This window comes from Schistocerca nitens, chromosome 4, assembly GCF_023898315.1.
Source record: "Schistocerca nitens isolate TAMUIC-IGC-003100 chromosome 4, iqSchNite1.1, whole genome shotgun sequence".
Taxonomy (NCBI): domain Eukaryota; kingdom Metazoa; phylum Arthropoda; class Insecta; order Orthoptera; family Acrididae; genus Schistocerca; species Schistocerca nitens.
The window spans coordinates 307114145-307183991 of NC_064617.1; the positions used below are offsets into that span (position 1 = coordinate 307114145).

At 43.4% G+C, this 69847-nt stretch overlaps 1 protein-coding gene across 1 annotated transcript; it reads left to right on the plus strand.

Moving 5' to 3' along the window:
• Positions 1 to 24906: 24906 nt before the first annotated feature.
• Positions 24907 to 41479, plus strand: LOC126251617 (general odorant-binding protein 19d-like). The gene is made up of 7 exons (XM_049952157.1): positions 24907 to 25003; positions 29242 to 29317; positions 33894 to 33946; positions 35466 to 35501; positions 35686 to 35800; positions 38233 to 38303; positions 41294 to 41479. The coding sequence occupies exons 1-7, from the start codon at positions 24950 to 24952 to the stop codon at positions 41327 to 41329; spliced, it is 441 nt and encodes a 146-aa protein (XP_049808114.1). The 5' UTR covers positions 24907 to 24949; the 3' UTR covers positions 41330 to 41479.
• Positions 41480 to 69847: the final 28368 nt, after the last annotated feature.

A 69847-nucleotide genomic window follows, 5' to 3' on the forward strand; every position in this document is an offset into this window, starting at 1 on the left:
AATAATGCAGAAAGGGCCAGAGGAGAAGAATTTTAATTTTGGCAGTGCTGTACCTCTTCATAGGAAGTAGCCGGGAGTGCTGCGAGACCATCAAGTGGACGGAGGAGCATTGTTTTCCAGGCAACAAGACGTAATGTTATCAAATCACAGATGATCATTAAGTGAAGTGTTTATGGGTGTAACAGAAGGAGACTTGAAGAGGTCTCTCCAAGCATGCAATTGTTACTGGATAGTAATGGGGTACTTCGAGAGGTCGCCAAGGAATACAGGAAGTCACTTGGGGCATTTGCACGATTAAAAGAGTAGACGTGGGAGATTTCTGAAGAGCATATTCTGGACAGTAGGCGGAAGCGACCTGAGCAAATTGAATGAAGGGCAAAGAGGGCCAGAATTATAGTTAATGTTGGAGCAGGTACCCAGAACTTGCCATTCGACTACCATAATGCAACAGTGGATGTGACGACATATAATGCATTGTTGTGTGTATCAATGAGGACACTGATAGTGAGTGAGGATGCGTTATTCAAATGTTATGTGGTGCACACTTATCGAGTAAAGTTAGTGGCACTAGGAAAGTTTGTGCAAGTATGAGAAGAAGTAGTGTTGCTAGTGGCAGAAGATGGTGATCGACAGATGGCAGTGACAAAGAGTGAGCTTCACCAATACCAGAGTGGGATAGTCACCGTATGCCTTACATATGACGTTCAAAAGGATGGAAGTACGTGTAACAAGCGATTGTTCAGAGGTAGAGCAGAGTGACATCTATGTCAGAAATAGATAATGGAACCAAAACCGTATTCTTGGGGAACAGGTTTATATTGGATATACTCAGTATATGACGACACTGTAGTGATAGCTAGTTGCTATGACTAGGAAAAGTCATGGAAGGAAAATATTTAGCTGTAGCAGGTGGGTCACATTAGGAAAGTGTCTCGTTATGGGTGATGTGACAAGGGGCCAGATTGTGGTGAAATAATAAAGGGGACTAAGTGAGATGTTAAGGGATCTACGTTCATTTAGCAGCCACTGTTGAATATAACACAGTCACGGCTGTAATGGCAGATGAACCTCGGAGATGTGGTCGAAACAGAACCTTAGCGACACCAGGGAATCCAGCCTGGACTATTCATTGAGTCGAATGATAGCACACAGGAGGGTAAAGGCACAGTGAAACAATTATTACAGTAAGACAATACCGAGATCGTGGACGTCAAGTAACAGTGACCCTGACTGTCACAGTTTCTAACATCAAAGTGACTCTGATTTTGCTTAGCTTAACCTTTACATATCTCAGACAATGAGCCGTTCAGAGACCTGATCCAGTGACGATTTGATTAATGACCGTAGAAGGCAGATCGATGTCACCACACCAGGGAAAGTCTCTTGCTATGGACGATGTGACTGGGGCTAGGTTTCAGTGAAACAAAGGCGCCTCAGAGAAATATTGAGGCAGAGGCATTCTTGCAATTCTTTCGTCAGTGGAGTCTCACAGCACCTGCACAATGCCAGAGTCGCGCCAGGCAGCAAGACGACTGGGCGTTGCTAGCAACAGCCATGGATTCGAGACCAGGCTGTGTCCGCTTCCACCAGGTAGTTGGGCCACAGCCCCTCTGACCTTCTGTCTGTGTCTACTGCCACCAGTACTGAGTTCCTAATGGGAATTAATACCTCAGCACCAGCCACTGTCTGACTCCTGCCAGAGGGCAATTAGTCGAACCCAGCACACAGCTATCTCCATGCACCATCACAATAAATAGGTTCAGAGCAAAGAGGCCGCCAGGACACCATCCCACCAAGGGAAGCAGGCCGCCACTGATGTCTCAGCCATGGCTTCCAGAAGACACCTGCCTGCAATGGGACATCTGTCAGCACTATGGGGTGCCTGTGCAGCATCAAGGGCAGAAGCCACCATCCATATGTCAGTGTCCTACAGGGACGATGGAGTGAAGCGTGCTTGAATCGCTGAGCCATGACATGTCACATATTGAAATTAAATAGAGGAATTCTTTACTGATTATGGTGTTTCCCCAAGGCCTACCAGCTTGTCACCACCACTTACTCATCCCTATGAGTGCACTTGCACTCTTCAAATATATACACTGCCTCATACACACACATGCATGTGTACATAGTGCACATTTTCTTACCACACAAATGGTGTGCAATAAACTCATATATACGCTCACGTATATTCTGTATTTTACTGACTATAAGACGCACCTTAATTTTTAAGTAACTTTTTTAAAAATAACATTTTTATCATTTTTATTATCAGATTGCAAATGCCAACTAAAAAAATTCTGAGTTTGTAAAACTGATCTGATCTCTAAAAACACTGAAAATCGTCATCTGAATTTTGTTCTCCTTCTTCTTCGTCATCATGGTTGTCCTCTTCTTCTTAAGATAGTCTTCACTGCCATTGAGAGCGTCACTTAAGCTGCACTTATTGAAAAATTTAACAATAATGTCTTCTCTCCGGCTGGACCACGACTTTTTCATCCACTGACACGCTTGTTTGGTTGTAGGTCGTTTTAAAACTCTCTTCGCCGTGAATTGATGTTGGCTTTCATCCAGCGTCCGTTTGTTCCATTCTTCTCTCATATACACTGTAAATGATTTATTTATCAACATATCAAGAGGTTGCAATTTTGAAGTAGGTCCTCCCGGAATAACAGAAAGCTCTGTATTCCCCTGTCTCAATTTTTTTTCACAGAATATATGGCCATTTTAAGACTGGCAGGAGTTTTAAAACAAACACTGGACGTTTTTGTATTTATTTCGAGTTTAAGAGGCACCTGAATTTTGGAGGCGATTTTCGAAGAAAGAAATGCATCTCATAGTCAGCAGCATAAGGTAACACAACTATTCACACTATGACAAATTGATCATATTACTATGTGCACTCGTGCTATTTACATATAAATACATTCACCATATCTCTATCACTCAAGTGAATAGTTTGAATAGATGAGGGTCCCAGTCCCTCACAAACCACCCGCTTATCATCATTAAGACGACAGGCCAATATTCAGCTGCAATGCAGTTTGCACGAAATGGTCCCGTGATCAAATACTAATGTTCCGCACAATGTACAGTGTAGGAGGTGGAGCACATCCAACACCACTGTGCAGGCACTCCAAGTAGACCTCAGCCTCGAGAGCCATTTGTGTTGCATTTGGTGCAAACACTTTTCCTGCCTTTGGGTAGACCTCTCAATGTATTGTATGCATACACTTTCGATCTAAGATCTACAAATTCCTCAGTCTCGTCTTTCATCAGGAGATAACTTTACTGTTGGCAGGTGTTAAGCCATAAGGATTATTGTCTGCGTATCCAGACATTTAGAATGTATTGGGATGGCACGTTATTACTTCATGTGGGTCGCAATCCTTCACGTCCATGTTCGTATAAAATGACTTCGGGTCTCTGAAATGAGTTTTCACAAGCCCATAAAGAAACTATTAAATGCGGGGTTTGGGTACGTCCCAAACATACATACCGACTCAAACAGGTCTTAAGAACTCTCCTGAAACCTCAGCCATCCACAGAGCGACAAATTCTCCTTTGACGACACTGACCCATTTAAAGTTTGCCCTGGTGATATGATCCCTTGCTCCCTTGCGCCTCCCAGAGGTAAACTACATGAATTTGGCCGTAGTTCCTCAAATTATCCACAGTTGTCCAGAAAATTTCACTGTTCGTTAACCTCAAAAAATCTTTTTCAGAATCAGATGTTGCAGAAACCCTCAGTTTTATGTTTAAATCAATATATTCCTACAACCAATGATTCCGGTAGAAGGAGATAGAGCGGGCCACTCTAACCAGTTATATCCCCAACCTGAATATTGTTAGAGGTTTCTACAACGCATGAAGAAGCTGTGTTTATTCCCCAGCATTGGGAGGGGACCATCTCGTACAACTAGTCACTCTGGAAAATGCGGCAAATAGCTGTGCACATCATCAGTCTATTATGATACGCCAGTTCTGCCTCCTACACCAGACTCTGCAGCTACATATTTGAGTTCACGTAATCCAGCTATTTCATCATAAGGCAGACATTGAAACCCTCCAATTAGCAGATAGTGCTCCATGGCATGCCCATATCACTTGTTTACACGCAGGTTGAGGCTGTACCTCTAACCGTCAGATGTGTCGAAATTCTCACTCATCCGTGGGTTATGTACCATAGTGTTCCAACAGACATACTGGCAAAGTTGCCTGTGCATCTTTCATTTGAGAAAAAGCAGTATGTCAACATCAGTCAATAGTTTGAAGTTCACATGTCTTTTTCAACACAGTGTACCAAAAACGCCCCGGTTGAGTGTAATTCAAGGCAGTGTATGTGGTAGTGTATACGCTCCAGAATTTCTCGAAAATATCCACAAGCGAGCTTACGTCTGTGCCCATGTAAAGTCTTACATACTGCCCTAAATCAGAGATGTTGAATTCCTGTTAAACATTCACCGCATGCTCATGTGCCACGTCTTTTGTGGCATTACCTGTAATGTTACTGGTGAAGGCAGCTATTCTGGGCAATGTGGTTTCCTCGAGACTCCCCACTGAATCCAGATATTCGTATGGGAAGACCCGCCTTCTTTCTCATGAGCTGAAACCTTTCAGCATCGTGATATGCATGTCTTCTTGACACACTGTTTCAGCAACTTTCTGAATATTGCATGGACAAATCGAAACAAGTTTAGGAAGAAAAGGGTAATTCTTCGTGTGATATGTTTGGAGGATGAGCTGTATTTTTCAGTACTAGCAGGCAGACACTAACCTTGTCACTCCTCAAGCCGAAACCAGCCAAGTGCTCAGCGACGAAGTGAACATCAAACCCGTTTGAATTGTGGAAGGAAAAGCATATATATCATGGTAATTGGTATTTCAGATTGCAGGTTTTGTGTGCTGTGCTACAGAACTTCCCCTTATATGAAAGTGCTGTCTAAATGGAAGTTCTGCTTTCCTTTTAAAGGCAGCTCATAAATATGATTTTTAACAGCCTTCTTAAAGAAATCGTCATTTTCGTGAGATTCGGCCAAGGGACTGTTGGTGTTAAAACATCATCAAATCCCATCACAAGTAGTTCAGACGCAGAGAGCAGCTATCTCGCATGATTATCCCCAGCGTATGAATTACAGTGGTTCACACTTGGGTACTCTAAGGGTACAATTTGATATGCTGCCACATATGGTATTTGTCGTTCTGTGACAGTGGTGTGGGAGGCAGTGAGGTCACCCTCAAGACGTGTCACAGAAGCAAGGAGGGACTCAAAGTCGGTGTACACACGGACAATTCTCTTGATAGTGGATGTTCTTAAACTCCATGAATTTATTTTCCTCTGTGGGCATTTCCACATGTGCTGTTTCCTGTGTGGATAAATCTATCAGGTACTTCGCTAAATACTTGCTCGAAGTAAGTGAGCTGACATCTAGGATAATAATACTTTGCATCTTTGTGCTCACTCAGTTGAGAGGAAAGAAGTCTGGACATGTTGCTGATCCACCAGTGGTGTTGATTTCACCCTGGGAGAATAGCAGCCGATCTGCTTACGGTGACCAGCGAAATCAGAAAAGTGGTGTCCAACGACTTTGTAACTGACTTGCTTTGTTTCAGTTCATAAACGTGAACCGGTATTCTGCCTTTCAAATTTAGGTGCACTCTGAAGTTTAGCAGAGAAATCAGTACCATCAAAGTCATAAGGAATGTTATTACCTACATTCTATTGAATTGAGCACTGCACATGATTCTTAAAATTTCTCTGCAAACTCTGTACTGACTATGCAAAACAAAGCTCGTCGTCAAGATTTTGAACATTAATATAGGCCTTCCAGTTAGCTATATCCTTAGGAAACTTGATACAGCTGAATCCTCTGCTCCCATTTAATGGAACAAAAACGTGTGACTGGGAAGCAAAGTGGAATACTTCGGTGAGTACCTTACCGTACACTCTTTGCTGCATCTCGAAAAAATGGCCCTGTGTGACATTTAGCTTAGCCCTATTATTCTCAGAATTTCGAACATCTTGCAAAATTTTACACTGTCGAACACTTTTACCAGATGGACAAATCCTACGAACCTGTCCTGATTTTTCTGTGGACTTCCTTCCATTATCAATCACAACGTCAGAACTGCCTCTCTGGTGCCATTACCTTTCCTAATGGCAAACTGATCGACATATAACACATCATCCATTTTCTTTTCCATTCTGATGTATATTATTCTGGTCAGCGACATGGATGCATGTGCTGTTAAGGTGACTGTGCGCTAATTCTCGCACTTTTCAGCTCTTGTTCCTTCGGAATTGTGTGGATGATGTTTTTCCGAAAGTCAGTTGGTATATCGCCAGTCTCGTACATTTTACACATCAACGTGAATAGTCGTTTTGTTGCCACTTCCCCCCATGATTATAGAAATTCTGATGTAATGTTATCCATCCCTTCTGCCTTATTTGATCTTATTTCTTTCAAAGCACTTTTAAATTCTGCTTCTAATACTGGATCCCCTGTCACTTGTATATCGACTCCTGTTTCTTACTCCTTCAGTCCTCAGACAAGTGTTTCCCCTCATAGAGGCCTTCACAGTACACTTCCCAGCTATCCGCTTTCTCCTCTGTATTTAACAATCGAATTTACATTGCACTGCATTATCGCCTTCCTTTTAATTTCCCCGAAGGTCGTTTTGATTTTTCAATATGCTGAGTCAGTCCTTCCAACTATCATTTCTTTTTCGAGTTCTTCACAATTTTCATGTAGCCATGTCGCCTTAGCTCCGCTGCACTTCCTATTTATTTCATTCCAAAGCTACTTGTATTTCTTTATTCCTTAGTCTCCCTGAACATTTTTGTACTTCTTTCTTTCGTCGATCAACCGAACTATTTCTTCTCTTACCCATGGTTTCTTTGTACCTATGTTTTTCTTTCCAGCTTCTGTGATTATCCATTTTAGACATGTCCGTTCCCCTTGGACTGAACTGCATACGGAGCCATTTCGTATCACAGAACTTCAAGCGTTTCTCTTCATTCCTTAGTATGTCTGTATTCCACTTCTTTGCACATTGATTCTTCCTGACTACTACTTTAAACTTCAGCCTACTCTTCCTCACTACTAATTTGTGATCTGAGTCTATATCTGCTCCGGAGTACGCCTTACAATCCAGTATTTGATATCGGTATCTCTTCCTGACCATGATGTAATATAACAGAAATCTTCCCGTACCTTTGGAATTTTTGTAAGTATACTCCCTCCTCTTGTGATTCTTGAACAGAGTATTCGCTATGACTAGCTGAAATTTATTACGGAATCAATTAGTCTTTCTCCTCTCTCATTCCTAGTGCCAAGCCCATATTCTCCCATAACCGTTTCTTCAACTCTTTACCCTGCAGTCGCATTCCAGACCCCCAAGACTATTGATTTTCATCTCTCTTTACGAGCTGAATTACCCTTTAAGTATCCTCATATAATTTCTTTACCTCTTCATCTTCGGCTTGGGACGTTCACATGTATACCTGGACGATGGTTGTCGGTGTTGCTCTGCTGTCGATTCTGATGAGAATAACCCTATCACTGAACTGTTGGCAATAACTCACTTTCCGATATACCTTCCTATTCCTAATGAATCCTACACCGGTTATATCATTTTCTGCTGCTGTTGATGAACTCAGCTGACCAGAAATTCTTGTCTTCCTTCCATATGACTTCACTGACTCCAAATACGCCTAAATTTAGCCTTTTTATTTCCCTTTTCAGGTTTTATAGCTTCCCTACCACGTTCACACTTCTGCCATTCCACGCCCCAACTCGTAGAACGTTATTCTTTCCTTGGTTATCCAGTCTTTTTTCTCATGATCATCTCCCGAATGGGGGACTATTCGGGAATTTTTTGGCAAAGGGAAGATCATCATGGGACCTTTTCAGTTACAGGCCACCTGTGCTGTAGATAAACATTATGTGTCTTTAATGCAGTGTCTTCTGGATGCTCGCCTTTAGGAACAGTTTACCACCCCAAGGGCAAAAGAGTGCCCTGATCCTCTGTGCACTCCTCCGTCCTCTTTGACAAGGCCGTTGGCAGAATAAGGGTGACTTCTTACGACGGAAGTCTTTGGTCACCAATGCTGATGATTTTTATTTTAAATTTAAGCGGTGGTTATGTTCGAAACCAGGACCGAGGACATAACCATTATAATCGATGAAGTTGCTGTCTTAACTGTCGGATGAGATGGAAAATTGCCATTATAGCTCCCCAGTGATTCACCCCAGAGTCGTAACACGTACACAATGATTCTGTAGCAACTATGTTCGAAAAGTTATATTCTTTACGTTGGTGTCTATAGTGTCGATGCGGTAATACTGTCAAAAAATTACTGTATTACGTTCGTCGGCAGAAAACTTGTGATAGGCGTAATATTATTGTGATGTGGAGAGGTTCTCTGGCATGGGGCTGGAAATTTAGATGTTCAGCAGTCTTCAGCTTAATCCCGTACATAGAAGGAAAGAAGATCTAAACCTTGGGAAGGGAGTGTGTAGATATGTAAATAGTATCGTTATAAGCAAGCAAATTGAGCTTTAATCATGCAGTGTTTCCAGTAAGTTTAAAAATAGAAAATTGATGCTAGAAGATTAAGATACACCTAACCCATTCTGAAAATTCCAGTATATCAAGAACAGAATACACCACTGAATTGTTCAGTTACTGGTCTCTTTATAAAAACAACTAAATCATTGCTTGGTAAGTAATGACCGAAACACAGACTTCGTCAAGAGACTGGATTCTTAAACTATTAGACCAAGAACGATTACCAATGTCTGAAAAACAATGTATCAGCACAACATCACAGCATAGTTGTCAGACTTTCGTAGCGATTTTTATTTACTGAGGAAAATGCCAAACTGTCACATGTTTTGAGAAATTCTTTATTTAGACAAACAGTTTTGTCGTCTCAGTAATGTCATCTTCAGGCCCCTGTGCACTCTATGTATAGACAATTAGATACTGATGATTCCAGTTACACAAGTATCGATATGTCTGATAATCTACACTCCTGGAAATGGAAAAAAGAACACATTGACACCGGTGTGTCAGACCCACCATACTTGCTCCGGACACTGCGAGAGGGCTGTACAAGCAATGATCACACGCACGGCACAGCGGACACACCAGGACCCGCGGTGTTGGCCGTCGAATGGCGCTAGCTGCGCAGCATTTGTGCACCGCCGCCGTCAGTGTCAGCCAGTTTGCCGTGGCATACGGAGCTCCATCGCAGTCTTTAACACTGGTAGCATGCCGCGACAGCGTGGACGTGAACCGTATGTGCAGTTGACGGACTTTGAGCGAGGGCGTATAGTGGGCATGCGGGAGGCCGAGTGGACGTACCGCCGAATTGCTCAACACTTGGGGCGTGAGGTCTCCACAGTACATCGATGTTGTCGCCAGTGGTCGGCGGAAGGTGCACGTGCCCGTCGACCTGGGACCGGACCGCAGCGACGCACGGATGCACGCCAAGACCGTAGGATCCTACGCAGTGCCGTAGGGGACCGCACCGCCACTTCCCAGCAAATTAGGGACACTGTTGCTCCTGGGGTATCGGCGAGGACCATTCGCAACCGTCTCCATGAAGCTGGGCTACGGTCCCGCACACCGTTAGGCCGTCTTCCGCTCACGCCCCAACATCGTGCAGCCCGCCTCCAGTGGTGTCGCGACAGGCGTGAATGGAGGGACGAATGGAGACGTGTCGTCTTCAGCGATGAGAGTCGCTTCTGCCTTGGTGCCAATGATGGTCGTATGCGTGTTTGGCGCCGTGCAGGTGAGCGCCACAATCAGGACTGCATACGACCGAGGCACACAGGGCCAACACCCGGCATCATGGTGTGGGGAGCGATCTCCTACACTGGCCGTACACCACTGGTGATGGTCGAGGGGACACTGAATAGTGCACGGTACATCCAAACCGTCATCGAACCCATCGTTCTACCATTCCTAGACCGGCAAGGGAACTTGCTGTTCCAACAGGACAATGCACGTCCGCATGTATCCCGTGCCACCCAACGTGCTCTAGAAGGTGTAAGTCAACTACCCTGGCCAGCATGATCTCCGGATCTGTCCCCCATTGAGCATGTTTGGGACTGGATGAAGCGTCGTCTCACGCGGTCTGCACGTCCAGCACGAACGCTGGTCCAACTGAGGCGCCAGGTGGAAATGGCATGGCAAGCCGTTCCACAGGACTACATCCAGCATCTCTACGATCGTCTCCATGGGAGAATAGCAGCCTGCATTGCTGCGAAAGGTGGATATACACTGTACTAGTGCCGACATTGTGCATGCTCTGTTGCCTGTGTCTATGTGCCTGTGGTTCTGTCAGTGTGATCATGTGATGTATCTGACCCCAGGAATGTGTCAATAAAGTTTCCCCCTCCTGGGACAATGAATTCACGGTGTTCTTATTTCAATTTCCAGGAGTGTATATGTGGGGCCTAAAGATGGCATTAGGAGATGCCGAAACTGGCTGTCTACATAAAATAGTTCCTCAAAACATCGGCTGTTGGCGATTTTCCTTGCAAAATAATTGTTCGGCCGCTGTTCCACATTGACGACGGATCAACAGAGATTTATAGCAATTTTCCTCTTGTAGCAGTATGATAGGTGTCTTTCCATCACATTCTTATTACAGCAATAACAAACAATATATTACATTCTTGTTGTATGACTAACTGCAACGTAATTTAAATTAGTGGTTTGTTTAGGGACGATTTGTAATCAGCCAATTTTTTGAATTTAATATGATTAGTTGTACCATTAGGTACTTCGAAAGACAATAAAGGTTCAGCAATAGATGGAAGTATTGCAGGAAAATTATTTTCTTGACCATATGCTGCTAGGCGCCATGGTCTTGGTGTTGTCGAAAATAAGGGGAATTCAGGCCAAATCACAAAAAGTCATTTAGGTTTTGGAGACCTACATTACGTGGACACTAAATATTCATGAAAAATTCATTGCCTCAAACTACGTCTTTGCCAGCAGCACAACCTTAGCGTCCACCTGCACATATTTGTAATCCTGAAAATAACGTGCCTGTAATACCTCCATTTGATGCCGAGTCCGCACGGGCTCCAGTATTAGCTGAGGGTGCCACAAATCTTATTAAACTAAAAAAGCGAATGGTTGTATGTCATATCCACGTAATCACCAATAACAAACCATGTACTAAGTGAATTTGTGGCACCCAATCCGAATAAGACTATCACTGTAACCAAGAGAAATAGTATAAGACAGTCAGAAACTTTCATGATGATAACGTAACGAGACGTGAATACAAACAAGGCCGTCATCAGCTGGTGAACGGTCTTACCAAACCCTATCTTGGTGACGTGGATGCTGACGTATGACTGTCAGCAGTGGTAGACGGCAGTAGAGTGGCAGCGGTGCGGCGTCGTGGACAGTTTTGAGATGGTGGAGAGATCTCACGATCTCACTATACTTTTTAGTGTGTCTCCAGTGCAGTATGAGTACAGCTTGTAACAACGATGCAAGACCAGGCCTGTGGGAATTCAAGTTAAAGTTTACGTTCAAAACGCCCTTTCGTGGCTCATATTTATCGACATTCTATCGACAACGTGACTCGAAAAGAGGCAGGTCACTTCTTTTAATAAGAAGTGTACAGGGATACGGTAGAGTCAGGGTCACGAGCAGTCTATAGGTACCTATAGACTAACGTAAATATTCAGCAAGATTCAGTGATCTGCACGATTTCTATTTCTAATTTTCACATTACTGTATTTCGGAAACCTTTAGGAATAGAGCCGATGAAATACATATGTTTGCTCATTATCTGAGCACTATGCAACGTTTATACTGCACCCGCTGGCGTCTCTTACGGCTGCCGGAGGTGTCAATGATAATGGACATCGCAAGGTATTGACCTCACTGTTGGATGCCAGAGATTTAGCAGTTTTCATTTGTGAAGAGAAAACACTGGGTTCTGTGTCGAGGCTCAATCCATATTCTAATTTTCGAGGATACTACTCTACCGATTGAGCAATTTTTTTTTGCTTTGTATATCTTTTCGAATAAATTAATTTTTTAGCCTTCATTCTCTCTTTCTAGGACAATCTAAGGTTCATTATTAATGCCTTCTTGGGCTAGCTTGAAAGACTAAATTTTTCGTAAAGCAAGTCTTCCTTCTTCATACAATAAAATCAATTTCTATTTGTACAAAAATATCTTCTTCGTAAAACTTAGAGAATCTTGTTGAAAAGCAAAACTGCTCTTGCAAATCTGATATCTCCTTGGAAACCAAATACTTCTTGAAAACAACAATCTTCTGAAGATCTAAAATTCTTCTTCAAAGCTAAAAATCATCTTGTAAACAAAAAACAAATCTTCTTTAAACCTAATCGTCTTCCTGAAACGTAATAAGCAATTACGCCCTTATTCAGTGTAAACGTTACGTGAATGTAACTCTGGAATTCGTTTCTGTACTTGCTGCCCTTTAGTCTCTTCCACGTCCAGTCAAGATTGGTCTACACAGCGTAGCATGTGGAAGTCAGGCAAGCCTAGTGTAGCAACTGTGTCTTCCATTGCGGAAAAAAATTAGCGGTCATGGTGCGGGATGTTCGCAATTCCGACTGCGTGGGCCACCAGCCTGGTGATCAGGCTAGCTTTCTTTCTTGTCGAATTCTTAATACATATATGCTCCTGGCTTCAAAGATGTGAACTATACTACCTTCCAAATTGCAATAACTGTAAAGTAAAGGGTCAGTCAGATGGAGTTTATGTTTTCTATCTGGGATCGGAAGCATCAGCGTAATTTCATCATTCCATACCCCGCTGACGTTTATGGGCAAGCCCAGAGATTCGATATTTTATCTAAAGCCTTTCCGTTCGTGGGTATATGACATGCACTGGGTGTCAGTTACTGTCATGAATTCGGATATGGTAAATCTGCACTGTTGCTATCATTCAAACTTCTTCTCCCATGCGAATACATTCTAGACACAACAGGCAATGTAATCGTGGAGTGCCCTCCATAAGTCTACTGAAGGTATGATATCCCGGAGCTGGTGGAGATGGAAGAACTTGTTCGTAAAAGTGTCCACGACTGCGCCGAGGCAACTGCCAAGCAAATCTACATGACTGACTTCTTGTTTTTATCTACCGCTACACCGTATTCAAAAATTTGTCGTTTTAGACATATTTCTGTTCTCATAGATTTGTGGAAGGTGGTCTGTGGTGTTTCCAAGATAAAGGTAAGAACTACCGACTGTTTGAAACTCTGAATCAGGCCATGCTTCGATATCAAAATGAGTAGTACACTGCCTGGGAAAGACAAGAATCAGCTTTCGAGTCGTTGTACGTCGCTTAGTATTCTGTTAAGATTGTTCGGCTAGGACTGTGTTTACACGAGAAGGTAAGAAACGAGAAGGCATTTCGGAGAATCATTGAGGAAAGGAATATGTGTAAAACACTAGCAAGACGAAGCGGCAGCGTGAATGGACATGTGTTAAGACAACAGGATATAACATCCATGGTATTAGAGGGAGCTGTAGAGGGTACAAACTTTACCGGAAGTCTTAGATACAGGAGTTTAATAAAAATATGGAAACACTGAGAGAAATGCATGCTTGAACATAAATGCAGATGGTAACCAAGACTGCAGGTTGCGCCGTTGCATTTGGCCACGAACAGCGCCTGTGCTGTGTCTTCGATATGTTCCAAGAATCAGTCATGTTCAGAACAGTGTTCTATGTAACTGTGAGTGCATTATGTCAGAGCTAAGTGACTTCAAACGTGGGAAAGTTACTGGTGCACATTTGGAGGTGTTCCCGCAACCAAGGGAGCCCAAGTGTATTGTATTTCAAGAGGCGGTGGTGGTGGTTAGTATTTAACGTCCCGTCGACAACGAGGTCATTAGAGACGGAGCGCAAGCTCGGGTTAGGGAAGGATTGGGAAGGAAATCGGCCGTGCCCTTTCAAAGGAACCATCCCGGCATTTGCCTGAACCAATTTAGGGAAATCACGGAAAACCTAAATCAGGAAGGCCGGAGACGGGATTGAACCGTCGTCCTCCCGAATGCGAGTCCAGTGTGCTAACCACTGCGCCACCTCGCTCGGTATATTTCAAGAGGCACCGTGTCCAAGATTTATAAGGCATACAGGAAAAATGAGGAAACGCTCCACGTCGACGGAAGTGTATATTGAGTGATTGTGAGAGACAGTCACTGAGGAGGTTTGTGAATAAAAATAATAGAACGACTGCTGCAAAAGTCATTGTAGAACTGAATATTCCACTCGTGAAACCTGTCAGAACCAAAACAACAGAAAACGTGTTTCATGTCTGTATGCTCGTCATCAAATATGAAGAGTCTAGGAATCCAACGTACTCGTTTCGATAGTCAAATATTTTTTTTTCTTTTTCTTTATTGTACTCCAGTTCCCCATCTTGGGCAGGTTGGCAGCAGCATATGCCCTGCTCTTCAGCTAAAAGACATGAATTATACAATGGAAGACATTTACAATTACAAAGGAGAAAATATGACATACATAAATATAAAAAGGGTGAAAATAATGGAAGGGAAGAGACAAAAAGGGGGCGACTATAAAATGGAGATAAAAACCTTAAAAAAGTATTGCACACAAAAAACCTCACGCTGGGATAATTAAAAGAACACAAAGAGAAGTATGGCTGGAGCATAAAAGTATCGATGAATGGCATAGCACATAAAGATCACTGACAGTAACACTATGCACCGAGCGAGGTGGCGCAGTGGTTAGACACTGGACTCGCATTCGGGAGGACGACGGTTCAATCCCGCGTCCGGCCATCCTGATTTAGGTTTTCCGTGATTTCCCTAAATCACTCCAGGCAAATGCTGGGATGGTTCCTCTGAAAGGGCACGGCCGACTTCCTTCCCTAATCCGACGAGACCGATGGCCACGCTGTCTGGTCTCCTTCCCCAAACAACCAACCTACCAACAATATGTACAAGTCCAGCAGACAGTTAAAATCACAGCTCTTGACGCACAGGAGAACAGCACCAAACACAACACTGACGTAGCACACTGATGACGATGAGTAAACACAGGATCTGCGAGGGGCATGGAGATGAGGGAGAAGGGCAGAAGGGATGGAGGAGTGGAGAGGGGGGAGACGGTCGGGGGCGCGTTGGAGAGGGCTGGGGAGGGAAGGAATTGGGAGGGAAGAAGTCGAGGAGGGGGAGCAGGGACTCAGGGAGGGAAGGAGAAAAATCCACTGGGAGAAGGAGGGGAGAGGAAAAGCGGGCCCTGGGTAGGGAGGGGGGGTGGAACAAGGCCAGGTTACAGTTGGAAGGATGGACGAACAATCCAAACAAATCGTATAGACAATCCTAAGTCTGTTACATAGAGTGTACAAGCGAAATAACGAGCGTTGACGCTTCCACCCAAGTTGATAGTCTTGAAGCGGCTGTTGAACTGGCCCGCGACCAGTCGGGCATGGGGCTTATGTCGTCTTCAGATAGGGGCCGCTGCTGTCGTGTTGTCGTCCTGGAGAGGGGTCGGCCAGCGTACTATTGGCTGACCTCTCCTCACAGCCATCTCTTCTCTATCGCTCCCGACTGGCATGCCGACGCTTGACTTTCCGCCACCCATAACCCCATAAGCGTCCACCTCCCAAGGCCCATACCCAGTTGTAGAAAGCGTCGACTGCTGTGGTGTGGGCGGGTCCAGCCCCATCGGTAGGACGAGAGGAGGCGGAGGGGGCGAAGGCTCCATCTCCATGGGGTCGTCCCGCTGTGTGGTGAGGACACCCTCTGGTGGCTGCTGTTGCCGCGCTGTCCTCGGGATCTGTAAATCTGGAGGAAAAGGTACAGAAGGATCACTGTGCACATGACTGTGGAGAATTTGATTGTGGTGTCGGTGCTGCAATCCGTCTGGGCCTGAAATGAGATAGACGAATGCGCCAAGTTGATGAAGGATCTCGGCTCGAGCCCACCGTCTGCTGCCACTAAAAACCCTGAAAAACACAATATCACGCACTTTCACGTCTTCCGATTGGCCCATATACAGACCTCGAAGCTCCTGCTGCATCTTGTTGTCACATCGATGCTCAGGATTCTGAATTACTTCGGCGCTGGATGCTGAGGAGAGTGGTGCAGGTGGATCAGTGTCCGATAGCGGCGGCCCTGAAGCAATTCCGCCGGCGATGGTCCATCTTGTGGATGCGAACGATAGGAGGCGAGTAACAGTTGCAATGTTTGATCCCTGGTGTGTGCTGTGCGAAGCTTGGCCATCTGCTGCTTCAAGATTCTGACAAAACGTTCCGCTTCACCGTCTGATTGTGGATGGAACGGTACACTAGTTAGGTGCTGTATACCATTGCGATCACAGAATGTTTCACATTCATTTCACTGAACTGAGGGCCGTTGTCCGATACTATGACTTCAGGCAAACCTTCGAGGTAAAAAATAGAGGACAACGCCTGAATCTTGCTATGTGACGTTGTCGAGTTCATTGGCATAGCAAAACTAAACTTATTATAAGAGTCTACCAAAATCAAATAGTGAATGTTCCAAAAAGGTCCCGCAAAGTCTATGTGCACATGTTGCCAAGCAGAGAATTTTTGTGCCTGAGCGGACTGATTTTCCACACGTGCGTGACACTGTGACGTCATCTGTTCTATTTGAATGTCCATACCTGGCTAAGTGCTGTTGTCGACGGGCTAATCGTTTCGTACAAACAATCCCCCAGTGTCCTTGGTGAAGTAATTGAAGTAACTGCAACACTTCTTTTTGCAAAGCTGTGGCGATCAACACACGTGACTGTCCACCGTCACTTTGAACAAGAATGACACCTTGCTGTATAGCGAGTTTATGCAGACGTGTAAAGTATCGGCGCACTACAGAGTCCCTTATGCTATGCAATGAGCGAGGCCAAGATTTGCGAATGTATTGTAGCAAAATGTTCAAATCTGATGCAGATTCCGTGGCCTGTGCAATTTCCCTAAACCTCAGAGAAAGGATTGAAGCAATTATGAATCCTGAGCATCGATATGACAACAAGATGCACCAAAAGCGTCAAAGTCTGTATCAGGGCCAATCGGAAGACGTTAAACTTCGTCCGCTTTTCCATGTTGAGCTGTCGGACGATACACACTCTCGTACTGATACTGAGACAACAGCAGAGTCCATCATTGCTATTTTTGGGCAGTTCATACAGGAACCGGCTTCATCGGATGAAACAAGGACTGCATTGGCTCGTGATCCGTTACTAAGTAGAATTTTCTGCCATACAAATAGTGGTGGAATTTGGTGACACCATACACAATAGGCAATGTCTCTTGTCCTATTTGTGAACAGTTACACTGAGCTTTGGACAACACTTTCGATGCGAAAGGAATAGGCCTGTCTTTACAACCAATTCTGTGCGAAAGCACTGCACCGATACCATAAGAGCAAGCGTCAACTTGCAAACAAGTGATTTGTCATAGTGAACGTGAACCAAGCATCGATCACTGAGCAATGCATCTTTCAGTTTTTGAAAATCTTCTTGGCACTCATCTGTCCAAAGGAAGAAGGTGTTCTTGCGAAGCAAGGGATGCAATGGAGTTGCGATTTGTGCAGCATTTGGTATGAACTGAATATAATGGTTCATATTCCCTAAGACTGACTGCAATTTTGTGGCATTGCGCTGAAGTGCGAGGTCTCGTATGGCTAACAAACGTGACTGAAGAGGATGTACACCTTGACTGTTTATGACATGACCAAGATACTGCAATTCATGTTTTAAAAAATCATACTTGTCCAGCCTACACTTTAGTCCTGTGTCAGGTTACAGACGAACAAATGCACGCAAATTTGCAAAGTTTTCTTCAGGTGTATGACCTGCTACGACTACATCGTCCAAATAGTTTGAACAGTTTGGTACTTGAGCAGTTAGCTCTTCCAAATACCGTTGGAAAATTGTGGGTGAGGAAGCACAGCCAAAAGGCATACGCAAATATTTAAACAAGCTCAAATGAGCGTTCACAACACACAAATTTTGAGATTCTTCATCTAGTTGTATTTGAAGATATGCGTCGAGCAAATCAATTTTTTAAAGTAGCGATCAGCGCCTAATCTGTCCCTGACGTCCTCTGGGCGTGGCAATGGATACGTATACTGGTAAACTTGTTCGACAAGATCGCCGTTTAACAATCAGAGCAGTGTCTGAGTTAATAGGAGTTGACAAGGAAAGTGTCGAACAAGTTTACCGATTTTTTCAATGTTTGCATCAGTTTTTGCTGACAATGGTCTGCCAGTGCGAGTGTCATCACTGGTGTCTTCGCGGCCATCTTTAAATCGTTTAAACCACTCAAACACTTGTGTTCGCGATAAACAATCATCGCCGTACACTTGTTGTAACATTACAAACGTTTCACTTGCAGATTTTCCTAGTTTGAAACAAAATTTGATGTTAACACGCTGTTCTTTCTGTACACTCAACATTTTCCGACGCACAGACAAAACGTCAACTACTTAAAACAGACGCCACGGGCAGACTGAGTGCAGGAGGCAGATGAAACTCGAGTATTAGGCGGAGCGAGAGTCACGTGACAGGCCACGCGACTTATTGCATTCGTTTTATTGTTTCACCAGTACTAGTCCGGTTTTTTTCTAGCCACACCTCGTACATGGCAGGCAAAGTACATTTTCCGAGAATGGAAACGTCTTGTCCATTATAAGCCGTCAGGTGCGTGCTAGATTTATATGGGCTTGGGGAGCCTAACAGTTCATATGTGTTAGATTAAGCAATGTAACAGAGGCACCCGTGTCCTTCTGAAATTTCACACGTTTTTCACTATTATGCCGGCAGGGATGGCCGAGCGGTTCTAGACACTACAGTCTGTAACCACGCGACCGCTACTGCCGCAGGTTCGAATCCTGCCTCGGGCATGGATGTGTGTGATGTCCTTAGGTTAGTTAGGTTTAAGTAGTTCTAAGTTCTAGGGGGCTGATGACCTCAGAAGTTAAGTCCCATAGTGCTCAGAGCCATTTGAAGCCACTAATATGGAAATTAACAAATAGTTTGTTGTACCGGCGTTACACTGAAGAAACTGTTTGGTTTATACGAAACTATGAGCCTCGATTGCGGTAATGGAACCAACTTTTGCCTAGGTTTCAGCCCAAATAATTGAATCTTCTTCAGAAGATATACCTGAATCTATAATTTGTCTAAGAGGGCATGGTCTAGAAATAAAACTAAACCGGCCTGAATAGGCGTAGTCACATTTTAAAAATGCAGTGCATAAAATGTGGCTACTCCCATTCAGACTGTTTTAGTTTCATTTTTAGACCATGCTCTCTTAGACAAATTATAGAGTCAGGTATATCTTCTGAAGAAGGCTCAATTATTTGGGCTGAAACCTAGGTAAAGGTTGGTTTCATTATCGCAATCAAGGCTGATAGTTTCTTATATTTTAGATTATCACGATTGCTGACTGGGCTGCAATTGTAAAAGTAAAAAAAAGTGTTTGGTTGTAATTTTGCTAATGCCTGGAGCGGGCTTTTAATACCCTGCATTGATTACATGGGTCTTGTGACTAGATTTTTGTGAGTGGGCAGAATTCTTATGTTTGGTCCGTTGCAAACATACGGATCGTATGTGACCTTTCTTGCCACAAACGTAACACTGTGCTTGTCTTGACGGGCAGTCTTGGCGTTTGTGCCATTAATAGTACTGAGGGCATGACTTAATTCTGGTCGCCTGTTTAGAGAACTGTTTGCGCGGCGTGGGACATGCGGGCTGTTGCTGCCTAATGGACCGGTCGCGATCAAGGGACGACACAGCCCGACAAATTGCCAGCTGGTCAAATTTATCAGCTACGGCACCTGAATCATACTAAACTAGAAATTGCACTACGTGCTGAAATGGTGGACTGGACTGTTTAAAAGTGTGTTCTCTAAGTCGAACATCAGTTACATTGCACACGATCGCATAACACAACATAATATCTGAATATAAAGCACCACAAGCTCATCTGAATTTTCATTTCCTCGTCTTACCCTGCGCATCTATTACTCACGCGCGATAAGTTTGTTCTGATCTTTTCTTGCAGCGAAAGAATGGTACCTATCTGCCACCACATTCACTTGTTGGTCATAGTTAGCGAATCTATAACCTGATCATGGGAAAGTTCACTCGGATTGGCGTTGGGAACATTTCCTGAATGAGACGAAACACTGCACTTCCTACGGTTGAGAAAAAGTAATGTAGTTTCAGAGTACCTAATACGGTGTGAGCAGTTACGTGGGCTTCATACTATTGCAACCACTCGAGCCATTCATTAAACTGACGAAAAGGCGGTATACCACTTATAGCTGCAGGTATTGTTTGTTGTTCGGTTGGGCGCGGAGCGTACGTGGTTTGATTCGCCAGAGGCTGCTGTCCCGTGTAGCAACATGGCTATCTGCTGCGTCTGAAACTGAAGCATCGGTTCAAATGGCTCTGAGCACTATGGGACTTAACATCTGAGGTCATCAGTCCCCTAGAATTTAGAAACACTTAAACCTAAGGATATGACACACATCCACGCCCGGGGCAGGATTCGAACCTGCGACCGCAGCGGTCGCGCGGTTCCAGACTGAAGCGCCTTGAACCACTCGGCCACATTTGCCTGCGAAACATCTGTAGTAGCTGTGTTGCATCTATCGCTTGCAGCTGTGGCGCCTCAGCAACTGGTGGGAGAGGTGGGTGGGTCATTGTGGGAGAGGCAAATGCAATAAACAGACAATGCAAGCAATAAGCACACAAGCAAAGAAAATTTCCGCAACGCCCACCTGAAGACTCTGATTAGCAAAAACACTATAACAGACACTATTAAAACATGTAAATATCCCTGCAAAGAAAAGACAAGGTAGAATTAAGGCGCCAGCAAAACAAAGAAGCCCACGACAAAAGAAAACAGTGGCAGCTAGGTGCTGGGTTCTTCTTACAGCTCGTCTCCCATTTTTATGTTTCTATGCTCCTCATCGAATATGAGGAGTCTAGGAATCCTACGTACTCGGTTCGCTAGACAAACAATTCAAAATAATCGCATTAATGAGTTTTATTACAAAATAAAAAAAGAGAAACGTAACTTTTCCGATTACAGAGATGTGTCGCAAGCAAAGGGTGACATACGAAATAATCAAGTTTTTACCAGTATAGACAATCGTAAGTCTGTTACATAGAGTGTATAAGCGAAATAACGACCGTTGACGCTTCTGTCCAAGTTGCTAGGTTTGAAGAAGCTATTGAACTGGGCCGGTACCCACATAGGGGCCGCTGCTGTCGCATTGTCGTCCAGGAGAGGGGTCGGTCAGCGTGCTACTGGCTCAGCTCTTCTCACAGCCATCTCTTCTCTATAGTTCCCGACTGGTGAGCCGGCGCTTGACATTACGCCGTAACAGGGTGCTTCATAAGCTGGGTACTGCAGGGCAGGCTAGAATTCTAACACCACACATTAGGGACCCAAATGCCTGTGAAAGGAAAACGTGGCGCAGAAGACATAAAACCTGGACTATGGAGCAAAGGAAGGAAGTAATTTTGTCGCAGGAGTCTTTTGTTACACACTGTTTCCAACTTCTGGACGGGTTTACATCCCGCGAGTGAAATGTGACTGGGGTTCGGTGATGACTCAGGTAGGCATATCGTCTATTCAGCGGTCATCATGGGTACCCTGATCAGATACATCCCATTTTACTATCTTTGTTCCCCAATGGTGCTGCTGTGTTCCAAGACGACAGGGTCGCTGTTCACACAGTTCACATCATCCAGGACTGGTTGTGTGAGCACGAAGATGAACTGTTACATCTCCCCTTGCCACCACAGTCACCAGATCCCAATATTATTGAGTCTTTGTAGTCTATTTCGTAGAGAAGTGTGCGCGATCGCTATCCACCTCCATCATCATTAACTCAACTTGCCGGCCAGTGTGGCCGAGCGGTTCAAGGCGCTTGAGTCCGGAACTGCGCTGCTGCTACGGTTGCAGGTTCGAATCCTGCCTCGGGCATGGATGTGTGTGATGTCCTTAGGTTAGTTAGGCTTAAGTAGTCTAGGTGACTGATGACCTCAGATGTTATATCCCATAGCGCTTAGAACCATTTGAACTGAACTTGCCGACATTTTGCTGGACGAATTGTAAGGTTCACTTGGAAACGATACAGGACCTGTATTTATGCATCCCGAGACAACGACTGAAACCTGCTTTGAGTGACACCTGTTTTCCTAGACCCTATTAGGCATAGTAACGTGCTGAGTTTCTGATATTACTAAATTTTTGTTCACGACCTGTAGCTATATATCCTACAAGTTGTTGTGGGTATAACTGTCGTCTGAGTTGAAGAAGTGGCACGGGAGAGGAAAAGGAACGAAAAGAAAGGGAGAGAGAGAGGCGGGGAGGGGGTGAGAGAGAAGGTTCGTAGAGATGTGACGGATGCAAAATACATTTGTAACACAGGTAATTGTAGATATTGTTATTGTTGAGAACCCTGAAGTTGATGCGCTGAATGATGCTAAGGTTCAAATGGCTCTGAGCAGTATGGTACTTAACTTCTGAGGTCATCAGTCCCCTAGAACTTAGAACTACTTAAACCTAACTAACCTAAGGACATCACACACATCCATGCCCGAGGCAGGATTCGAACCTGCGACCGTAGCAGTCGCGCGGTTCCAGACTGTAGCGCCTAGAACCGCTCGGCCACTCCGGCCGGCTGATGATAACGGTAACACTAATAATATTAATAATAATAATAATAATCGTAATGAAATAAAATATAGAGCGTTTTTATTTTTTCTTTCATATAGTTATCTGAACTAGTCGCCACAAAACGATCGATAGAGGTAAGAAAGTGCAGGGGAAAAAGAAATTTGAATATGTCCAACAAATATTGGGTGTAAGTGCGAGTCAGAGTGGAAGAGTTTGGCAGGGGAGAGAAAATTATGGTTGGTTTCGTCAGACCATCCACAAGACCGATGGCCCAAAAAAGTAGCCTGTGTTCGCGTGATAGAAGTTAACGACATCACAATGTTATGTTGAAAATAAGACAGTTGCAAAGTAATTGTTATTTAAAAATTACACTTTTCACCGTGGTTAAGAATCATCAGATTATGTGGAACTGTCAAACGAAGTTCATTGCGCCGACTAACAAAGCTCTATGTCAACCACATCCACATAAAACTGTCTGGATGAAAATCCGGTCGTCAGAATAATTAAAAGGAACTTCATTTGACTGACTTTTGTCAATCCTTTGAACTTAATTTGATAGTTTTACGTAATCTGGTGATGCCTAACACAGTAAAAAACTTTATTTTCAAATAAAAATAACTTTGCAATCGTGACTGTTTTGTTTTCAGTATACCCATGAAAACTGCTTGCTGTAACAGTCAGGCAACGATGGAATGTAGTGAATATATCACAAAGTGACAACACACAGTTCGAAGTCTACAGATTACGATAATGCATACACTTTTATTACATTTTAGGAATAGTAGTTGTGACCAAGGGGTTACTCGCGACGAGTCAGGTCGTGAAAGGCCCTCCCAAAACCACGTGTTCGGTTTCTGTTTGAAAGGGTGACTGCCTGCGAACAGCGTCGGCTCCGGTACACGGAAGTCGCCGAAGTGGTGTCCAGCTGAAAGACTTGCAACAAGTGTGTGGGCCATACTACAGTATTATTGTTAGTGATTTGAGATCAGCTGCCCTTCCAGCGTATGGAATGATGCGACTTCTTGCGACAATGAAACTTACGAGCCTAGCTGCTGCAACATGTGGTTGCAGCTTACTTAGAGAGCTAACTACGGATTTTAGACAAATCTAAACACGTAGGTTTTTCGGGGGACGTAAGTTTTGTAGAAGACACAGTATTTGGGGATTATTAGTGGAAAAGCAATCTGAACGTTGGTTATGCTACTCGCCTAAAAGTGCAACTGTAGAGGTGTGTACTGTGAGTCCCGTTATTCGTCTTCTGGATGAAATGGGGCGAATGGTGGTGGTGGATGCTCTTCTGGACTGATGACCTGCTATATCATAAGCTGTTACTGCTGTTTATGTCGAGAATTTGCTTTTATAGTTCTTCTTGTTCTGCCTGCTTTTCCATTTGAAGTTCTTCCTGTCCTGTACTGCATTTCAAGTTGCAGCTGTTGCTGGCACAATTTCATGACTTCTGGATCCGTGATCAATGAACTTAGTCTGCTGGCCTTACACATGCTAATTTCGAGGCTTCGTCGGCAATATTACACTGCCTGTTAATATTGCACCCATTACAGTGCAGCACAGTCTTTATTATGCAGTTAATACGAAATATTTTAATTTCGTTATAGTTCTCAGGTCCAATCCGGACCGGATCGTAGTAACTGTAGAACACACCGAGGGAATAACCCGGATAGTTTAGCAGCCTATAACTGACGACCAGCCGGCCGGAGTGGCCTAGCGGTTCTAGGCGCTTCAGTCTGGAACCGCGCGACCGCTACGGTCGCAGGTTCGAATCCTGCCTCGGAAATGAATGTGTGTGATGTCCTTAGGTCAGTTAGGTTTAAGTACTTCTAAGTTCTATGGGACTGATGACCTCAGCTGTTAAGTCCCATAGTGCTCAGAGCCATTTGATTTGAACTGACGACCCTCACACTAATGAGCGAGTGGTTTGCAGCCTTTAACTATGAGCTTTCACCGTGACAAGATCAGATTGAACCTGAACGGTACCGTACGTATATTACTAGGAAGAGTCTGCAAAGGTGTCCTTGACCCAGCTGGGGAAAGCCTGTGTAGCAGTAAGGCCGGAAGCATCCCGGACGAGGTGTGGGATGCTACCTTGCGGATGAGCTCACGGGCGACACCCCGCCGGTTCCCACGGCGACAGCTCGCGGCACAAGGCTGCGTTGCGTCACGCCAGTGCCGCCCCCGCCGCGCCGCTATAAGAGCGGCCCCATCCGGCGGTGCTGCAGACTCGCCAACCCGCCACCGCGCCATGAGGACCTCCGCAGCCGCCACTGGAGCCGCGCTCCTCGTGTTCGTCGCCGTCGTGAGTACCTTGCTGGCTGCAAGTCCTGTCGACATCCTTACTTAATGTAGTACTTAAATAAACTCCGTCCGAACAGGCCTCGAAAGGCCCAACGGTACCGACCGACCGCCGTGTCATCCTCAGCCGATAGGCGTCACTGTATGCCGATATGGAGGGACATATGGTCAGCACACCCCTCTCCCAGGCACTGCCAGTTTTCGTGAACGGAGTCGCTACTTCTCAGTCAAATAGCTCCTCTATTGGCCTCAAGGGCTGAGTGCACCCTGCTTGCCTCGGCAGTCGGCGGACTCGGAGGTCACCCATCCAAGTGCCAGCCAAGCCATACAGTGTTTAACTTCTGTGATCTTACGGGAACTGGTGTTGCCACTGCAGCAAGGCCGTTGGCACCTTAAGTATACATGCACTCGTACGCAACTACTAGTCTGGTAAAGAGTTAACGTGCTGTCCCTGCCTAGTGCCAGGCAATAAGTCAGAGACGTTTTACTTAAGCCTTTGATTTCCTTATCTTTAGTGTACCCGACTTGTTTGCCGTGCCAGAATTCAGCAACTGTGTTATTTAGCTTTATATAGGTCAGGATCTGCAACCAAATGAAGCTTTCTTCTTCTTCACTTCACGGCTTAGGTATTCTTGCCCTTTCCGATGAAGGTTTCGTTACTTTTTTTTTATCTGCAGGGTTCCATACCTCAATCGATAAAGACGAAACACACAAAATCACTCTGCTGTCTGTCCGTCAGCCTATCTGTCTAACTGACCGACTGTTCAAACCCCTTTTTATCAGGCACTGGTACACGTATAAAGTTAAAATTTATATCACCTATTAAGGCGAAGTAAAAAAAAGAGAAGTTTTTCAGTCAGTCGCCAATATTACACTGCGTATTAATTTTGCACCCGTTACAGTGCAACACAGTCTTTGTTATGCACATAATACGAAACATTTTAATTTTCTTATAGTTCTCAGGTCCAGTCCGCACCGGATCGTCCTAACAGTAGAACACACCGAGGCAATAACCCAGATGGTCTTGCAGCGTATGACTGACAACCCTCACACTAATGAGCAACCCATCAAAACCTACATCGTAATTCCCGTTGACCTAGAATCATTAAATTTGCTAAGAACGGTTTCACACTAAAATCAAAGGAAAAACCTGATGATTTGTAATGGTATCTTAAGAAAAAAAGTCTTTCGCCATTTGTTATCTTTCTGTTCGTCGATCTGTCAAACCCCCCGTTTTCTCAACAACGTGGCAAGTTGAAATTTATGGCATTTAGCGGCGTATTAAGTTTCTAAGAAAATGCAATCAAAAGATACGGCCATTCACTTCACATATTTTGATACTCGCAAGCTCAGCCATCAAAACCGGTGGGGTACTTCCCGTTGACCTACAATCATGAAATTTGGCAAGATGAAACATTTCACAGCACAAGTAAAGGGAAAAATCCAAAAGAATTTGTAATTATATCATAAGAAAAAGATATATCTTTTGTCATTTATTATCCGACATGAAAAGTGAAATTACAACATTCTCGGAAGTCCTGGAATCCCCTGCGAATGATGTCTTGCCAGTACAGATGTCGATAACAGTCAAAAGTCGTCAATACCCTCCATTTTCAATATCCTCCATTCTGAGAATGGATGAACTATATATATATATATATATATAATTACGGAGCCCTCAGTACACGAGTGCTACTAGCACCTGTCCAGTTCTGTTGGTAATTTTCCGGTTTTCTCACCTTTAAAAAATATAGCTTTTGTGATGAGGTGGCAGTGCAGTTACAAACAAAACACAAAAGTAATGTCAGTGGCCCATGGTAATGGGCTGGATTCGAAATGCTCATCCATAATCTATTATGAACGCCGAAATGTTACTGTGCTGCTCGTTGCGAAAGAAACTTGCGTATTTACAGTATACCAGTCATTTCAAAAAGTTTCGGACTTGTTTAATAGAAAGCAGAGAAAATTTTTTGGTATTCTACATACTCTCCCACACTTGGGTGCAACGCGCAGAACGTTCATACAACAATGTGAAACTGTAACACATGTTCTTCTTTGGGATGTTGTTACGACAAGGAAAATTTGTCTTTGGAATGTTGTTCACCTCGCGTGTTACAGTGGCTTGAAAGACAATTAAGTCGTCAAATCGTTGACCTTCATGTGAACTTCTGCAATTTGTCATCCCCTTGTTGGTTCATATTGATAACACCAAGTCTCGCCACATGTGATGACTTTGCATTCTAGTCAACTCGCGGCAGGCGTCCACAAGTCATTATTTTTGTTTTGGAGTCAAAGTTTGCGGGGCAAACTTTTCACACACTTTTCTCTTCTGTAAAACATTTCGGAGAAAATCTTGAACACCTGATTCAGGGTGTTGCCCCATTGTGACTTGTGACAACAACGTTGACACACAACAGCGCACACCCACTACCTAACACTGCCTGTTGACAAGTGACTGATCGAATGCTCATCTGTTGTTTGCAGCAGATAGTTCAAGGTGCCACCATAGGAATCGCAGTTGACATCGTTTATCCGCCAGGAATAAAGTCAGTCTCGGATCTTCTTGGGCGGTCGTGTACATTTCGATAACAGTAAAAAGCTAGTAAGCTAATATCAGATCCTTCTGAACTTCCAAGTACCCATTGAATTACTCCTTACAAACGTGTGTGTTACGAATTTACTCCCAATATTCACTCTTCAGAAATCTGGATGCCAAAACTTTAACACTCTTTTAAAAATTACGAGAAGAACTCTTGGTACCTGTTAAAGGCAGTGTTCAATGTTTCGTCAAACGACCATTACTTTATCACCTTGTGAGACATTTATTGTACTTACCCAGTTACACAATAGCACTCAGGCAGTATCGGAAAAGAGAATCAGGATAATACGAGTACAATGGCATGCTTGCAGAAATTTTTGAGCTTGAATTAGTTAAGGACACTCAATATTTTATCTGTGACTGTTTCTTTTTTGTTCGATGCAAAGGACCCTCCATAAGTCAAGGATACCTAACAGTTTATAATGGGTGACTGTTTCTACATGAAATCGAGAAAAAATAACTTTGGGGTAATATTTTAGTTCACTGTAAGCAGTTTTGAGCTTAATTACTGACTACAGATGCTCCCAAGCGTTCCTTATTACAGTGTTCTAAGACGATGCTAACAGAATTTCACATTCGATACCAAACGAGAAAGGGAGGACGTGTATAAAATTATCAGTTGAGCATCAGTTCATTATTACGCAGTTCTCGTGTGTTATACGTATTTTTCGAGCTGTTTAGTTCTCAGAATGTGACTAGCTACCGTGTTATCTCATTTTGTCATAAAGTTTGACGATTTGGTATATGTAACGATATGAATCTGAGAGTTGCAAATAATATTTCCTCACAAGCACAAAGGTAGATCCTGTTATAGTATTAAAAATTAATGGTTGTATTTATTGTTATCAAAATCATTATTCCCAAAACAGGACGTTCCTAATTTCAAAACAGCCGTATAAGTACCTCGTTCGAGGTTGCCAAGTCTTAGTCACGTTTTGATAGAAAACTGCTGCAGCTTCATCAAGAGTTATTAATCACTACCTCGCCGAATTGCAGGTTCAGTTTTAAGTTGCAACTTCGAGTTAATCTGTACTTGGGTAGTACAGCAGCACCCAGTTTCGTGATCCCACTCATAAAATTATAGATGTCACCGATCAGCTAGTGCAGATTCGGCGTTAATAGACTAAAAAAGTAGTATCTACTACGTAAAATACTTGAGAACTACTCAAGTTTGCGAATAGAGTAAAACGTTGATAACATGCAGAACACATTATATTATTTTAAATTTCGAGAAATCAAAAGCACAAAAGAAATTTAGCTTTTTCCAAGGGGCATATGACAGGTCCACGACGGCTTGTGGTTTTTATCACTCACTTAGCGGATGTTGTATTACTACTATGCCGCTATTGGCTGACACTTGGTCATTAATGATTTTTACACATTTACGTCTAACGTGTTTCTCTCATCTTTGTATAGTACGCCACAGAAATATTGTGTGTGACCATCGACTATTTCATTTTTAGTTACGGCTTCTAAGGAGTCCTTTTCTAGAATATCTGATTTTATTTATGACACTGGCGAAACGAAGACAGATCTATTTTTGTAGCTTATTGGGGGCCACCATTTTCTTATGTGCCTGTTACATAAGATTTAAAACGTTTTTATTTAACGTATTCTGACTGAATTCTTCGATCTGTTCCCAGGTATCGGCGATGGAGATGACTCCTGAATTCATGGAGATCGTTAACAAATGCAAGGCAGAACATGAGCCCACTGAAGGTAAGGCACATGCGGAAGCGTTTAGAGTTTTCTCTGCACAGAGGAAGTCATGCTAGAGAAGGGATATAAGAGTAAATCAAGTGCTTAGTTCTAGGTGTTTCGCCCGAGAAGTTTCATTATTTCACGATATTCCTGTTTACTACTTCGGCTGTGTGTTCAATAATTCCACACTTAGTAATGAACCGAGGAAATTACATGGAACAGCATCTTTTCCCTTTATCCCCTTCTCCTTCATTCTCGTAAGAAAGTAAGGAAGACAGAGCTGAGGTCGCGTCGACTCTCAAGTCATCAGTCGATCAGTAATTCAACCTAGTAACCGGCTGCGCCATGTTAAACAAAGCATCCCCACGTTAAAATGAAGTTATTTTGGGATTTCATGTGGAACCTACATGAGGAAGGCTGCTCAGAGATTTGAATTATCATCCCTTTCGAACACTAGTTTAGTTCAAATGGCTCTGAGCACTATGGGACTTAACATCTGTGGTCATCAGTCCACTAGAACTTAGAACTACTTAAACCTAACTAACCTAAGGACATCACACACATCCATGCCCGAGGCAGGATTCGAACCTGCGACCGTAGCAGTCGCGCACTAGTTTAGTCCCACAATCACAAACGTTACTACGATCGCTACTTTCTCGGCAATGTCTTATACAAGACGGGTTTCTCGTCCACGTCTTTCTACCACCTGGGAATGACGTGTCAGGTTTTGGTATATAAGACGTGGATGCTGTGCAGGGAACTTCTGAAGAGTATGTTTGTTACGGATGTTTACGGAACGAAGGAAAGAGAGAGAGTGGATTCCGGTTCCGAAATAACCTACTCCTATCAAATAGCCCCAAATGGGTAGCTGGGCTCCATCCAGAACTGGTAGTTCCCAGCCGAATATCCCCGACTGCGAGGCCATGGGTAATATGGTCTGGCGGTATTAGACTGAAGGCTCGGAGAGTTTGAACCACATACGTGGATGGAAGCCGAAGAAGATTGTATTTAACCCTATTCGTCTGTCTTCAGAATTAATAAAGCCAACTGCTGCAGCATATTCACGAAGGCTGCATTCACGATAGTTCTTTCTGCAAAGTAGGACCCGACATTGTTTGTGTAATTGGCACTACAGGACCCACACATTTTCACTTTTGGCGGACTGTGTAGTTTATCAGCTACGTTTGCTGCGAAGCCAGTTGTTTCGGTTACGTTGACGTAAGCATCCGTTGACATGAAATGTTTCGTCGCTATGAAAAAATTACTTCTTAAGGACGTTTCCTAGTTATCTTTCTTTCAAATTTCTTGGAACAGTTGATTTTTTCCTTATCTAATGATAATAAATCATATATAATATAATGCGTAACTGATTTAGAAATACCAGGCTGCAAACCAGGGGCTGGTGACAAATTTCGCATGCTTCGAAAGAAAATGTGTCCAATATGATATCATTCCCTTACTACTTTTCTTGACGCAGTAAACCATGGATTTATCATGTAATACACTGACGATATTCTGTCTTATCTTAGTTTGAACTTACCATGAACTACAAAAAAAGGGGAAGCGTAGAATACATCTGGCATTTTTTCTTGCGTGGACGTTGGAGTCATAGCGCTCTTCCAAGATTCCAGTGCATAAGAAATTAGCACCGCCAGTGTTACTTCCATACTGTTTCTTAGTGATATAAATACATACAGGTTGATACGTCTGTCGACTAAAAAGTTATTACTGCGTCATTATTTTTCTGAAATAAACATGAAAGTAGTATGAAGAATAATACTTTCGTTTCAGCAGCGTGTTCTGCCAGTATTGGCACGATTATTTATGTTTGCACACCAAATAAAAGTCGATGGCTTATATCGTCAAAGTAAAACTGGATTAACTAATTCATATAAAAATTATGACGTCCTGATATAGATAAATATAAGATAAAGAAGTTCACGAGATCCTCCACTGAAGGCTGGTGATTTTGCAAACATCTCCTCATGACAGCTCGAAGTATTTACAAACACCCCCCCCCCCCCCCCCCCGCTATGTGATTTCACCTAGTTGTCGTCTTCCATGAGTGAGCGTCTGAGACAACCAAAGTAGTCTCGCGGATAGCGTCCCTCTTACAAAATTTTTATAGTCAACGTCACTCTACCACTGAAAGAATATGTTAGATGATTATTAACTGAATATGACTTCAATCCACAAAACACGACATGCTGCCGAACTCTGCTAAGCACGTAAAGTGGCTAGCAGAGTTTAGATGTAGATTTAGTACTTGTATATCCACATCCGTTCTTCACTTCTTTCCTTTGCTTTAATTCATATCGTACAATTATAAGATGCGGTCACCAACGTTGCCCCTTCCACAATTAGGAAAACAAGTGCGAATGAGAGTTATAATATCTTAAATCCAACCCCACGCTATCAACCATCACTTGTTTTCAGATCACGATGATGCCTAATTTTACATTACAAACTTGGAAGTCTAACAACAAAGCCCTCAAATAGTAAAGCACTTGCGTCTTCACTTCTAATTAGATAATTCTTTTTCCAAAACTACGAAGCGTAGTGCTCTGGTAGACTCGACGGCAGGGTTCGAGAGTACGAATGTCATAAAGACATTTCCGACGTAGCAGAGACATGAAGAATGATTTGTCACGAAACCTACGTGCTGAAGGACATGTTTCGACTTCAACCCCTGTTTTCTGATCAATGATTCCCCCATATGAACGGCCGTTTGCACGACTCGCCTAAAAACATAGCATTTTGCTATCTATTGCTCTAATTCGATCGCTGTCTCACCAGACATAATTAAAGCTAATGATCATAGAGAAAAGATACGGAATTCGTATTAAACGTGGTAATCTCCTATGCGCAAGCCTCCCTTTATAAAACTTGGTGATTGATACTTTTGTCGCGCATGATGTACGCTGTGGTGTCAAAAGCATAATAACGAAAACAGGAAAATAGGAAAAAGAGAAAAGGTGAGCAGTCACCCGACATCGTCGTACATATTTACGTACGAAACTCACTTGTTTGCTCTGCATATGAAATGACTACTCTCTGCTGTGAATAGCAGCGTAAAAAGATAGGTAAACACTAACAGTCGATGAGACCACTTATGTCACAATATTGTTTGTCCGTTCATAGTAAGCAGAGCGTAGTCTCTTGGTGAAGTTCAGAAGTAATGACACAGAGACGCCATTTGGACCCTGTTTTGCAGGGTGGAATACTCGGTCGCCTGAAGCTAGACCAGACACAGAGGGAAGTCTCAGTAAGCTTGCATATGCCAAAAAGTGTCATTTCGAGGTTTTGGGGACGGTTTCGAAACACAGGTATCGGTCGTCTCAGGTCTGTACAAGGTCGACCAAGAGGAGCACACTGGCAACACGGCTGGATGTAGAGCGTGCAGCTGCCTCGGGAGTTGCAGTTTCCCGACTAAATGCCTATCTGAGGCTCAGAACAATAGGGCTGTTTGCCAGTCATCCGATCATGCGCATTCTGCCCACTGCACCAAGTCTGGAGCATTCAAACTGGACCATGAATGAATGGAGGAATGTGCTGTTCCCAGATGAATCCTGCTTCTCTTGTCGCATATTACTTTGGAGAGGACCTGCTGGTAGCCGATATAAACTAAGGAATATCGTGGAAAGAGATCGGTTTGGTGATGATTGCGTCATGCTGCTGGGAAGCATCATGCTGAATGGCCGTACTGAGCTATACATCTTCGTTGGTGGTCGAAGGGATACTGTAAACGAGCAGGGTACAGAGATGAGGTACAGAGATGAAGTGCTTCTACCGCATGTTCGCCTTTTCAGAGGTGAAGTTGGCCCGGACTTCCTCTTTATAGGCAGTAACGCCCGTCCGTATCGATCTGGTCTGGAGGATGACTTTCTTGAAGCTGGAGATATCCATCGCAAGGACTGGCCAGTGGCGTCTCCGGATTTGATTCCTAGAGATCACTCCTGAGATACATTAGGGAGGCGAAATGCATCCCGTCAGCTTCCACCACTGACATTTCCAGACATCGGCATCCCTCTTGCTTAGGAATCGGATCGACCATCAAGGCAGCTCTTGAATCATCTCATAGATGGCATGCCACTCCGCTGTTAGGGGTAACCATGTCCCTTACTAAAAGCTTTTTTTGCTCTGTAGGACATTGCCCAGTTGTGTTATTTTCTTATAATTGTAAATCTTAGCTGTCAGAGTTTTCTAGCATTACATTTCGGGAACTGTCGCATCCCAAATATCTTGTGATTAAGCTGTGGCGTATTCAGTAATCCTTCCGACTTTCTGATAAGGTAGTATGTCCTCTTTTCGTTATTACGCTTATCTTTGGGACTCTGGCGTGTTTTACGTTGCCTTCCTGGTAAAAGTAGTTTGCTACACAAATTACTGGAAAAGTCTTGTTGATAATATCTCAAGGATTCTGCAATTTATCAGTCCATCAAAGTGCGGACGCATGTCTTGGTTTAGATTTTTTTGCGTTAGAACTCCTTAAAACCAAGTACTTAGGAACAAATGATATTTCCGTGAAATACTTTGCTCTCATTGTTAGTGAATCGAAAATCATAAACTTATAAATTATGTACTTCTTTTTCAGATGAGCTGAAAGGAATCATGATGATGACGGTTCCAGAGAGCGAACACGGCAAGGTAAGATCCTTTCAGATAAACCTCCGATATCTGCTTGCAGCAGCACATTAAAGAAAACGGTCGCCCTTGTTCCTACCGATTCACACATCTTTATTTGTTCCAAATAATTTCTGATTGCAAAAACTATCGCGAAATCCGGCATAACTTACAGTGAGCTTTACGATTTACGTCCAGTCAGTGATGCCGTCATCAGGGACGGAGTACATACTCGGAGTAGGTCACACAGCCGTCTATGTATCTTTCCCAGGGAGTCATTTCGGCATTTATCGTAAGAGATTTAGGAAAGCGCGGAAAACCAAAGACTGGTACTGGAGCCATCGTCATCCAAAACGCGAGTTAATTGTCCTAATTAACGCTGCGCTTCGGTCGATACAGCAAAATCAGAGATATCTAAAGTGACTAGTATTTCGTCCTAAATACGAGGGGGGGGGGGGGGGAGTGAAATAAAAACTGAACATGAACAGCCTCCTTTGTGCGAGACACTGGGATGAAAATAACTGTGATTTGTGGCTTCTGCCAAATAATTTGTCGTGAGAATCATATCCGGTACAAAATGGAATAAATATGTGACTTTTACCACGGGAACGCAAATGTGAGACAGAACTTATGTGGGAGAACTCTGGGGCTACGCAGTTCCTCAAAAAGGAAGAAAAATGTTACTAGAAACTTTTGTGATCCATTCATCCGCGACACCTAAAAGTAACTGGGAATGGGAAAGTTCAAAGGACTATTGTACGTTAGGCATGAGCTCTGTGTCGTGATGCTAAAAAGTTCCACTGGGAAACTCAGTTTGTACGAAGCCATCGTCCTACTATGCTACTCTGAAAACCAGATACCTCACTTCGACTGAATATTCCACGGGGATAATGTTCTCACACTGACAAAGCTATTGCGATCTGTGCACCAACAGAAACATGTAGGCAGTTGTTTTCCCGGGTAGCATACGTAAATGAAATGGAAGGGTGGTTAACCGTGATGCTACCAAGAATACGTTGCTATACCAGTTCGGGTTTCCAGCATTACAAGTATAGTTGCAATTATATCTTCAAATATGAATACTACCGTAGTCACAAGCAGCATAGGGCTACATCTCGTGCAAGCCCTGCTTAATGAAAAGAATTTTCTGATGTCAGACTGGGACGGATTTGAGAAATGTAGTTCAGAGAATGTGTATTTCGTAACTACTGCGAAATCTCCTCATACTTCGTGTTAATATCGCGAGATAAGGAGAACAGAGTGATTCCAACGTGGACATCAAGTATGTAGCCTGGCATGAAATTACTGTTTGCAAACTGCACTAGAATACGAGCTCATGAGCGATTGTGTATAGATCGTCAACAGTGACAGAAATAAAGGCCTAGTGTATTCTAAACAAATAAAAGTACAAAGCCAAAAATCTCTCTCGTGTTCTTAGGTTGTTTTACATTACAGTATTAAAAACACGGTCTTGATTAATTGCAACCTAAAGAAGTTTGAAACACAACAAAAAATAATTTTTCCACTTTTTCTATCTTTTCAGTGCTTCATGGGGTGCGTTCTGCAGGAAGTTGGAGTGGTAAGTACTGCCAATCCACTGGTCTGTGATTCCACTACATTATTCTTAAGAATGTTAAACAATCTTGGGCGAATTTCAATCACTTGCACATTGATTTACCGAATTCTTTATGAAAGAAGTTTAGAATAGGTGCCTGAAAGGCCAAATAAAAAAAGCGTAACTGATTTGTGATTTCTTTTTGTAGGTTAAGGATGGCAAGTTCGACAAGGAGGAGGCGAAGAAACACGCCGCGGCCAAGATGTCCGACAAAGACGAGCTGGAGAAGCACATGCAGCTCATTGACAAATGCAGCCAAGAAGGTAAGACACCAGTACGTAGGAGACCACTCAGCAGGGTGTAAGGTTACCGTGCTGCTTTTACCACCGGTCATTTTGGCAAAATACTAAGTCCGTAGATACTACCCAGGGCGTTTCACAATCCTTGAATCAAACGTCAAGGAGTGATAGATCACATCATGGTGAAAACTTCTGTTGGAGATAAAATGTCTGCTTACGCTCCCCAGCGACTCTAGGTGTCGTTCAGCATGAACCGACCCCGGCATGATGAGACTTCTCGGAACCTGTAGGGACTACTAACCTGTTGTGCAGCATCTGTATACTGTCTACGCCAGTAAGCTGACAGAGTGATTCTGAACAAGAAAACGTTAAGTGTTTTTAAGCGGGGGGAGATATTTTAGAAGCGAATCAGGAACACTGACTACACTTTTCAAACAGAATGGACGACTGGCCTGTAGGCAACACACAATGCATTGACACGCTGCAGAGCACCTACGCCTTGATGCTTCTCAGGGGTATAACAAATAACAAAAGGCAGCATCACCGACAAAGCATCAGCGTACATACCGGCTCTAACAAAATTTGTTCCTCATGGCGTGATGTATCACCGCTAAACGTTTGATGCAAAGGCTTAGACGTACTCTGTGTGTTGGTTATGTAGACACGTAGGTACGATGATGAACTGGACACTGGCATGTCATGGTACAGCTGAAATACACATGCTAACATGTTCACGATACATTAAGTTTAAAGGCAGCAAATGCGTTAGATAAATTGAGCTGCGTTTTACCTTCATACTAAGCTCTATTTCGAAATCTGTTGTCCTTCCTACTTTTCTGAAGTACATTCGTCAGAAAATAACGCTGTTGAGCGAGACTTGTCACTTGCAAACTGTACCAACAATATACTGCACGTTGCAACTCGCTGCTCCATGACGTTGTCTGATACTTCACTTACAAATATCGAACTAAATCCTGTAATAAATCTTTTTTAATACGGTGGCGCATTGTTGACGAAGTTCAGTTACTCTTCTGCGAATGAACTGTGTTGGATACTGCTCAACTGACTGCGTGACTGGCCGCATACGTTTCTTCTCGCGTTTTCTTGGGCACACTATACGGCCTGTATTTGACGCTGTCTGAAAGAAAAGCACATTTCTATCAAGCAGAGTTGTTCTACGATTTGGGACCTGCCAAAGTATCCTCGAAAGGTATTCATTACGTCTGGAACTGTTTATCCTGCCTCTGGACGTTTGTGCGCCAACATGTGCTACTGAGCGCTATCTACTGACTCCTGCTCGTATGCTACATTAGTTGTTTATAAGACCGCATTTGTTGCACAACACTGAATATAGTGTAGTTTTTTTTTTCAAAATTTAGAGACAGTCCATTCTCCGAGAAATTTTTTATAATTCTTTGGAAACTATCATTTACCATCTATTCTCTTGCTTTCCCTCGAATGGGTTTTATTATAACAGTAGCATCACCTCCAAAAAGTATCATTTCTGCCTGCTGAATGTCTTGTGGTAGGTTATTCACATACCTAAAGAATAGGAGTGGCTCCAAAATTGAATCCTGTGGACTCCCTTTCAGACTATTCCACAGTCACAAAAATTTTCTACGTTGCCGACGTTATCTGAATTATTCAGTTCAGCGTTTTCCATTCTGTTTGTCAAGTATGATTCAAACCAACTGTGCATAATTCCATCAGTTCCAATAAATTTGATTTTTTCGAGAGATTAATATGATCTACACCATAAAACACCTGGTAAAGGTAGTTAAAACATGCAAAATGGCGATACTTTATTATTTAAGGCTTACACTATTTGATGAGTGAATGTACAAATAGTATTCTCAGTCGAGCAGCCATCCTGGAATCCAAACTGTGATATGCTAATTAAATTGTTTACACTCAAGTGTGTGACTACTTTGAGTACATTACTTTGTCGAATATTTTGAAAAAATATTTCAGTAACAAAACTGGATGACAATTGTTTATGATTGTCTTGTCACCTTTCTCATGAAGAGCAGCTGCATGTTTTAATCTGTCTTTGGCTGCTTATCCTGTTAATGCGTTCATTCCGTTTTGTTCTGTTTTCATGCATTTTATTTTTTTAATTTGTAGATGTTCAGTTCATCCCTAATGTAATAATTCATAATTTTGGCTAATCTACTGTATCCTTATATTGCTCTGATAAATTTCATTTCTGCTACCAAACCTCTATTCCCTTGTTGTTAACATGACACATGACTCGGTTCCTTAAAGTACGAACAGGCACTGTTATATGAAATTTTTATCGTGGCTCTTTCCGTGTTTTGTACTTGGGCATCTATTGATTGTTCCACATATATCCGGCAATGTCATATGCTCGTGTAGGGCATTATCGATAGTGTCGTATGGTGACATTACAGGTTTCTGACGCAACAATTCACTGACTGCTCTGAATCTTGTTGCAGTCGATGGCGAGACGGACTCCTGCGGAATCGGCCCGAAGCTCATGGAATGCATCAAGCAGTTTGCACCAGAGGTAAGGACCAGCTGGGTAATATCGAACACGTAGCGTATTTACTTTACTGTTTTCAGCTTCATTTCGATGCAATTTCTTGCCACCTGTATAAAAGGATGTTTCCTAAGGATATTAACAATACACATAACGTGTACCAGACTCATGTTGCTGATAGTCACACTCACAGGCTGTGTATTCACGGCCATGTCCGGTTTCCACTCAAAAGTCATTTTCAAACACCACTTAAAAATGCAGGATGCCTAAACTACTACCCAAACAAATATTTATGCGTCACTTACAACAGGTAAAAGTGAAAGATTGCACTAAGCGACAAATATCAGATCAAATAATCACCTCTATTGACATACTGGGCAGCATAGTATTCTCAAAACTACACACCAGCTGAATGAGAGGATTTCTTTCATTTAGATGAACAGTCATTCGGCTGATCTTTTCACTTCAAATATTAACGAGGCCGTTTAAGATGTCATAATTCTTTTTTCACTGAAATTAATTGCAATAAAGTCATCAAAGATCAACTTATAGTCTCTTGTCGTAGCTATAATCCGTACGAATATACGGGTGTGAACTTCACTTATACTATTGTAAATTCCGATGCATTAAATCATAGGCAAGAGACACAGTAACCAAAGGATGGTTCTCCAGTTCACCAGTTAACAACGGTAACAGTTCCGCTCTTGTTTCTGCAGAGCCATGAAAGAAGGGCGAATGTCAGAAATTGAATGGATTTGGAATAAAATTGGAAACTGAGATACAGAGATCGTCAAATCAGGTAAATACTAAGTGCTAAATAATGTAATTTCTTCAAAAGCTGTTATGAAATTTCGAAGAATGAAATGCGATTGAAATGAACTACGGCGGCACCCATATCTCCGTAATTTACATACCTGTGACAAAAGACTGTAAGTAATTTAGTTAGACATCTATTAGACTTAACTTAGGTGATAACTGATTTACACAAACTTAAACAAATTACGAGGTGAAAAGCGCTGCTGATTCCGTTTGTATCTCTTATTACACGTTGCCTCAACGTGACTATGTAACTGCCCAGAAATAGGCATTCTCCAGTGCACTATCATATATATGTACGTGCTTGTGTAAATTGTAAGCTGCAGTGTCTCACGTTGTTTATGAAAGATAACCGTATATTGTTTTCAACATTTCAAACGTAGCATAAAAATCAGTTTTGTTGTATTATAGTTCAACCAATGCTCTGTCAGATTTCCTCACCATATCGAATATTTCTATTTATTTCATAGTGTTCTTCAGCCGTGTACAGTCCGGTAGGTGTATTCTACAATTGTGTGTTAAATTTTCTCCCTGGATGTTCAAGCTGAATTGAACTTTAGTTGACACACATCGCAGTATAGTCTTCCTCTGTGCCTCATTGTAGGCGATTTACAATCATTTGTTTAGATAACAAATTATAATTTTTCGGTTTCTCAGAACTGTTTCGAGATGACTTTTGAAGCTGTAACTATCATTGCATGTGTTGTGTAAGTGTGACTAATAAGCAAACTTTCATGAATGAGAACATACGTAGACCAATTCATAGACATATAATCAACAATTAAAACATTCCAACCGCAAAGCATTCTCATCGCATCATAAATACAATATACTTCGTAATTATTGAATACTCAGCTTTTCAAAAGCTTTACGTGAAGTCACGTTGAGTATTTTTCACTCTGCTGGTATCGTCTTTAACGGAAAAAAGGCGAACAAACAAGGAACCTATAGCAGTTGTGATTTGCTGACTTCACTGCATACACGGAACAGGAAGAAATTATGCAAAACGCGCACACGCTGAACAAGACTCAATATCATTTTGTGGACCGTGATAACATATTTCCCGGCGATATAAGCTTCCAAACTCAAGGCTGTTTAATAGCGATCAAAATCATAAACGCTTATGTAACAAGTAATAATTATTTAGTAGGATCAAAACGAATATAGAATATAACTGAATAGTGGATACAGAATCCATAATCATAATACCTTCGTTAGTAACATGTCACGGAATGACGTAATATGTCGTGTATAACAACTACATTTTTGTAATATGTAATCTCTGATTACATCCATCAAACTTATCAAGCACTTCTAAAGTGGACAAATACTCCCGAAGTTATAGTGCAGGGGTCTTTTATAATTAATTTAATTGCACATCTTATGCGAGAAATAGGAAACATACTGTAAGAATGTTATTAGGACATGAAAGAAAATGTTTACAAACTACTCAAAAATTGTTCACAGGCAAACAAAATTGTTTATAAATTATTCACTAAAAATTAAGGTAAAACCAGGCGAAACAATAATATCCACTGCGACGTGGATACTGGTTGCACGATATATGTTCACATGTGCTTGAAATACCTGGAATGTGGACATCATGTAATAAAATACGTATCCCCAAGGAGTTACATTTTTCATACTTTATACCGGTGGTACCATACCATCCACCTGGGAATTTCGCCTTTACGCTGACGTTTGTATTTTAAATTAACCACCCGGCTAACAGCTGAAGAGGCTACTACAACAGCAATTGTCACAGGTTTACTTTACGATGTTTTCATGTTGACTCTAAGTCGAAATCGATGGATATTTATGGAAGTAAAATCCTACACAGTGAAATCTGTGCCATACAGATAGATCTGATTTACTTCTTTGTCAACAATTTCCGTTCGTCTCACGAACACTTGTGGCTGATAACAAAGTTATTAAAAGTTGGATCAATAGCTGAAAAATTGTCAAAAATCACACGGCTTACAATTCATAGCCAAGAGGTGTACAACCCAATTATAGCAACTAAAATGTTCACATTATTACTTAACACCCACTCTTTGTCAGTACTGAAAAGAATTTTGTTCGTATTTTTTTATGGAAGACAGGGATGAGGTGTCTGAGCTAGCCCTTTACCTCTTGTACAGACTAATAGCGTTTCATTGGAGACCTGCGTTGTACGTGACATTTCTCTGTTTTGTTTGCAGTTTGACATTGCCCTCCCGCACGCCCCGTCAGAATAAACGCGGCACGACGCTGACGATGCTGAAGTCGACGACCCGGCAACCATCTGCGTCCACACCACATGACATCGACGGCACCCAGACAAGAAGAAGTGTTGATATCTGTACTGCTCTGTGCTCACTAAATAAAAAATAACTGTAGATATGGAATGCCATGCAGTTGTAGTTCATTTAATACCTACCTTTTAAATGTACTCTTCTTCGGGCACCATTTCTCTGTCGTAATAGTACTGATCTCAAGGTAACCAACCCAGTTGTATGAAAGCATGTATTTACGAGCATAAGCTCACCAGAAAAATATCACACCGGTTGCTTTAGAGCGCTGTACACAGTTGTAGAACTGGTCAAGTGACCTGCACCGCTGACCCAAGTCTTGGCAGTGAAGTGTTACGAGTGTGACAGTCGGTTGTGTGGTATCAGAGCAGCAAGACGAGTGAACATCGAGATTCTGCAGCATGGCAGAAAACAGCTAATGTGTTTGGATGACCACCCTGTGAATGAAGTTTGGATAGGTCAGGAGTCCACTACACGCAACAGGCGGCTACACGGGTAGCAGGGGTTGTGTGGCTTGGGCTGGGCGGTTTTTTAGGTTAGATGGTCTTGGGCATGTACAGAAAGGGCAACAGCCTCAACGGGTGCGGGGCAAAATCAGGACATGCGGGGACCAAGCAGCAATCGGTATTGTAATTGTCAACTGTCGAAGCTGCGTTGGTAAAGTGTGCTCCCTGCCGCCGTTGGGTAAGCAGCTGCAGCAGCAAGTCGTATACTCCTAGCTCACTCATTTGTTACATAGTTTAATTCTTAATTTCTTTGCGTGTTTTTGCTACTTGCATTGTTTAATTCATAAATTTCGGGCGTATTATAGTATTTGAGAGTTGTAGCATCGCATTTTAGTACCTGAATAGTGTAAAATCGCGTAGTCTCCTTCCGCCGCCGAGCAGTGTGTCAGCAGTGCGCAAGTAGCAGCATTACTGCATTTACTAGGCAATCTTGTATTTTAATAACCATTTAAATTTTGTCGATTTGTTTGCGCTCTCTGTAGATTAGTTCAGACGTTCTTTGCACAACAGTTTTTAGCATGGATAGGGACTGCAACTGCTGTGTTCGGATGCAGGCTGAGTTGGCATCCCTTCACTCCCAGCTTTAGGCAGTGTTGGCTTCGGTTACACAGCTTGAGGCTGTTGCCAAAGGGCATCACTGTGGGGGTCCGGGTGGGGGTTTGTCGGGGACGGCCAGCTCGTCCCACGCATCCCCCGATCGGACTACGACTGTGGTTGCCCGGGATACTGCCCGCATTGAGGCTGATCCCTCACCTGTGGTAGAGTGGGAGGTCGTCTCAAGGTGTGGCAGGGGGCGAAAGACATTCCGGAGGGCTGAACGGAAGGCCTCTCCAGTTTGTCTGACGAACCGGTTTCAGTCTCTGTCTCAGGCTGATACTGATCTTCGGCCTGACATGGCTGCTTGTCCTGTTCCAGAGGTTGCCCCTCAGTCTGCAAGATCCGGGCGGTCGCAGAGGGTGGGCTTACTGGTAGTTGGGAGCTCCAACGTCAGGCGCGTAATGGGGTCCCTTAGGGAAATGGCAGCAAGAGAGGGGAAGAAAACCAATGTGCACTCCGTGTGGATACCGGGGGGAGTCATTCCAGATGTGGAAAGGGTCCTTCCGGATGCCATGAAGGGTAGAGGGTGCACCCATCTGCAGGTGGTCGCTCATGTCGGCACCAATGATGTGTGTCGCTATGGATCGGAGGAAATCCTCTCTGGCTTCCGGCGGCTATCTGATTTGGTGAAGACTGCCAGTCTCGCTAGCGGGATGAAAGCAGAGCTCACCATCTGCAGCATCGTCGACAGGACTGACTGCGGACCTTTGGTACAGAGCCGAGTGGAGGGTCTGAATCAGAGGCTGAGACGGTTCTGCGACCATGTGGGCTGCAGATTCCTCGACTTGCGCCATAGGGTGGTGGGGTTTCGGGTTCCGCTGGATAGGTCAGGAGTCCACTACACGCAACAAGCGGCTACACGGGTAGCAGGGGTTGTGTCGCGTGGGCTGGGCGGTTTTTTAGGTTAGATGGCCTTGGGCAAGTACAGAAAGGGCAACAGCCTCAACGGGTGCGGGGCAAAGTCAGGACATGCGGGGACCAAGCAGCAATCAGTATTGTAATTGTCAACTGTCGAAGCTGCGTTGGTAAAGTACCGGAACTTCAAGCGCTGATAGAAAGCACCGAAGCTGAAATCGTTATAGGTACAGAAAGCTGGCTGAAGCCAGAGATAAATTCTGCCGAAATTTTTACAAAGGTACACACAGTGTTTAGAAAGGATAGATTGCATGCAACCGGTGGTGGAGTGTTCGTCGCTGTTAGTAGTAGTTTATCCTGTAGTGAAGTAGAAGTGGATAGTTCCTGTGAATTATTATGGGTGGAGGTTACACTCAACAACCGAGCTAGGTTAATAATTGGCTCCTTTTACCGACCTCCCGACTCAGCATCATTAGTAGCAGAACAACTGAGAGAAAATTTGGAATACATTTCACATAAATTTTCTCAGCATGTTATAGTCTTAGGTGGAGATTTCAATTTACCAGATATAGACTGGGACACTCAGATGTTTAGGACGGGTGGTAGGGACAGAGCATCGAGTGACATTATACTGAGTGCACTATCCGAAAATTACCTTGAGCAATTAAACAGAGAACCGACTCGTGGAGATAACATCTTGGACCTACTGGTAACAAACAGACCCGAACTTTCCGACTCTGTATGTGCAGAACAGGGAATCAGTGATCATAAGGCCGTTGCAGCATCCCTGAATATGGAAGTTAATAGGAAAACAAAAAAAAGGGAGGAAGGTTTATCTGTTTAGCAAGAGTAATAGAAGGCGGATTTCAGACTACCTAACAGATCAAAACGAAAATTTCTGTTCCGACACTGACAATGTTGAGTGTTTATGGAAAAAGTTCAAGGCAATCGTAAAACGCGTTTTAGACAGGTACGTGTCGAGTAAAACTGTGAGGGATGGGAAAAACCCACCGTGGTACAACAACAAAGTTAGGAAACTACTGCGAAAGCAAAGAGAGCTTCACTCCAAGTTTAAACGCAGCCAAAACCTCTCAGACAAACAGAAGCTAAACGATGTCAAAGTTAGCGTAAGGAGGGCTATGCGTGAAGCGTTCAGTGAATTCGAAAGTAAAATTCTATGTACCGACTTGACAGAAAATCCTAGGAAGTTCTGGTCTTACGTTAAATCAGTAAGTGGCTCGAAACAGCATATCCAGACACTCCGGGATGATGATGGCATTGAAACAGAGGATGACACGCGTAAAGCTGAAATACTAAACACCTTTTTCCAAAGCTGTTTCACCAGAGGAAGACCGCACTGCAGTTCCTTCTCTAAATCCTCGCACAAACGAAAAAATGGCTGACATCGAAATAAGTGTCCAAGGAATAGAAAAGCAACTGGAATCACTCAACAGAGGAAAGTCCACTGGACCTGACGGGATACCAATTCGATTCTACACAGAGTACGCGAAAGAACTTGGCCCCCTTCTAACAGCCGTGTACCGCAAGTCTCTAGAGGAACGGAGGGTTCCAAATGATCGGAAAAGAGCACAGGTAGTCCCAGTCTTCAAGAATGGTCGTCGAGCAGATGCGCAAAACTATAGACCTATATCTCTGACGTCGATCTGTTGTAGAATTTTAGAACATGTTTTTGGCTGGTTCAAATGGCTCTGAGCACTATGGGACTCAACTGCTGAGGTCATTAGTCCCCTAGAACTTAGAACTAGTTAAACCTAACTAACCTAAGGACATCACAAACATCCATGCCCGAGGCAGGATTCGAACCTGCGACCGTAGTGGTTTTGCGGTTCCAGACTGCAGCGCCTTTAACCGCACGGCCACTTCGGCCGGCAGAACATGTTTTTTGCTCGAGTATCATGTCGTTTTTGGAAACCCAGAATCTACTATGTAGGAATCAATATGGATTTCGGAAACAGCGATCGTGTGAGACCCAACTCGCTTTATTTGTTCATGAGACCCAGAAGATATTAGATACAGGCTACCAGGTAGATGCTATTTTTCTTGACTTCCGGAAGGCGTTCGATACAGTTCCGCACTGTCGCCTGATAACAAAGTAAGAGCCTACGGAATATCAGACCAGCTGTGTGGCTGGATTGAAGAGTTTTTAGCAAACAGAACACAGCATGTTGTTATCAATGGAGAGACGTCTACAGACGTTAAAGTAACCTCTGGCGTGCCACAGGGGAGTGTTATGGGACCATTGCTTTTCACAATATATATAAATGACCTAGTAGATAGTGTCGGAAGTTCCATGCGGCTTTTCGCGGATGATGCTGTAGTATACAGAGAAGTTGCAGCATTACAAAATTGTAGCGAAATGCAGGAAGATCTGCAGCGGATAGGAACTTGGTACAGGGAGTGAGTGGCAACTGTAATGTATTGCGAATACATAGAAAGAAGGATCCTTTATTGTATGATTATATGATAGCGGAACAAACACTGGTAGCAGTTACTTCTGTAAAATATCTGGGAGTATGCGTGCGGAACGATTTGAAGTGGAATGATCATATAAAATTAATTGTTGGTTAGGCGGATACCAGGTTTGAGATTCATTGGGAGAGTGCTTAGAAAATGTAGTCCATCAACAAAGGAGGTGGCTTACAAAACACTCGTTCGACCTATACTTGAGTATTGCTCATCAGTGTGGGATCCGTACCAGTTCGGGTTGACGGAGGAGATGGAGAAGATCCAAAGAAGAGCGGCGCGTTTCGTCACAGGGTTATTTGGTAAGCGTGATAGCGTTGCGGAGATGTTTAGCAAACTCAAGTGGCAGACTCTTCAAGAGAGGCGCTCTGCATCGCGGTGTAGCTTGCTCGCCAGGTTTCGAGAGGGTGCGTTTCTGGATGAGGTATCGAATATATTGCTTCCCCCCTACTTATACCTGCCGAGGAGATCACGAATGTAAAATTAGAGAGATTAGAGCGCGCACGGAGGCTTTCAGACAGTCGTTCTTCCCGCGAACCATACGCGACTGGAACAGGAAAGGGAGGTAATGACAGTGGCACGTAAAGTGCCCTCCGCCACACACCGTTGGGTGGCTTGCGGAGTATAAATGTGGATGTAAATGTAGATGTAGATGTAGATGTAGATTTTTTTGTGTACGAGTGCGGACTGTGTAGCACGTATACAAGGAATAAAACAGTTGTCTCCATTTAATGTGACGTAAGAACAGTGATTGTAAAAGGATGCTGGCCTACAGGGACAAGAGATGAGTCACTGACAATCAGTTTGAAACACTATAGGAGTCGCTGCTATCTATGAATGCAGGTTATTGAGATCTTCCCATTATTACGAAAAACCATTATCAATTACACTTTTCTAGGTATCATAACGCTAGTATACTGCAGTCATTATGAGTGAGAAGGGAGCTCAAGTAACAGTAAAACATAGTCCAGAGAGTTTACATGTGATTATTTCTTTTAAAAATATTTTCAGAATAAATTACGGAAATAACAATAATGAGAATAATTTCGAATGTGTTTTACAAATTTTGAATGAAATCAAAAACTTAAAGAAATCTGTTATTTGAAAAATAATTAACTTATCCTCATTTATCCTAGATAAGTCATTTCAACATAAATCTTTAAATCCGCATAAAATAATATAATAAATTCCTATTTTTTCATTCAAAAGCTCAAATTTATGTAATACTAGAAAGTATTGGGTGGTCTCATTCTCCTAGTGAAGCTCAAGTACAAAACGTAACGAGAATAGGATAAGTGATCAGTTCCATTACAAGGTCCTTCTCAAACAGTTCCAGGGAGAACCATTTGGAGTCGGGTACCCTACAGAAGCACTTAATTCTGCATTTATTCGATGGAGCAAACGACATAGAAACTGTGGACTAAGTACCTGCAGGTGTGTAGTGTTGTCCGACGTGTCGCGATTTTGAATTGTTTCAAACGATGCAAGCCGTCTAGCGTACCGACAGTGCAATGACGCGTCCAACGCAAATACATGAAGAACCGGAGTTGGTCCCGTGATGTTAAAGGATCTTTTCGTAGGATCACTTAGGCGCACTCCTTCGTGTTACCATGAACATGAACCAAGATGTTTTTTTCAACATTCTCGGTGAGCAAGTGCTACCCTTTCTTCTACACCTTCTTGATGACTATGCTGTGGATACTCCCTTCTTCCAAGCTGAGAACGGAAGTGTTCAGAGGGCTACACTCGTACGTTTCTGCTTCGAAGATATCCGCTTAACGAATAGCCCACTACATCAACGGATATTAATCCGAAAAACTGCCTTTCTGACTATTTGGAACAGCAGATGAAACGTAGCAATCAACATTCCAGTAATACAGTAGGTCTATTGGATTACATAATCACCGGGTGCATTCAGCTAGATATGGCTTCACTGAAGAAACTTGTAGACTGTCTTCCTCGTGCAATGAGGCAATTGCTACGTACAAAGGTGATGTTACACAGTATTCTTCCGGTGTCTCCTTTGGGTGAGTAATTTTTTGAAAGGTGCCTAAACCAGTTATTAGCACCATAAGAAGGACTGCTCTATTTCTAGCTCAATATGTATGCACGAATTCAACACTTCTTCAAACTAATCACCAAAGGAACTGCTGTACGAAATTGGTAAATATGTGAATTACTAGAGTCCATACCATTCCTTGATTGTGTTCTACCTGAAGGACGTTCGAAACCTTAAGCATAGATGGAAACAACAACGAAGTTCGTTGAACGGCTTTGGGCAATCATTGTGTTTGAAATAGCTGACAGTAGAGGTATAGCACGATAAAAGCCCTTTACATTATACAAGAAGAACTGGGAGAAAGTTTTGGCCAGGACTGTGCCCAGTGCTTAATACCATAGTGGTTGACAGCTAGTTGCTTATAGGACAACTACCTTAGGAACCAATCAGGGAACGAGATTGCGTGCGCCTTCGAGTTAGTTGTTACATGAATGATACCGACTGAGTAAATAGCACTGAAGTACGACGGAATACTGCTCTTTCACTGATACGATTTTGAAGGAATGCCTGATGGACTGCTAGCTGTCACTTGTCAATGAAAAACATTCAAAATGCAACTACCGAGCCCGCTGCTCTTTCCTCTAAATGGATCAATATTAAATAAACAGCCCTCCCTAGATCTACAGTGACCATCCGGTCTGCCGAGCGCCGTTGGCAAGCGGGGTGCACTCAGCCCTTGTGAGGCAAAACTGAGGAGCTACTTGATTGAGAAGTAGCGGCTCCGGTCTCGGAAACTGACATACAGTCGGTAAAGCGGTGTGCTGACCGCATACCCCTCAATATCCGCATCCAGTGACGCCTGTAGTGTGAGGATGACACGGCGGCCGGTCGGTACCGTTGGGTCTATCAAGGCCTGTTCGGACGGAGTTTAGTTTAGTTTTTACTAGATCTACATGTAGCTAAGTCTCCATTTCGCTCTTGCATATGAAAGGTGACATAATTTCAGGCAGACATACACACACACACACACACACTTACATAGAACAGATACAAATACAAAATCATAATAGTATTTATACAACAAATTAATTGAGAAGTTGTGTTCGGCACATCAGTTTAAATAGAGTGCATTTTCTTGTGTAAAATTAAGACCGTTTAAACTGGCATGAATTACCGAATCTGTTGCGCAATCTGTACATAGAAGTGTTAGCACTAAGTGTCTGTTATAATGTTACTGCTGCAATGTCCGGTACTGTCGGGACTGATGGGTTCCTCTTAACAACTGAAGAATGATGAAGCTTGGAATGTGATGGCCACAGCTTGTCACGCAAATAGGGGCGCTAACGAGACAGAATTAGCGATTTCTGTTTCGTACTACAACTGAATCATCTCCTCCACAACAACGGTGACAGCACCAGAAGCGGCACGCATGATTATAACATGATGATGCATTTACCTCGGCAGTCTCGAGGATGCAGACGAGGAGCCATGCGCAGTAGCCGGCCCGGCTGTTGGCAGGCGTTACTCGTCCGGCAGTGAACCTTAACAGCTCGACGACGCCGATTACTAGGGTGAACGTGTGGACGTCGAAGACAGTATCTTGGATTTCCCACCAGAGGAAGGCCGTGGACGCTGGTCTCCACTCACAGATGCAGCAGCTAGCACTCCTCCCCAGTTCAGTGGCAGTTCGACAGCGCTCCAAACAATATCAATTTGGCCTCCCTTGAGCAGGTGGTAGAAGGCTCCAAGTCTTCACGTCATCGGAGAAGAGGACAGTGACTCACAACGGCTAAGTCCAGATGGCTCGTCTATCTGCTGACCCGAAGGCAGAAGTAATGTGGTGAATGGTAGTTAGTGCATTACAGATCCTGCCCCGGAACTGGCTCACTGCAACTGAACAGCAGAAGGGCTCGGAAGCCCGAGTATTCGCAGTTGTCTGTCAGGGGTAATGTCATCATTATCCTTGCTGGGTCCGTCAGCATTCTTCATCCCGCCGTGATGTGCCATCTTTTCTTTCCAGCTCTTTCAGTTCATTACTTTCGGCTGTGTCAGTGAACTGAAAGTCGTTTCTGGGTACGGTTTATGTGATTTATCTGTTGTTCCTCTACTGTGCGTGGTACTCAGACTGACGTTACGCTACCTTTCCAGTCAGGTCATACTGCTCACTGACGATTCGTACACCTCGCTCGAGCGATGTGTGCCGCGTTATCTGTAGTTCCGGCAATGCTGCTTGTCTGACGTTCCGATGCAAACGTTGCTCATGAGCCTACATTGGCTTAGTTCTTCAGTGTCCAGGAAGAGACTTCAAAAATTTTACATCAGCCCAGGTCATCTTTCTGCGGCGCAACACTCGCATCTCGTTTAGAACATTCGTCCCGTATTTTCCTCAGGCTACTTTTAAACAAACTCCTTACACATTTTTGTTACATTGACAACTATATATTGTAGAGGTTTCATTATTTTGATGCTCATGAGAGCTGGACTACGATATTCTTCTTTTGTTTCCTAACTTTATGTCACCATCTTCTACGTTGGCTTCATTGATCTCATGCGTTTCATCATACGCTGTCCCTGTTTACTGCTTATAATTTAATACAAATTCACAGTGTCATTACGTTACATTTTTTATTCCTTATTTATATGCATAAGCCACTCCATAGGTATCTGATATGTGGACAACTCAGGGTGATCGATAATTTAGGGTTTAAAGGAAAAGTTGAGGAAGCCAACTGCTAGAAGAACCATCTCAACAATGCTAGTTGTGATACTTATGATCATGAAACTATAACGTTTTCTTATTTCTGTACTGATAGATGCATCTGTTCCGAGGAAATTCACCCTGTGTGATGCTACAAGATCACCCAGAGATGTAGTAGGTCAGAGTTGAAGATATTGTTTAGTAAAGTCAGGTTTGGCACTGTTAACACTTCCAACGGTTTTCCCGGTCACTTGACTATGATAGTACGGGTGATGCTAATTAGAAAGCAGAACTGCACTCCTGCTATATCACAGGCTGTACTAGTTATCATTATATCACTGTTCTATAATTCTTCTTTCGTCACGGCTTTAGGCTTTCCGTTTTCGTAACAGCTCATGGTTACGATTTTCATTGCGAAGACAGAATAAATCCAGTGCGCTCTCACTCTCTGGAAATCAGGTCTCGGGGCCATCAATCTTTGACGGCCTGTTGCTTCTGCTTTCCCTAAGAATAGCTATATTTCACATGCATGTCTGTTAGCGTGTACCACTCTGGCTGGGCAAATTGTAATGCTTTTTCTCAGACATTTTCACAAGTCTTCCAGTGATAAGCTTCCCTCTGCTGTGCCTCTCCTAAACATTGAGCAATGGGAGCTCATCCTATGTCGCTGCCAAACTTGCCAACGATGGTCATTTGGGATAGTGTGCGACAGCTTATCATCGCTAAATACAATGCGACGCCTTCCATCAGAAGACCATGCTTCCCAGTCATAGCACCACTCCAAACACAGCTGTCCATGGTGCGATATCAACGACAGCATAAGCATGGGACAGTAATTCCCTGGTTTGGTTGTTGCTAGTCTCCGGGCTGCGGTGTTAGATGACAGACAATGTTGAAGGGAATCCATTGCCTCTTCCCGGATGGCACCTGCACATCTGAGGGGCTACGAAGTGCTTGGTGCACAATACAGTGATCCTCCTTTATAATGGTAAGACTTGGTGACCAGAACCTTTTACTATGAGTATGTCTGACATCGCATTCGCATACATCCGTCTACTGTCACATCCGAATGCCCCACAGACCTGGATATTGAACGATTCGACCATCTGACAAAATGGACAACCATAATGAGGCCTCTTTTAAAGTCTGTCAGCTGCTAATAACGATATGCGACTGTACAGCACGTCCATGTTGAACAAGCCCCGTTTAGCTAGTTACTCTTGTCTGAACCCTGAAAGTGAGGTCGTATGTAACCATACTTCAGGAATCAGAGGATAATGAAGTGTAAGAAATAAAGTATTGTGGTTCAAATGGCTCTGAGCACTATGGGACTTAACATCTATGGTCATCAGTCCCCTAGAACTTAGAACTACTTAAACCTAACTAACCTAAGGACAGCACACAACACCCAGTCATCACGAGGCAGAGAAAATCAATGACCCCTCCGGGAATCGAACTCGGGAACCCGGGCGCGGGAAACGAGAACGCTACCGCACGACCACGAGCTGCGGACAAAGTATTGTGATATTCGGTTTTATTTATCTATAGTATCACGATAAAATGTACACCCAATCAAGCGTAACAATAACAGACAATAGACGATACAATAATAGTAAAAAGGAAAGTATCGAAATATGAAAAAACTGTCAGTTGTTAAAAAACAGTAGTAGTTTGTTGAGGGAAGAAGCTCCTTCCCGTTAATCACTCTCCTGTGTCCGTCCTCACAGAGCAGACGTAGGTATGAGTAACTGGCAAATCTTATACTTTATATTGTTCTGAATCGTAACTTTCCATGTCTATCAAAAGCGTATAGCGTTAATGAAGTCACGTATCGACTCGTCATGTATGTTTGTATGGAGTGTATTGTCTGTTTTAGAAATGGTGTATCACGAATGGGAAAGTAAGTTGTTCGGAAGTATTTAGACCTGTCGGGCATCGCATCTTGCTGTTTCAGCATTGCATTCCGAATAGGAATTGCACCTTCAAATAGGAAGTCCGATTCAGTTTTGCTACCACTATTTAAGGCGGAAATTATAAAACTCACCAATCAGTAAGCGACGGAGATTTCAATTTTCTAACAGGAACTCACTCAGTGAAACAATTAATATATTCGAATGTCTGGATGTAAATCCAATACGTGATGCTATCGCTTCTGTGATATGTCCTTCCCACGGAAAACCTTTCATTTAAGCACTGCATGTAATTGAGCAGATTCAGTTAACTTTATCATTTTCATATTTGTCCACTATTGCCCGAAAAAGAATACATTAAAGTGTTCTTCACAGCGATGACACAACGTCCGAAGCTGTTCACGACCTTGTAAACCGTACCAGAATTGGTAACAACACTGATCACGAACAGCACTAATGTACTTTGGTGGCAGCTCTACCTGTTACAGAAAATCGTAACTTTATATTGCACCGACGGTGTGCAAGAGTGCGAAGTTACTGTGACATCTAATCACGTCTTCTGGGTTCTTCACTTCTATTTTCTGGAAGTGTATTTCCGAGCCACTAAGACCGATGTGTATAACTGAACCTAACATTGATTATTCCTGGAACTCCAATTCTTGAGTCATACTGTATGTATTATTTACATGGTTAGCTAAAATTCTAACGGATTAGAAGCACATTTATTTCTCTTCCTGTAGTAATGCTAAGCAATTGTGTTTCGTGATGTACCGGAACAGCTTTCTCCCCGAGACACATAGGTTATATGTTCAATTCTCAATTATTGTGAATGATGGGGATCACCAGTACTTCCAGAAATAGGTATCGATTGGTCAAAGACCAGGATAAACAGCTTCAGAGATGTAACAGCACAGGCTTTCCGGCCGCAGTTCAATAAAATTGCCCTGTGTGGGTGACCGCATCATACGCAATGAAATGACCAATTTTTCGGCTATGTCGCATTGCCTCACTGTGAATAAAGCTGCTTGTAATAGTGTCCGAAACGTTCGCAGTTTTATCACGTATTATAACTATTTTTAAATAGCTTCAGAGGTTTACTTGAGAAACTCTATCAGCTTTCTGATATGATGACTTCAATATCTTTTTAACAGATGTTTATTTGTAAATGGCTGTTTTAATATGAAATCTAAATAATTCATGAGTATTGCCATTTCCAGTATGTGTGATACATTTTACATTTTCCACATAATGCCTTCGTGGCGTTGCATTTTTCTCCAGCATAGCAAGAAATAGACTAAGTGTATTGGTACAAAACCAGAGTAAGATTCCATATAAATAACTTTATTTTTCAGTGTTGCCAGCGAATTTGTTATGCAACGCTGACTGTAAAGAACAAAACCTATCATAACACGATTCAAAATAACCAAATCCAACAGAAATTCCAGCAGAATTATCATAATAGTAGTCTCTTAGTACTTCTTAGACAGACTGAAACGCATAGAAGGCTAAAGGAGCTTTTTTGTATTTATCTATGACCTCAGCACACTATTACGCCTACTTCAATAGTATTATTCATCCCAGATGCTAAAATATATCGTCGCATCGTTTATTCTGACCCATTCTTCAGATGTATGTACACCTTCAGCCGCATTAATGATTATGATTTATTTATCAAAGCACAATCCGAATAGCACATCTTCAGTGGTATGTAAACATGAGCATGAACACCAGTCACGTACAAACATCAGTTTCATAATATCGTACTTATCGCTTAGCGGAAGTTTCTAAAATCCTTAGGTACTGTTGAGATCGCAGATATCAGTTTCGTAAATATAATCGTTAATGCAACTTGTGATGTACCAATAAGATGCCTTTCATAGAGTACATGTAACCTGCGAAGCAACCAACACACAAGATTTTTAGTCTTCACACCAGTAAATAATTACTATTAACATTTAACTAGACTCAACACATTTGTTTTTCTTCGTTGTAGAAGGCGTCGTGTGATGGTATGTTTCGTGTTCCCTCCATGCCGCGCTCATACATCTACAACTTCATCTACAATGATAAGCCAAAACATTAAGACCATCTGCTTAATAGCTTGTTTATCCGTCTTTGGAACGAATCAGGGATCCTAAAGTTTGTTGGTAGGTCTGCAGAGGTATGTCGATTAGATGTCTACGCGCAGGTCCCATAAATAACGGGCTGCTGATTTGCGTATTGGGTGATGGTGCCCGATAGCAACCTAGATGAGTTGCATAGAATTTACATCAGGCGAATTTGGTCGCCGAGACATCAACGTGAGTTCACTATAATGCTCCTCAAACCTCTGTAGCACGGTTCTGAATCCGAGAAACGGACAATTATACACCGCCATGGCTCGCAGCTGTCAGCGTGTCTACCACCACAAGTCCCATGCTAGCGGCGTGCTGCACGTTCCGAGCCGCTGTTCACCTCGATTACAGCGTTTGTCGGAACGACCCTCGACCTAGTGTAGCAACAATTTGATTCGCCAGAAAGTCTACACTTTACCATTGATCGACTGTCGAATCCCGATGGTCCTATGCTCACTGCAAACTTAAGTGACGATTTCGTTGTGTCAACACGTGAACACGAAAGGCGGTCTGCTGGGGAGCTCCACGTTCAACAGTGTGCATGAATGGTATTCTTAATCACTTGTACGTGTGCCAACATTTTGCTCGCTCGGCAGAGATGACACATATCACCATCTATCCTACTTCACATATCAGACAAGCCTCCTAACACCATATTTTGTAAAGAGTCGTTTACGTCCATCCATTTGAAGCCTAGTGGTAGTTTCACTGTCCTTCTACCTCTTTCTATGCATCTATAGTAGCACGTGAACATTCGACCAGCTTCGCCGTTTCGAGATACTCGTTCACAAATTCTTACTAATAATAATGTGACCTTCGTCAAAGTCGCTTATCTCAATAGATTTCCCCACTTGTAGCCCGTATTGTCGCTAAGGTGATCCCTCGTCCGCGCCTGCTCCGCTTACATACCCGTACTTTTGTTACGCGTCCCGTGCCCGCAAATCTACTAGGCGGCCACCCTATGTCGCAGTGGGCAGTGTTCATAATGTCTTGACTCATCGGTGTATACTCTGCGAACCACCGTAAATGCAAAGCAGAAGGTACGTCCCACTGTGCAAGTTATTAGGACTTTTTAACATTATTGTTTAAATGCCGCTCTGCGTGCTGTAATTAATCTAATCTGGTCCTTACGATCCCTATGGAAGCGATATTCAGGGGATGATAATATATTCCTGGATTCATCATTTAAAGCCGGTTCTTGAACCTTTGTTCGTAGACTTTTTCGGGCCAGTTTCCGTCTACTCTCAAGAGTCTGCCAATTCAGTTCTTTCAACATTTCAGTGACACTCTCACTCGAGCCAAACAAACGTGTGACCATTCGTGATGTATTTCCCTGTAAATATGCAATATCCCCTGCAGTTCCATTTGGTATGGGACCCACACAATTGAGCAGTATTCTAGGATGTATCGATGTATCGTATGTATCTCCTTTGTAGACAGATTGCCTGCTACCTGCTTCACCTTGGTGATCGTTCCGTTTCATGTTCCAACTAAGAGTTATACCCAAGTATTCGTATGAGATTACAGATTCCAACTGTTGCTCACTAATATTATATTCATTGGAATGGTGCAAATGGCTCTGAGCACTATGGGACTCAACTGCTGTGGTCATAAGTCCCCTAGAACTTAGAACTACTTAAACCTAACTACCCTAAGGACAGCACACAACACCCAGCCATCACCAGGCAGATAAAATCCCTGACCCCGCCGGGAATCGAACCCGGGCGTGGGAAGCGAGAACGCTACCGCACGACCACGAGATGCGGGCTATTCATTGGATACTATCTCTTTGCGAGGTATATAATTTTATATTTTTGAACGTTTTAAGCAAGTTGGTAATCATTGCACCACTTTGAAACCTTATCAAGGTCTGACTAAATATTTCGCCAGCTTCATTCAGACTGTATTTCGTTGTAGATAAGTGCATCATGTGCGAAAAGTCTGAGGTTACTATCACTATTGCCCGCAGATCGTTAATATACAACATGAACAGCAAGGGACTCAATACCCTTCCCTGGCGAACACCCGAGATTACGTCTGTATCTGTCGATAACTCTCCATCCAAAATAACGTGTTGCTTCCTCCTATATCAAGAAATCCTCGGGCTAATCACATATCTCGTCTGATATCCCATGTGATCGTACTTGTGGTTGTAAGTGTAGGTCTGGTACTGCTTTTCGGAAATTGAGAAATACTGCATCTTCCTCACTATCTGGACCCATGGGTTTCAGGATGTTATTTGCAGAAAAAAAGAGTTGGGTTTCACATTACCAATTTTTCAGAAATCCATGGTGGTTGGTGTGGAGAAGATCATTCTGTTCGAGGTGCCTTATTACGTTCTAGGTTTCACAGCAAATGGATGTCTAGTTTTGAGTATCACTCTTGCTACCCTTCTTATAGACAGATGTGACCTGTGCTTTTTTCCAACTACTGGGGACGGATTTTCGTTCGAGGGATATACGATAGATTATGGTTAACAGACGGGCTAACTCCTCTGCGAATTGGATGTAGAATGTGATAGGGGTTCCATCGGTCCATGGACTTTGTTTGTTTTTAACGATTTCAGCTGTTTCTCAACGTCACTGACCCCAATATCTATTTCACTCATATTTTAAGTGGTAAGAAATTTTTAAGTTGTGCGATAATCTTGGGTTTTCCGTAAAGGAGCATTTGAAAACAGAGTTAAGCATTTCTGCTTTTGCTTTGCTACCTTCAACTAGAGTTCCAATCTCTTCCATTAGTGACTGGACACTAACTTTGGTGCCACTAACGGCCTTTACATATGCAATATCAATTGACAATATTCTGCTATGGTACTCATTCACAGGATTTCTCTCTTGATTGCCAAAGGCGTTTCATTTACGACTTCTCTATCTATAGCCCTATGCTTTGTTTTGTACGTAATATGCAGCAGTCTCTGTTTCTATAAAAGTTTTATTACAGTGACTGTATTCCATGGGGGACCTCTCCCTTTACGAGCGCATACGACCGTAGCAGTTTTGCGCCCTAAAACCATAGTCAAACAATAATCCCCTTATGAACTCTCCTACTGGGTACATATCTATCAAGTGCGTGGTCAACTATAATGATAATCAATGACGTTTCACCTATAATTCCTCTACATGCACCTTTCCTTAGCTAAAAGTTTCAAGTTTCTATGTAAGGTATTGAACTATTGTTTTTCTGTCTAGTTTGCAGAACATAAAAATCTTTCTGCTTGTTTTAGTTGCTTTTTCTGTTTTGGTAGTCATTGTTGTTTGTAATTGGCTAATGGTCACTGACACCAGTTGCGATGTCGACTTCACAAAGAGGTAAGTTATGTTTGTTGCCATTAGATATGATACATTTCCATCATGAATGGGGTTCTGAGCTATCTGTCCTAGGTAGTTTTCAGAGATGTCATTTCACAGGATGTCTTGTTGCGCCCACCATTAACAGAACTGTAATTATCACAGTTCATTGTTGGATGATTAAAGTCTCCTCAAATGATTACAGTTTCATTAGGTAATTTATCTACAAGAGTACTGTTTCCTCTAAAGTTTTCCGTTACATCAGGAGGAGAATCTGATGGTCAATAGAAGGACCCTGTTATACTTTTTTGGCCACCTTTGATACTATCTCCCGCCCCAAGAACCGCAAATGCTGCTTCAACTTCTGTCTCGGTGAATTTGAATTTTTTGTCTACTACAACAAATACAACAACTCCATTTACCGTTTCCCTATCCTTTCGGTATACCCAATGATGTCACTACAGTTAACTTCAGTTTTTAACCAGCTTTCAGGTGGCTATTCATTATAATCAATGAAGTTTCTGACTAATACATCAGTGATTAAAATGGAGGTGGAACGTTGTCACTATAGAACTCCTCTGATCCATCCCCAAATCGTAAAAGGGTCGTAATAGATTCTTCGGAACTATTTTCGAGTAGCGCCATTCCTTATGTTGTTGGGAGGAGGCGGTAGAAGTTAAATTTAGTCCATACTGGCAGGTTTCAAGCTTGTTCAAACGAATGTTGCAATACGTCCGGTAACCAGAAAGCTTGTGAAATTCCTAATATTATCCTGACGTGAAAACGTTCTCCGGAATGAGGCTTTAAATTTACATATTCAGCACGATCTCCAGCTTACTGCTATACAGAGAAGGAAAAAAGCTCTAAACTACCGAAGGCAGTGGATATCGCCGTGGAAATACTATTCTTACAGATAAGCAAACATGGCTTTAGTGCTAAAGCGTTGCAAGCAACGTATATCCCACGAAAAAACGATGGAGGTGAAATCAGAGAGATTCGAGCCCACATTGAGGCTTACCAGCAATCGTTCTTCCCGCGAAACATTCGTGAGTGGAAAAGGAAAGGGGGGAAGTGACAGTAGTACACAAAGCACCCTCGGCCACACACTATGAGTTGGCTTGGGGAGTACACGTGTAGTGAGTGAGCACCCTGTCCCATTATGAATGTGCGAATGGGCGAAACACAGCCTTCTTCGTAACTGAGATTCTTCAAAAATGGTTCAAATGGCTCTGAGCACTATGGGACTTAACTGCAGTGGTCATCAGTCCCCTAGAACTTAGAGCTACTTAAACCTAACTAACCTAAGGACAGCACACACATCCATGCCCGAGGCAGGATTCGAACCTGCGACCTAGCGCTGCGCGGTTCAAGACTGTAGCGCCTAGAACCGCTCGGTTACTCCGGCCGGCAACTGAGATCTCTAAAGTTTTCGGTTACATCAGGAGGTGAATTTAGTGGTCGATGGAAAAACCCCAATACAATTTTTTGCTCACACTTGAAACTGAGTTTTGCCTAAATAATCTAACGTACAGCTTCAGTTTCTGTCTGTATAAAAAACGCAGTCTTTTACAACGGTTATTCTAATACAATAATCCGACAGATGTTCTGTCCAACATATTTGTATTTTTACTAAAGCACTAAGAAACAACACATTATATACATTGTGGATGATGAAAAGCAACTGCTACTTAAATTGCCGACGTATGTAGATATGATACGCAACCACTCGTCTTTTAACTTAATACGATTTATTGTACCCCTAACTACTTTTCACGTCACTGCAGGCTCTTCACCAGATGCAAGTATCAGAGGAACATTATTCTCTGAACCATGTGAAAAGGCGAACAATGTTCGTCGTACACCAGTTTTAATTTATTCAGGATGGCGGCTCTCCTTGGGTTGCCCCCCCCCCCTCCTCTCCTAAAGAGATCTATGCATTGCACAATGCTAACACCACTTCCTCTTTCTCAGCTCAGCATCTCACTCATTATAAACGGATGATGACTCAGTTTGTCAGGATAGCGAATGGGAAGTTGTGGTACAGAAAATGGCCCAGAGATCACCAGTGTGTGTGTGTGTGTGTGTGTACTGAGTGAAGTTTTATGAACCAGTGTGTGTATAGTGTGTGCAGTGACTGATAGTGAGATATGAGTGAACAGTGTGGCATTTCATTATTTAATAAGTTATTTGTAAAAAAAGTATTGTATACGAGGAGTAAATCTTGTATTTGTAATTGCATGTGTATACGAATTAACTTATTTTAAATTGGTCTAAACTTGTAAATATTTTGACATGTTCTATATCCTTGTAAAAAGAGATCTACACATGAATGAAGCTACTACTACTACGAGGTGCATTCAAGTTCTAAGGCCTCCGATTTTTTTTCTCCGGACTGGAAAGAGATAGAAACATGCGCATTGTTTCAAAATGAGGGCGCGTTCATTGTCAATACGTCCCAGAGATGGCAGCACCGTACGGCAGATGGAATTTTACCGCCAGCGGCGACAATGAGAACTATTTTAAATACTTAAAATGGCGACGTTTTCCTTTCTTGAACAGCGTGCAATCATTCGTTTTCGGAATTTGCGTGGTGTGAAACCAATTGAAATTCATCGACAGTTGAAGGAGACATGTGGTGATGGAGTTATGGATGTGTCGAAAGTGCGTTCGTGGGTGCGACAGTTTAATGAAGGCAGAACATCGTGGCCGCCCACGGTGGTCTCGCGGTTCTAGGCGTGCAGTCCGGAACCGTGCGACTGCTACGGTCGCAGGTTCGAATCCTGCCTCGGGCATGGATGTGTGTGATGTCCTTAGGTTAGTTAGGTTTAAGTAGTTCTAAGTTCTAGGGGACTGATAACCACAGCAGTTGAGTCCCATAGAGCTTAGAGCCATTTGAACCATTTTGAACCAGAACATCGTGTGACAACAAACTGAAACAACCTCGGGCTCGCACAAGCCGGTCTGATGACATGATCGAGAAAGTGGAGAGAATTGTTTTGGGGGATCGCCGAATGACTGTTGAACAGATCGCCTCCAGAGTTGGCATTTCTGTGGGTTCTGTGCACATAATCCTGCATGACGACCTGAAAATGCGAAAAGCGTCATCCAGGTGGGTGCCACGAGTGCTGACGGACGACCACATGGCTGCCCGTGTGGCATGTTGCCAAGCAATGTTGACGTGCAACGACAGCTTGAATGGGACTTTCTTTTCGTCGGTTGTGACAATGGATGAGACGTGGATGCCATTTTTCAATCCAGAAACAAAGCGCCAGTCAGCTCAATGGAAGCACACAGATTCACTGCCACCAAAAAAATTTCGGGTAACCGCCAGTGCTGAAAAAATGATGGTGTCCATGTTCTGGGACAGCGAGGGCGTAATCCTTACCCATTGCGTTCTAAAGGGCACTATGGTAACAGGTGCATAATACGAAAATGTTTTGAAGAACAAATTCCTTCCTGCACTGCAACAAAAACGTCCGGAAAGGGCTGCACGCGTGCTGTTTCACCAAGACAACGCACCCGCACATCGAGCTAACGTTACGCAACAGTTTCTTCGTGATAAACTTTGAAGTGATTCCTCATGCTCCCTAGTCACCTGACGTGGCTCCTGGTGACTTTTGGCTTTTTCCAACAATGAAAGACACTCTCCGTGGCCGCACAATCACCAGCCGTGCTGCTATTGCCTCAGCGATTTTCCAGTGGTCAAACCAGACTCCTAAAGAAACCTTCGCCGCTGCCGTGGAATCATGGCGTCAGCGTTGTGAAAAATGTGTACGTCTGCAGGGCGATTACGTCGAGAAGTAACGCCAGTTTCATCGATTTCGGGTGAGTAGTTAATTAGAAAAAAAATCGGAGGCCTTAGAACTTGAATTCACCTCGTATTACTACTACTACTACTACTACTACTACTACTAGGTAGATGTGAGAAAGTCACACTGTTGACATCACCACCTCCACTCCTACTGCCTTCTCCACTTTACCATCCCAGCACCCTTTCCACCCCTTGCCATGCCAACTTGTAATTTGGCAGGAAGAAGACAGTCTATGCCGGGCTGCTGAAGAGGGAGGACATAAGGAACTGTCTTTATTTAATTACAGCATATATTTTTTTCATGATGTTATTCTGCTTGATGAATTTCCTAAATTTTGGTGGGGAAACCGAACTGACAATTACCCTACAGATTTTCTGCTTGAAATTCAAATAAACACAAGTGCTTAAAATTGGTGGGACAATAGGAAAATGCTCTTGTGGAAAAACGGGTCTCATGACATGAAATGGGCAGTAAATTTGAGCAATATATTCTTTATTTATTTAAACAAAAGTTAAATTAATTAAATTGCTGGGAAATGTGTTCAGTTTATTAGATTGTAGTGGCACCACCGTTTAGGATAGGGGAAGTTAGTTTTGTGCAATATTCTGAGCACAAGTTACAGCCAGGTGCAGGCCTGATTGCAATGAGTTATGCATACCAATGGTTGCGAAGTAGAATGGAGGCCACAGGGCCATCGAACCATTGAAAAGCGTAAACGCAGCAGTTTGCATGGCGCAAGTTACAGGCAGAAGGGGCCCACAGGCTCAACCTAGATGTGGTGAGTACGTGACTCAGAGCAGGTGTTAGCAAATCAGGGGTGCACAGCCGAGTATAAATAGGTGCCATTTTCTAACGAGAGTCATTCAAGTGTGGCAGCTCTCCTGGACGGTGGGGCGTGTCACACCCCCAGCTGAACGCAGCAGCAGATGGGGCGCCAGCATTCCAGTCCATGGCAGGTCGCTGGTTCGACCCTCTGAGGCCTACACAGGGTCCGTAGCCAGCCAATGGTGGGCCACTCCACAGCTCGCTACTGTGGGCAGTCGTCTTGGCTTCCAACACACGCTGAGGCATCCCGAGGCGAGGGCTGTAGATTCGGATGCCAGATCACGGGCGCTTGTGGTCGCCACAATCTCACCTACACCAGTGAGGAAGGACACAGCGGGCCGTTCGGCGGCTCCCAGCGGAGCGGCGCTGAGTCAATGGGGAAGAAGACCATTGAGTCGGCTGCCGGCGCAGCCCTGACAACGCAGCACTACAAGGCCGACACACAGCAGCACGTTGTACTGGGTCACTGGGGTAGTGGCCTCAGAATTGCAGGACCCTGTGATGCAGACCGAGTTGTATGAGGGCACTGTGGTTGGACACTAAATCATTTGGAATGTTCGGATGAGTCTTAATACAGTGCCTTCCACCTCTTCCTGCTACATTTGCTCATCCTGATACATTCGGTGGCAGAAGCCACCACTACAAGATGTTGTTGGACACATAGTTTAATAAGTGCATCAACTGTAACCATACAGCTGAGGATTGCACCCGTAGCCTCTTACATGAGGAATGACAGAAGTTGATAATGGATGAGTTAATGGGGAATATGTTTCAGCTAATAATAGTGATTCAGTAGGATGGATTGGAGATGCGTTTCACATCTCACAGAGCTGTTCATGTTTTTTGAAGTGGCCGATCATCCACAGTGCAGGACACAACTTCATCCTACTCCACTCTCTCAGACGGAATGAATCAGAGGTGCTCGCCTTGGCGTACAGACTTGACTGATAACCCTTGAAATGGGCTATGTTCCACATTCAGATCATTTGCGTGTACATGTTCACATAGTTTTGTGCTCTGCTCCCCAATATCACTCTAAATTCGTGGGAAACTGTCCTACAGCTGCTGCCAGAAGAACTGTAAAATGTAAACTTTCACAGCCGGAATTGTCCCAATTAACAAAATACTATGGCATATTATGCGATGGTCTAACGTTTCGTCCCCATCTGTGGAGGATATTTTCATTGTGTCAGAAGAACTGCCTCCCACCAACCTGCAAGTGTATAGATGCCAATGAACTTGAACACAATACATGATAAAAGGGGATAGGACGGCATACTATCACTGAAATGTAGGAACAGTACTCTCATACGGATCTACACGTGTAATAGCTGCTGAGGAAGCTGTATACGCACGTACATATAATGTAAGAAGAGACAGGACAGCAGAACGTCACTGAAGTGTGCGAGGAGTTGCCTTCTATCGATCTACATGTGTACAGCTGCTGAGGAAATTGTACACACATAAACAACGTGTACCACTCATAAATAACGGATGATAATGGAACACACACATTATAATAACACAACTAATGCAAAAACTAACCCCAAAAGATTTCGCCAACACTGAGTAACAGCAGCTGCAAGTGTGTTACTGTCGGTGTGGTTACAGAATAAGTACTGTAGCTTAGAACCTGTCTTAGCTCTTCTCCTAGCCCCTTCTCCGTCCCTCTCCTCCCCCATAGCTAGAGTTACCAAGGTCTGTTCAAACTTGTCACTGATGGCACAAAAACAGATACATCTGCCGGTAGATACACTATTTCCGCCTGCAGAAATCAATCACAGATGGACAAAATAATCGAGAACAGGATGCTTCCTGCAACTTGTCAACAGCATTTCTCGAAAAAGCTGCACCCCCCCCCCTCCCCGGCCACTCCCCCAGAACAACAGCAAAGTGCCTGAAAATTCGTTATGGATGAAGAACTGAACAGTCAACAGGCAGAAATAAAACGTATTTATAGGAAATGCCAACCCCTGGACCAAAGCGAAATAGAATCCGACAACTCAAAATTAGTGTCTGTGGAAGTCTTGTAAACAAATTGTCATGCATGTGGGTATACATTTCAGATGCACAAATATCCATACAGAACAGAGGCTTTCGCGCTATCTGTTCACATGTCAGAAGAAAAGAAAACACATTCATTTTTACACCCCAACAGCCGGCCGCTGTGGCCGAGCTGTTTTAGGCACTTCAGTCCAGAACCGCGCTGCTACTACGGTCGCAGGTTCGAATCCTGCCTCGGGCATGGATGAGTGAGATGTCCTTTTACTTTAGGTTTAAGTCGCTCTTGCTCTAGGGGACTGATGACCTCAGATGTTAAGTCCCACGGTGCTTAGAGCCATTTGAACCATTATACACCCAACAACAAGACAATTAGCATCTCCTCCCTCCTCGTTATCTCAGTAAACTATGAACTCTATCTACGATACTGTTTTCGATGACAGACGGGCAAACCGCAGAGGTCAGAGCTCTCTAACCATCACTTCTGTAGTATTTTCATCAGTTTTACATACTTTCCACCAATTTTCGTAATTTTACCGGGTTTTCCGTATTTTCAATGCATTTTACCTTATTACTCGAGTTCCAAACCATTGCTGTCGACTACTTACGTCAATAAAACATCTCATCGCCTTGATCTCACGATGTTATCAGCCAATGACACTGCAGCATGGTTCTCAGATTCTGTATCATTGCTAGACCACCCTCTCCATTACTTTGTACACGTGGATCTATCACGAACCCTGTTACACTGCCTGCATCACATGACATAAATACTGTGCCGTAGTGTGGGAAACAGTGATGATGATGATGATGTTTGGTTTGTGGGGCGCTCAACTGCGCGGTCGTCAGCGCCCTTCCAAAGTCTCAATTTTTACACAATCCAGTGTGTATTCAATCCAGTCTAGCCACTGTCACGAATGATGATGAGGAGGAGGAGGACAACACCTAGTCTCAGGGCAGAGGAAATCACCAATCCGGCCGGGAATCGAATCCGGAACCTCATGATCCAGAGGCATCAACTCTAGCCCCTAGACAACGAGCTGCGGACGTGGGAAACACAGGGCAGCAAAGAGGAGGTGCTTTGGACACCTTTCCCTATGTGGACGGGACTCGCAAAGTATTCTCGCATTCGTAGGAAAAAGGCGGAGATTGAAAGATCTCACCAACACCTTTGATGATTACCCTGCGAAACAACCAACCCGCCCTGCACCATTCTCTCCGATTTCATTTGGAACTGAGGAGTGCACTATACTTGCTACTTTCGACGTTTCTTGAGGGAACAGAATGAGCTGGGTTCCAAGTAACCAATAAACTTTGATAGTTTGCTTTCGGAAAGAGCATAACACTTTGGAACACCTCGACAGCTGACCACCGCTACCATACCAATCTTAACTCACATCGGCCATCTAAGTACACTTGATGCTCTAGATGCCTACTTGCTGAGGAGGTTAGCACTCCTTATTAGTGTATAGTGCAAACGAGAATGATATATCTAAGAGTGTTGTGGTGATATAAGAGACAGTTAAGAAGAAGAAGCTCCAGACAGAAGGAGTTTGAAACATTTTACGTAAATCACGTGTGCTATCGATTCTGGAGTATTGCTCTAGTGTTTGGAGTTCATACCAAGAAGGTATCGGAAATAGAGAAACGATCATAGAACGTAAACGTACACTCCTAAGGATACATGGTTCTGCAAATTAAAAATGCTACAATGTTAAAGCAATGTGGTTTCTAGTTACATTAGTGGCGGAACCAAACGATGCTAATACTCCAATGCAGGAAATATACACACATCACCCCAGTTCCCAAAACTCCTGAAGATTGACGTTGACTGTGGATATTGTATCACAGACACACTTTTCAGAGATGTCACTCAACCCGCCCAAAGATGTAAACAATTATGCATGAGCAACGCCTATTAGACGGAGGGGGTCCGACAGGCATCACTTCCAGTCATTCCACCAGGAAGGAGGTACACGGCTCGTGTTGTCTGTAGTTCAGCCATGCCTATACGGTCAATACCGCGGTTCTATCGCGTCCACTTTGTTACTTTGTGATAGAAAGGGCTCTCAGAGAGACAGGAGCTGTCGATAACACGCCTCGCTCAGGCGCCCAACGGCTACTACTCAGTGGATGATCGCTACCTACGGATTATGGCTCGGAAGAATCCTGACAGCAACGCCACCATGTTGAATAATGCTTTTCGTGCAGCCACAGGACGTCGTGTTACGACTCAAACTGTGCGCAATAGACTGAATGATGCGCAACTTCACTCCTGATGTCCATGGAAAGGTCCATCTTCGCAACCACGCCATGCAGCGCGGTACAGATGGGACCAACAACATGCCGAATGAACCGCTCAGGATTGGCATCACATCCTCTTCACCGATGAGTGTCGCATGTGCCTTCAACCAGACAATAGTCGGAGACATGTTTGGAGGCAACCCGGTCTAGCTGAACGCCTTAGACACACTGTCCAGAGTGTGCAGCAACGTGGAGGCTCCCTGCTGTTTTGAGGTGTCGTTATGTGGGGCCGATGTACGCCGCTGGTGGTCATGCAAGGCGCCGTAACGGCTGTACGATATATGAATGCCATCCTGCGACCGATAGTGCAACCATATCCACGAGTCATTCGTCTTCGTGGACGACAATTCGCGCCCCCATCGTGCTCATCTTGTGAATGAATTCCTTCAGGATAACGACATCACTAGACTAGAGTGGTCAGCTTGTTCTCCAGATATGAACATGCTTGGGATGGATTGAAAAGGGCTATTTATGGACGACGTGACCCACCAACCAGTCTGAGGGATCTACGCAGAATCGCCGTTGAGGAGTGGGACAATAGTGCCTTGACGAACTTATGGATAGTATGCCACGATGAATACAGGCATGTATAATCCAAAGGACTCGGTGCTGGGGATTATAAGTATGGGTATGTACAGTAATATGGACCACCACCTCTGAAAGTCTCGCTGTACGGCGATACAGCATGCGATGTGTGGTTTTCATGAGGGAAAAAAAAAGAGGGGCGGTGATGTTAAACTTTTTTTGATGTATGAATTTCCAACACCTGACATACATTCGCCATACACGTTTTCTGTCCCCCTCAGTATGGTGACAAACTTTAAGATGACTATACTACTACTTCTACAACAGTGAATAATGAACGTAAATTCACAGTGAAATGTGCTATATAGGTTTCCAGAGGTATATAGTGCCCACAGTTCAGAAATTATGCTACGCTCACATCATGCATAAAAAACTGAACAGTCAACAGACAGAATTAAAACGTATTTCTAGAAAATGCTGACCCATAGAACAAATCATCGTCAACAACGGAAAATGCATAGCAGCGGTGTTTGAAATTTGAAATTACACGCCATTCTGCACTAACTCCACGAATACAACACTCTTCCACATACAACAACTGTCAAGCAACTGTATACACATGAATTGCAGTACCTCACAAACACCTGTCTCTGACTTAGAATCACTGCAGTTATGAAACTGGGGACTCGATTTATGTCCAAGATGTGAAGGGGAAATGGTGTACTTCGCATGCAATGTCACACACTACGAAACGGTATTTGTGTCATGTGATGAAGGCAGTGTAATAGTGTTCGCGATACATCCACATATATATAACACTCGCAAAATAGTGGAGAAAGGGGTTTAGCAATGATATAGAACTTGAGAACCATGCTGCAATATCATTGTCCGATAGCATCACGAGATCAATACGATGAGACGTTTTGTTGACATGACAAGTCGTCGAGAGCAGTGGTTTGGAACTCGAATAACTGGGTAAAATGCATTGAAATTACGGAAAAACTGGTATAATTACGAAAATTGATGGAAAATATGTAAAACTGAAATGGCTATTATAGATCTCTAACATCGGTAGTTGCTCATCAGTCATCGACAACAGTAACATAGATCAAGATCATAGTTGGCCAGTTGCATGTTACAAAATAACAAGGAGGGAGGGGATGCGAACTGTAGGTTGCTATTGAATGTAAGAACCACTGTGTTTTTTCCGACATGTGAATGTATAGCATGAATGCCGCTGTTCTGTTTTGATATTTGTCCATATGTAATACCCACATCCATGACAGTTTATTTGCAAGACTTCTACAGAGACTAATTTTGAATGCTCAGAGGCTAGGGGAGCGCACGGGCTACCAGAGGATTCTGGAAGTGGCCGGCAGCACTGGTGGTGATCGACGCCAGCGTACTGAATAGCGATCGCCCACGACGCTCAACAGCCGCGGGTCACGCTGCCCGCCCCTCTGGCGAGTGCAGCCCCCTGGCACTGCTCCTGTCCATCACGAACTGCAGCCGATGGCCATAGCATGCTGTTGTCTGTTCGCTGTTCTTCTCCCAGAGTGCTGCCCGTGACGAATACTCAAGTATTTCTTAATTGTACCAGGGGTTTACATTCCTTCATCCGCGACGAATAGTCAGGTATTTCACTGTTGTCTCAAGAGAGCCAGTCATTCCAAGGACACAGTACATCACTGCCAGCAAAAGGATCTCTCTCTGTACCTACGGTGATAGAACAGGCCCACAAAACGGATATCCCTGCCTACGGGGAAGGAGAAGGAGTGGTGGCAGGAGACTAGGTAAGACTGGTTCTAGACTATTTAGCCTGTTTCCATTCATCGAGGGGAACACACGTGCAGCTGCAGCCACTCTCTCCCGGGAGATCTTTTGAGATCAGCTTTTGTAGTAGTTGTGTTATATAATGATTTTTCTCAGTTTGCAGTGCTCGTGTGGCATTACGATATTTGCAAATGGTGGTTTTTCACGATAATTTCGTTGAGTAATTAAGGCAGTGAAGCATTTTGTGTCAATTGTGGTAGCGTGTATTGGCTTTCCTACAAGTCAGCGTCAGTTTGCTACCCTGCACCTTCTTAGCATGTATTTACGTTTGTGTACAAGTTCCTTAGCAGCTATACACTTGTAAATGGTTAGGAGGCAATCTTCCTACACTTCAGTGATTGTTTGCTGTCCTGTCTCTTCTTACTACGTATTGATGTACAAGTTCCTAAGCAGCTATTTCACTTGTTGATCGGTAGGAGGGTACTCTTCCTACACTTCAGTGATACTTTGCTGTCCTATCCCTTCTTACTATGTATTTGCGCACAAATTCCTAAGAAGCTATTCCACTTATTGATCGGTAGGAGGCTACTCTTCCTACATTTCAGTGATTGTTTGCTGTCCCGTCTCTTCTTACCATGTATTTGTGTACAAATACCGCCGGCCGAAGTGGCCGTGCGGTTAAAGGCGCTGCAGTCTGGAACCGCAAGACCGCTACGGTCGCAGGTTCGAATCCTGCCTCGGGCATGGATGTTTGTGATGTCCTTAGGTTAG

Excerpts from the sequence above, each read along its gene's own strand:
- LOC126251617 (XM_049952157.1), top strand. The coding sequence starts at position 24,950 with ATGAGGACCTCCGCAGCCGCCACTGGAGCCGCGCTCCTCGTGTTCGTC. Across the intron at positions 25,004-29,241 it reads TCCTCGTGTTCGTCGCCGTC|GTATCGGCGATGGAGATGAC; the intron begins GTGAGTACCTTG and ends ATCTGTTCCCAG. Across the intron at positions 29,318-33,893 it reads AGAACATGAGCCCACTGAAG|ATGAGCTGAAAGGAATCATG; the intron begins GTAAGGCACATG and ends CTTCTTTTTCAG.